Here is a 72,089-nt window from a genome sequence, read left to right on the forward strand (position 1 = left end):
CAGAAGAAATGAAAGAAATATGTCTTACGTTGAAGACTTATAGATTAGCATTCAAAGAAACGTTTATCTAGTGAATTCTATTTTAATGGGCAAATACAACATTTTTAAATATTTCAAGAAACGAACATTCAACTGCTCAAATTGCTAACAATAAAATATAAATGAGGGAAGTGCTGGTTTATCTGTATGAAAGTTTAAACGAAATGGGAATGACCCTGAATAAAGATAAAAGTATGGGTTGAGTGATTTTGTAAAAACTGGAGGGGCATATTTTTCAGTGAATAAAGTATCTTTGTTAGGGATAACACTTGGGGAAAATGATGTAATCATGAGGCAATGGGAGGGTTTGACAGAAGAAATGAAAGAAATATGTCTTATGTTGAAGACTTACAGATTAGCATTCAAAGAAACGTTTATCTAGTGAATTCTATTTTAATGGGCAAATAGCATATATGTCAAATAGTTATATGATTCCAGAAAAAAAAACATGAAAAATAAATTGTGTAGTTGGTGTTTTCTTTCATATGGGGCTCAAACCCAGTGAAGAGAGGTGTGCAGTATATGAGTGAAAATGAAGACAGACTAGGTTTATTACATCCAGTTGTTTATTCTGCTTCTTTAAACTTGTGCAGAGTATTAAAGTGAGTAAACAAAGAGATGAAGAAATTAATAGTGAAACTATTTAAATATAAGCAAAAAAAGCACAGAAAAAAAAAACAAAAAAGAATTGGAAGATGATGAGACTAAGAAAGAGAGATAAAGATTATATAAATGAAGAAACCAAAAATGATCAGGAAAAAAATACTAGCATAGAAAATGAAAACTGATGAGATAGAGAGTAATAGTAGACTATGGTATAACATTCTAATGAAACAATAATGCTATGTAAATTTGTTGGAAAATTTACCAGAAGAAATGCTAAAAGCCATTAAAGTACGGAAAAAGGGGTGTACTAAGACAGTAGAGTGTCAGGAGTTCCTATGGAGACTGTTAATAAATAAGTTACCAGTAAAGAGAAATATACCATATGAAAAGAAAGTTAAAGGAGTATGTTTATTTTGTGTGGAGAAAGACACAACAGAGAAAGGTTTTTATTGTAATCTAAAAGAGTGGTTAAACTCTGGAAAAGTTGTGTGAAGAAATTTTTTTTGAGTATAGTAATGACAAATACAATATAGATAGGAATATGAGTATGTGTAGATATTATAAAAACAAGACTAAATAATATTTGAGTAATGTAGATAATAATATATTTTATGTAATATGGGTTATTTGTAATGAAAGAATGAATTACATTTTATTTAATAGGAAATGGATTTTAATGATATATTGCAAAAAATTAGATTATAGTTTTGGAAGAAGGAGTGGGGGTCAATTATTGAAGAATAAGGATGATGGTACATAGGAATGTGCAGACATGCGCCTACCAATATGTAAATAATGTTTTGTTTATGTTGTAATAATTACAGGACCCCTACTATTTTCATTAGATGCTATGGGATCTTTTACATCTACCTGAACTACCACCAATTCAAGCAGATAGGACCTTGGTTTAACATCTCTTCTGAAGGATGACACACTCAGTAGTGCAGTAGACTCCTTATAATGCACAGCAGTGTTGGCAATCAGTCTACCTAGTGTTGGAATATAACCCACAGTCTTTTACCCCAAAGATGAGTGTGATACTTGTTGCATCATTAATATGTTTAACTAGTCTACAATTCCTGCTTGACTATGCAAAAAAATTTTATTACATGTTCTGGAGTATCCACATGACTATACAAAAAGGTGTTAATGCCCAATATGTTTAAATTCTCTAGAGTAGTTGTATGATTATAGAAAAACTGTTAATATGTAGTATGTTTACTTGCTTTAAATAGCTGTATAAGTAGTACTGTTAAAGACACTAACTAGATTCCTATATACAGTTGATGTCACTTATCTAAGATCCCAGACCTCATTAATCCAATCACAAAAACATTTGGAAACATAGAGTCCATATGAAAAGTAACCATGCTAATTATCTAAATTATCAAGTTAACTGAAAATAGCCTGGCACTGTATATTATAATGGGAGGGTAAAGAATTATGGGTAACTATTATGTGGTCAATGTATATGCCAAGTATTGTTTCCCCTGGACTGAAAGCAGATGTGATATCAAGCTCTTCTCAACAGAAGTGACTTTAAAATGGAGTTTAGGCTCACATTCTTTTTATATGGTACCATTCACTACTAATTATTCAAGCCTGCAGCATACTAGACACATGTGGATGCTTACAGTAATCATTAACTGACAGCAAGCATGAATGAAAGATAAACTAGGTTAAATTAATCAATGGCTACTGTCTAGATTAATATCCCATTTTATTCTGATATCTCTGACTGAGTTCATTATAATTTGCACCTATCCATGGACTTGTGATAGTCATCCATTTCCATTTTATTACTTTCTTAGATATCAGTAACAAATGTTTTATTTGTTTTTTGTTCTGCTGGTTATCACTATTCTCTGGAAAACAGCTCAAAAGTATATGCTTTTTTCTATCACTGCCCTGTCCAGGATCCTTCCCATCATACTTTGCAGAGATATGTTAATTTCATCTTGCTCCTTGCACTCCTACAAAATATGAACCCAATCCCCCTCCTGATCTGTCTGACACCCCCAACATTTCCTATTCAGTACTCGAATATTCTATTTAATCTCATCAATGTAAAAAAATATTTGCGCAACCATTTTGATCTAAAAATTCTAAACTTTGTGGACTTATTTCTCCAGATAATGTACAGATTTCATATTACTCATCTTTATTTAGCATGTCTCCTAATGTACTAATGCACTCTCCCACTCCTATCTCAGTTAATCTATCACGGCTTGATTTTGAACTCACAATTGTTTGAGTAATCAGTTTATTAGCCTATTCATACTTGTACAGTCTGTTCTTGTATCTATTAATAAACTTACTACCTGTTACAACCTGTGGAATGTGTTCTCCTTTTTCTTTCACCTCTCTACAGCTCTTATTTCTAAACAATCTCAGGGATGTGTATAACATCCTTTCACTCTCCCTACAACCAAACTTTTGCATAAAGTGGTGCTACTCTATAACCTTCCCCCTCCCAGCAACACTCACTCTCAATAAGTAGGAATACCTTTCCTCCTGGAGCATTCATCGAGTATTTTATTTGCATGCTCCCCCTTATCCTCTAAATGGATGGGGTATATTTCTTTCTTTCAATTTCTATAATACTCTGCCTCTGTGGTTTTCCATGCAATTCCAAAAACTCTATTCAACAAAATCTTATCTGTGCTCCCTTTCATGCCTTACCAAAAATATAGCCTTTCAGTAATTTCCTTTTCTCCTCCTTGAGAAAGTGCCAATTGCTTTTTCCTGTCATCTTTTAAAAGATAGACCATTCATAACTGAGTGGTCATGATATAGCTCACTAACCTGACCTCTGTGACAGTGTCATCACCATTTCCACTAGTAAACTCTTGTTTTTTTTTTTTTTTTTAATACAGGTATGCTTGTCCCATATGTAAGATTAATAGCAGCACAAGCACCTTCAAACTTGTATTTTACTACATAAACCCAGAGACAACATTTCCCATTTCTTTAATAGATTTGTGATATTTTCCCTTATCTCTTTTCATGTCTCTACATGTGCCTGGTGAATATTTCTAGTTACACAAGCCACTAAATATTTCATTTTGTGAAGTCCTCATAGATAAGGATATTGTTGAACTAGATCACGTTTGGCTGTATAATGTAATGGCATTGCCTTTATTTTGTTTTCATTTGTCATATTCTGATATTCCTGCAAAGCCTTGTAGTAGAGCAAATCATTTCATAATTAATTACCCTGTCTGGGTCTACAAGATAACAACATACTCTGCAAACATCACAGTTCTCTCTACTTCATACCCCCATTACATCCTTGAATCTCTACCTGTCTTAACATTTGAGCCAGGGGCTCTAAATAATGTGCGAACAGTAGTGGGAAAAGGGGGGAAGTCTGCCTTCTACCTCTTTTTTTGACAAAAAGGTCTATTTAAACAATCCATACTTTCAAGTAGGCAACAGTTTCTCAGTAGATATGTTTTAATAGTTCTAAAAATCTCTCTGATATCTTATATGTTGCCATCACCTCCTATAAGAAATTCCAGTGGATATGATCAAATGCTTTTTTACAATCTAATTTGATCATCTGTAAAGGAAGTTTCCTCTGGTTAATTTCTCCAAGTTTTTTTTTTGGTATCTAATGCTATGATGGGAGTGGACCCCATCCCTAAGACAGGATATGACTAGAGTTCATGAAATTAGTATTGTTTCAGTCTTTGATGTTAGCCAAGAGTGCCATTTACAGCATCCACAGCTTGCTCATAATTGCCTCTTTTGGTAATTCATGTGAAGTTACATGTATTGGTAACATGTCTAAGTAAGACTGTAAATTGCTTTTTATGAGACCTGTTCCTCCTACTACCATTGGAACTGTCTGGGCATCGTTCCTCTACATTGTTCTCATTCTTGTCTGCAAATTCTGATATTTTAAGTCTTTGAGTCTCTCTATATGTAAGACACTGTTTTCACTATGTATAGCAATTTCAATGATCAATGGTACTCTGCCTTTTTTTCCTGGAGTAATACATCTGGTTTTCTCCCATGTATTTTTTGAACTATTTGTAATGGGTATTCCCATGTGATGTACACTTCATCACTCTTTAAAATGCTTTGCGGTTCATGTTTCCAATGTTTCTCACCTGCTTCCATATTGCACTGTTTGCACAATGCCCATTGCAATAGTCTTGTCAAATTATTGTGCCTTTCATTTTACAAATCCCCTGCCATGGCTGTATCAAATCCAGCAACAAGACACATGACTGTTTCCAGCTCTTTTTTAAAGATGTTTGTTTCTCCCACGTGTTCAATGGACCTTGTAAACCAATGTGTACATAGTCCCCTATCCTGGGCTGTCATTATTGACCTTTCATTTTTTTGGCCTGAATTTACCTCTGCCAAGCCTGCATCAAATCCTGATCAACATGAGGCTATTCTAGGAGATTTTGTACTTGCTCCAATATATATGTCTTTTCCACATTTCTTTCCTTCTCATCTGGTCCTTCTCCTTACATTCCTGCTTTTGTTTTTTGGCACATTCAGTTGCTGCCTGATTTTTGTATACTTCTGGTTTGATTTCCATTCTTTCTTGATACCAAAATGCTTCTGCTAAGCTAAGCAGAGAAATCATTTTAGACTTCTTCTCTCAAAGTTTTCAAAGTTTCACAGTGTTTGGACCTGGTGAGGTCAGATGATATGTATGCATTCCTAAGGCTGCAGAGCTATACATATAATCAGGTTCAAAGAGGCACATACCTCTTTCAGAATGAGGAATATATAATCTTGATATACACTGATTTTTACATATCATTTGGTAAGCATGAAGTATTTTTCTTGTTTTGCACTCCAACTGATCCACTACATTTATTATTGCTGGAGCCTTCCTGTGTCGTGACAGAGTGCTCTTCAAACTATCTGGAGATATACAGAGCTGAGTATATTTTTTTGGCACTTCAGAGTTGTGTACTGGTAACTGTTGTTTGACTAATTTTATATCATTGCTGGCTGACTTCAGAGTTGTGCACTGTTATTTTTGCTTCACTGTATAGTTTTTCAGATCTCTGCTGAAGGTGCTGGTTTTCCCATACTCACCCTCCCTATTTCTGTGTTGTTGTTTAAATTTGGAGGCTTTTGCAGTTGCCCGCCCCCACTGTAGATTTGATCTCGGACACTCCCCCCAGTCCCATCTCTTTACCTCATTATACCTAATAGACTCATTCTGCACTTGTTTTTAGTCATTTTTAATTTAATTGCATTTTTAAACTGTTTGGTCTAACATTGCTACATACTCAAGTGTGCTAGCTTGCACTGCATTTGAATTGTTTTTACTGCTGTTTTAACTACTTTTCTGTATATATATATATATATATATATATATATATATATATATATATATATATATATATATATATATATATAAATAAAAAATATATATATATACCTTTCCTGTAACTAGTGTAGTCCAGATTCAAATTTGCTGCATCCAGGACTGTATGTAAGCTTCTGAGCCCCCCCCCCCCCACAAGCTCTTTGTGTTGGAGGGAAGCCTTCTAGCTTAGTGGGAGTGGTAAGCACTAGGTAACCCATCTACCACATAAGGAGTGGTTCTGGCCCATAAATTGTAGTTATTGTTTTTTTGGGCAGTTTTTCCATCTCTTTCAACTCTCTGATTTAAAAGCCTGCATTTGCACTTGTTTCCCCCCTTTCCTGTAACTAGTTTAGTCCAGATACAGATTCTTAGTTTTAGCACTTGAATTTGCTTATTCGTGATCAGCACTGGTTCAGTACTTGTAAGCACTAAATAACCTACTAATTACTACAGCACTCAACCTTCCTCATTACTTAGAGGAAAACAGTTTTGGTACTTACTTTCCTCACTTGCTTAGAGAAAAACAGCTCTTGTACTCACTTTCCTCACTTATCTAGAGGAAAATATTTTTTTATTCAGGCATGTCCAAGGGTCAGCTCCCAGTGTTCTCTCCTGTCTATCTGATGAATCTGGGCATCTTGGGGCAATGTTGAAATTGCCTCATGTACACAGACAACACTCTCCTCCTACCACCCAACAACCTGTGAGAAATACACTTATCTAGCCACACTGGAGGTAAAGCTCTCTCCAATCAAGACTGAACTTGACAGTCAAGAGGAGAATGTAAACACTGGCACCACACCACATTCATCACATAGTCTCACTAAATCTACATCACCAAAATCCACACATAGAAACACAGAAACATTTGCAGAGGTTCTCAATAATAATCTGCTCAAGCAACAGAGACCTCCAAAGCAGAAATGCAAGCAACCTCCACCCCCCAACACAACCCAAATGACACATAGCCCGCAGACTCAGTGTGCCACTCAACCACAGCCAATAAGGCAAAACAACGTACCCAACACACTAGTCATAGGTGACTCGTATAGTCAGGCACACTGATGTCCCACTCACCAGGCTAAACAAGGAGAAGGTTACTGTCAGCTGCCTGTCGGGTGCCAGGATCCACCACATAACCCACGCACTCAGGTCACTCTACAACAAGTACAAATATGACTCTGTCATTGTCCATGGTGTGAACGACCTGAGACATACCTCCCTGGACTACATGAAAAGAGACATGGAAGAGCTCTCCGATCTTGTAGCCCAGGCAGGTATGACCCTAGCCCTGAGTAGCATTCTGCCATCACCCAGAATGATGCCGCAGTACAAGGATAAAATGATTGACTTCAACAATTGGCTTAGCTTCTGATGCCATTCTAAAGGGATCCAGTATCTGTCTGGTCAACAGATCACGAGGCTTTGCCAGAGATGGCCTGCACCTGTCACCCCTGGGATTCTGGATACTGGCTAAGGTTCTTGCTGCCCCTATAGTACCTTTTTTAGGCAAAGTTCAAATGACAAATTCACTAACGCAACAGGAACAGGCAAGCAAAAACTGAGGGTGATGCTACTCAATGCTAGAAGTCTAAATCTCAAAATGCACTCACTTGAGGCCCTTATTAAAATGGAGAACATCGATATCTGTGCAGTGACTGAGACCTGGTTCAAGGCTCCAGAGAGCACCCCTGAACTACCAGGCTATAACTCATACCACACTTTTCAGACATGTAACCTGGACCGGAACACCAAAGGCGGAGGTGTGTCCATATTCATTAAGGATATCCACACCTCCAGGCTAGTTGCTCAGCATAATGCAGCCGAGGTTATCCAAGTGCAATTAACTCTGGGCAAAACTGCAATCCAAATTGCAGCTTGCTACAGATCACCCACCATGCCCCAGGATTCCCACTCCTCTTTTCTTGATGTACAGGAAAATATTAGGGTTCAACCAAACACCCTAATAATGGGCAATTTCAACTACCCCACCATTAACTGGGAAAACTACTCATGTACCAACTCCTTTACTCAATGCTTTCTGGAATTCATAAACTCCAATGCCCTGGATCACCTTATCCACACCCCCACCAGGGGCAACAATATCCTAGATCTAGTCATTACCAACATGAGTGACCGGTGTTCCACACCTGAAGTCAATGCCTCATTGGTCTGATCCGACCATAATCTAATTTCCCTAGATATCCACATCCTGCCCCCATCTCCCATTAAGGAAACCATGGTAAAAAATTTCTCCAAAGCCAACTTCATGCTTCTTAAGACAGAAGTGGTGAACTTCATGACACCCATGCAGATGGACAATACAGTTACAACTACTGAATCCTACACAATTGCACTTTATAAGCACTTACATGAGTGCATGGATTGTGCTATCCCAAACAGAACCAAGATGCTATCCTCCAAAAAAAGGAAGCCAATCTGGTGGTCCCCTGCCATAAACAAACTGTACAACAGAAGGAAGAAACTGTTGCAAAAGAGAGTAAAATCCCATGAGTGGAGGAGCTCCCTGGTCAGCCTCAGTAAGAAGCTGCGAGCCCTGATAAAATCCTCCAAAGCTAGTTACGAAAACAAAATCACCACTGATTCTAAAGACAACCACAGAGCATTCTATAGCTATGTCAAGAATCTCAATGGCAACACTCAAATCTGCTCTGAGTTACAGCACAATGGCACTAAATATACAGACCCAACTGATATTGCCAACATCCTGGCAGATAGGTTCAGTGCTAACTTTACCCCATCTCACCCTCTAAAGAGCCCATCTCTATACCGGAAGAATGCAAAGTTCCTGTAATCACGGCTGCACAGGTAAAAACCACACTCTCCAAAGCCAAGAACACAGCATCCATGGGACCAGGCAACATCCCAGGCTGCATTCTACATGAACTACAGAAAGAACTGGAACCCCACCTAAGTACCATGTTCAATCATAGCCTCACCTCAGGCTTTGTGCCTGCTGAATGGCGCACAGCAATGGTTATCCCACTCCACAAGGGGGGAGCCACCATGGACCCCAGGAACTACCACCCCATTAGCCTGACGAGCCTGATCTGCAAGGCCATGGAACGTATCATCATGGAACTTATAAACAAAGACATTGGTAATCTCCAAACTCTGGACCGCACCCAGTTCGGGTTTGTAAAAGGCGGATCATGTCTCCTAAACCTGATAGACTTCTTTGAAGCAGTCACCAAAGCCGTAGACAAGGGTAAGGTGGTTCACACAGCCTATCTAGATCTTGCCAAGGCTTTCAACACCATCCCCTACTCTGGAATTATAGATAAGCTCACTAAACTAGGTATAAATCCATATGTCACAAGATGGCTTGCCAACTGGCTCACTGACAGAACCCACACTGTGAAAGTAGCAGACTCCAAATCCGACTTCAGACCAGTGACAAGTGGAGTACCACAGGGTTCAGTCCTGGGTCATCTCCTGTTTGGTATTTACTTCTCTGAAGTACAGGCTAACACAGAAGGTCTTTGGCTAAGAAGTTTGCAGATGACTGCAAACTAGGAGCCATAATCGAAGCTCCTAACGATGTGGACATCCTACCAAAGGGCCTCACTGAGACAGATGCCTGGTGTCAAAGCCATGGCCTCAAGCTCAATGCCAAAAAGTGCATTGCCATCCCCTTTGGTAAAAACTCTGTACCCATGAACTACAACATAGGCGGTAGTATACTTAACACCAAAAGTGTGATAAGAGACCTTGGGACACAGGTAGACAGTAGCCTATCCTTTGATAATCACATCACCACAGTAGTCAGGAAATCCTTCTACATGGCACACCTCATCACAAAAAGTTTCTCATCCAGAAAAAAAGAGGTCATTGTTCCCCTCTACTCATCACTCATTAGACCCATTATAGAGTACAACGCCCCTTTTGGTATGTACCTCACAAGACATCTACAACAACTGGAAAGGCCGCAAAAATACCTCACAAAGAGGATTACCAGCCTCAAACAGATGCCCTACACAGACCGTCTCAAAAAACTCCAGCTTTACTCCGTCGCATATTGCCTACTCAGAGGTGATCTCTGCCTAACATACAAAGCTATGTCAAACCCAGAGCTGTTGGACATGCTCCACTTAAAGAAATCCCATTCCCTCCAAGCTAAATGTTCTCGGGACATAAACAATGTCACCACAATAAACAGCACATGATGGAGGGATAGATTTCTGTCCCAAACACTTCCCATACTCTGGAACAAACTACCTATCTATATCAAACAAAGCTCCTCATTAGCACTCTTCAAGAAAAATCTTGATGATTAGATGGGAAATAGGAAATTTACCCCAGGGATCACCTCTGTGGCTCTTCTTGACAGTGGCACAGGAAAATAATTTTCTTGGGTGGCAAAAGCCAGGGTACCTTTTTGGGTGGGCTTGTATAGGCCCCAGGGCCGATAGCCTAGTACCTACCTATGAACCTATGAACCTATGACAGCCAGTCACATCAAAACTGTAAGTTAGAACAGGAAGAGTATATTGCTTTATAGCTTGGACCTTATTCCTAATTGTCAAGGCAGTCTTCAGTATTTGTTTTAGTTTTCTGAAGTATTCCTTACTTTCTATTTACATTTGTTTATGTTTTATTGCTAACCCTTCAGGAATTTCCATTTATTTATACAATCCCTCCTGCTCAAGTTTTTTTATATCATATTCCTGTCCCAGACTGATATTGTCTGTGTGCAGTGGCTTTCCTGCTTTGAATGTTGCTTTTCCACATTGTTCAAGACCAAATGATGCTCTTATATCATCCGGGAAGCTTTTAACCACTTTCAGTTGTGCTTTCAGCTCCTCATCTGGTGAACAATGTAGTTTTAAATCATCCACAAAAGGTAGATAAGAAGTCTTTAAAGAAGGCTGCTTTCTGGGAACCAATTTATAACCATGGCTTACTCAGTTAAGTAAACAGCTTAGTGGGTTAAGAGCATGACAAGACAGCAGTAGTGCTGATGACAGAGAATTACACTGGAAATACCCTACTAATTTTTTTTCCTGGGATAATAATTTGTCCTTTGTCATGGCTTAACTGTAAAGTGGTCTGCCACTGTTTCATGGCCATTGTAATATAATTGATCAGTGTAGGGTATATCTTATACATCTATAAACATTCGTTTATCCTTGAAAGTGGGACACTGTCAAATGCATTTTGGTAATCTATACATGCCATACTTAGAGTATTCTCCTGTTTACAATTCTCTATTATGGTTTTATTTAGTGACAAATGATCATCTGTTCCATTTGACTTTCTTGTTACACTTTTGTTCTATTGGCAACATTCATTTTTTTCTAGATGACTATGAACTCTGCCAGCATCAATTTTAACATTTAGTTTGAAAATCATCAAACAACACATTATTGGTCTATAGTTTTTAGGATAGCTTGCAGGCTCCCTCTTTAGGAAGACTATAGTTTTTCCTGTTGTGAACCAGGTTGGTGTCTGTTCACAATACACATGTACAGTAAGTAATCCTTACTCAGCGCAAAATCTTTGTTTAAAGATTCTAATACTTTTAGCCAAAAGTTAAGCAATGTTTCAGGGCCTGGGGCTTTCCATTTAGAAGCATTTCTTAATTTTGTTTCAGTTTCTCTTTCCATTACTTTACCACATTTCATGTCCTCTACACTAGAACACCTTTCTGTTTCTTTTAATTTTTCCATCCAATCAGCATGTTTGTTATGTTCCACATGGTCTTCATAAATATTTCTCTAAAATGTTTCTATTTTAAATTTTTTTTTGGTGGTGTTTCTATTTCTTTTGCTTTGTTTCCCAGTTCTCTGTAAATCTTTTTTGGGTCATCAATGAATTGCTTATTTCTGTACTTTTCCTTTTATATTTAATTGCATTTCTTGTAAGTTTTTCAGCCTGGGTTGATATCTTTAGTTTATTATTTGCATTGGTTTATGATGGATCCTGGTCTGTTCTGATACTGTGTGTTGCTTTTACCATTTCGATTTTTCGAAGCATTTTTGATGACCCCTCCCCCTTCTATATTCTTTTTTCTTACTTGCTTTATAGTTTTCTCTATTAGGTGCTTCAATGGGGCATTGTATTTCTTCCCTTCCCTTATTGGTCTATATTTTTGTGGTAAGACTTTAACTGCTATTGATTTTGTTGAGCAATAGTATATTCTCTTTACTTCTGTTATATCATGAGAATTTATTTTAGTAGTCTTAATTACTGTGTTTATCTGTTTAGTGAACTAAAATTTTAGGTCTGATTTACTTTTTTAATCTATTTCTTTAATCGATCTTATTGTCTATCCATCTCGATTAAATCAAGGAGTTTTTCCCATAGACCATTTTCTTCTAGAATGAGAGTACCTTCTTTGCTCTCCATTTCCTTTGGGTATTCTACAGAAAGTTCCAGAACATCTTCCTGTGGCATATCCTTTTCAGATCCACCTTGCTTCATCTGCTGCTCCATCACATGGGAGCTCATTTATCCGTCACCCTGCAACATTGTCTGCAGCAAAGTTGTCACTATTTCCTGCTCCTTCCAATGTTGTACAATTTCAGCTGGATTTACTTTTGTACCAGTTTCCTATAGAAGGCTTCAGAGCATTGTCATGTGGCAAGTCTTCAGATGCCTCTTGCTCTACCTGTTTCTCTTTAATCTTGCTAATTATTGTCCCATCATACAGAGACATTACCTCCATTGGATTTTCTGCACTAAATCCTTCATTACAGAGATAATCCATAACTTCATTTTTTTATTTGTTACAATTCTTCCTTACTAATCCTCTTTTCTAATGTCATCCTTTGCTTTTTTATATATATATATATATATATATATATATATATATATATATATATATATATATATACATATATATTTGTGTGTGTATATATATATATATATATATATATATATATATATATATATATATATATATATATATATATAGTATTGTGAATTTCTCCATTTTCAGGTGTCTTTGCCTGTATTTCTCTTCAAATATATTTGATGCTGCCTTTTTATATTGAATACTTTGATTTTCTCCTTTGCATAGATATTGCATCATGCCAAATCTCTTTTTTTGCTTCCCCGTTTCCATGATTCTTTGTTATACCTTTCAAAAATCTCTGGGCTTTGTTTATTATATTTGCACTTCCTCTGTCACTTCTTTTTCCAAGTGTTCCAAGTGGCCCAATGTTTCTTCCTCTATGTAGTGCTTTTTTTTTTTGGATCTGCTGTATTAATGAAGACATTTTTTTTTTATTTGAAACTTGTGAAAGTTTTTCTTGTGCAAGTATTTTTCTTTCCTCCAATTTCTCTCTCTTAATCTTTCTGAATACCTTCTATCTGGAAATTCTTGGCATCTTCCATTATAGTAACGATACATAATTTCTTCCTTATCCTTAATAGTCCACTGTGTCTTCAGTTTTTGTGTTTTTTTGCAGACAATACCCCCTTCTACAACCTGGAGGCCACCCAGCTGACCCTGGCCTAACCCCATTATAGGAGTGTTTCCTTGTCTTTAGGATTCCACGCTGGCATTTTTGACAGTCTTGGAACCAGTGCTGACACCAGGACTGGGAACTTATTATCCTGGGACCTATGCACCAAGCTGCTTTTTTTTATTTTTTAACCCACCTTTCTCCATGATGTATAAAATACTGCCTATATGTATCAGTGTTGTCATGGTATGATTTTGTGATAAAAGGGTCCATCACATGGAGGCAATCAACAAGATTTTAGGATGAATTCATTTCCAGCAATACTACTCTCTTTTAGTGATGATTTCATCATCTCTCCATTCCTCTTGTATAATAATACTCCTAGCCAGAATTAATCTACTCAAATCAGCATTAACTATCTTCATCATATATTTTGCCAACCTGGATACTAAAATAGGCAAAAAGACTAACTGAAACTAGTATATAGGAGGAAGTGCTTAAAAGATCTTTTCCTTCTTTATGTATTAAGGGCATTACTGTAGATTTCCATGAAACAGGAATTAGCCTTACAGACAGTACCTTATAAAAAGAGATTCTGCAAAATTCCTGTTGTTTTTTTTAATCTTTCTTAATTCCATCCATTCCTGGAGAATTCCCCCTACGCATGCCTTCTAACTTGTACTTTAATCACTTCCAGAGTAATTAGGGCTAGTAATGTCTTGGCATCATCTGTCACCAGAGCTGGCAATTTCAGATGAAATAAAAACATCTTACCCTCCTGTCCCTGTCACGTCTAATCAGATTTTGATACAACAGTCTCAAAATCCTTTCAATCTCCTTTGGAAAGGTATTGATAACCTATGTCTGGTGGTGCCCTTTTTTCCATATTCCACATTCTACCAATTGTTGCCTGAGTTTTCTTGTTATAACTTTGTGCATCTTAACAAAGCTTTCAAAGTACCATTCCCCTGATGTCAATCCACTACAATGAAAATGTTCACAGAGATCTTCTTTTCTAGCTTTTATCTCTATTTCCTCCTTTTTTCCCTAGTCATGAGGGTTTTCTTTTGGTTGGAGCACTGCCATCTTATTACTGTCTTCTAAATAAATGTTATACCCATCCCTCCAGTATAGCTATTCCTTTTCCTGCATGATTCTTTTTTTAAACTGCTTCACAATTTCCCATTTATCTATTATATTACCTCCAGCTTTATCAAACTTTGCTAATACGTTATTTAACAAGGAAAGCATATATTATTTGTTATGGCCTCTGCCTCTTAACAAACCAATTAAAAATTTTCAGTATCCGAGGCCAGAGCCCCTATTAGCTGAATTGTCACATAATTGGAGATTATTACTGGATGCATGCAACATTTCTGTATTAAATACTTATGCTCTATTGTATCTGTTTTCATGTTTACTATAAAAATGTGGAAACTGCCCCATGCTTCATTGGTCACCTACCACATCCTCCAAATATGTAATTTTAAATAATTATTCAAATATATTGCCTCTGACATTAGAACTCTGCTGCTTGGACTCCATCAACACCCTCTTATTTGTGATCAGATTCCAGTCATCAGCTACCAATAACATACCTTGGGAAGACCCCCCCCATATTTTGCTCATTACTTCTACTATTTTGTACCTTTTTGACTTTAGGGGAAAGATAAATATGGACTAAAGTTATCTGGTGTCATAGCCAAAGGCTCATCACTATAGGGTATCTACATTCTGCATTTGATTTAGTCTCCTTAGTCATTAAATAACAATTTTGTTCTACTAATACTGCCACTCCCTTTTCTCTAAAATCCCTTTTCCCTATTTAGATGCATTTCTTGCAGCACTATCCTATGTGGGTCAGTGGTCTTACACTTGATAGTGGATTGGTTATTTTACTAGGATCTGTCAGACCATTAACGTTCCAGGAAAGCATTCTGACAGCCAACTTAATTTTTATATATTAGTATATCTTTCTCCCCATTTTGTGTTTGACCACATTGATACTTCTTCCTTAGCTTCTGTTAACAAAATTTTCTTTCGGAACTATATGGAAGACCTTTTGATATTACTTAAAGAAGCACTTATTGCTACCCCATTAAACAACAATATATCGACAATTATCAACAACAAAAAACAAATCACATAAACTATCTACAAAAGAAACCATGCAGTTCATAAAATTTCTTCCCTAGTTTTCATCGGAACAAAACTCATATTGATTGACTTAATCATTCTTTCCTCCCTTTCATCCACTCTCTCACTATGAATTGTGCTAGCTGCTAATCCTGTTTTGTCGTGTACCATATTAACATGGTCTACAATAATACTGCTCTCCTTTTCACACCATTAAGTTCTGCTGTACATATCTGTAGCCCCCCCTTTTATAAATACATTTCTTTTGCCTTTCCTCAGTTAAATTATTTCTTTAATGATATTCTTTTTGTGTGGACCTATTTACTACCACCTCCATACATTTCCTCTTTCCCTTGTCTGTAGAGTGAGCTATCCTAATACCCTCGACCACCCAATGAAGCTTATTTGGATATAGACAATAGGGGACCTTCACATTTAGTTATTTGTACACTTCCTCTTCTTCTAGATCCACCGTAATCTGCCATCACACTATCTTTTCTCCAAAGAAGCTTACATGGATTCAACATCTTCAGTTCCAGGCATTATGTAATCTTGCTCAATAAGTTTGCATCCAACTCAGTATCTATTATTTACTCACCCATACTATATTTACTAAAATCTGCAGACCAAGTTTGCTCTCAACTACTTATTCATCATTTCAATAATGAAAAAGATCAATTACCTATTTTTTAACAAAAATGTCATATTCTTATTTAATTTGAATAAAAGTAAAGTAGCCCCAGTGTCAAACAGTTACAGCTTGAATCCTAAAGTCTGAGGATTTAGACAAATCCCAATGTCTGTTAATACTTCTTGTAATTTAGAAATACTTTCTGCATGTCCTATTGCTTTTCTATCATTTTCCTCTTGAATAAAGGGAAAAGGCTTGACTGGGAATCTCTCATCTCCACCATCAGAGGAGTTTTTGCTTCTTGACCATTGGCCTTCCCTCTGTTTAGGTTCTGCTGCTGCCTGAATGCTGTTAAGGAGTTCATTAAATATCCCCAGAGCTTGTTCTGGGTCCATAAGCATCTTCAGTCTCAACAGAAAAAAAAATTGAGCATTGCTGGATACATTAAACTGAATTTGCACAACTGGAACACTGGTGCAAATGTATTTCTCCTAGCTCTAGTCACAGGTGAAAAGTCATTGTCCATATATGTCCTGTCTTCTAATGTCTGCAGCTGTTTTCCTTTTTACATAAGTGTGTAAATAATTTTAACTTAGGAAAGTAGCATTGGCACTTTATCACTATAGGTTTTGAAGCATGTGTTTTCCAAGCAATGGAAGGTAAATCATGTGTGCTCTTTCCAGCAAAATTTTCTCCTCCTGTCTACCAATCGAAAGCTGAGTTACTGCCACATAAAGCACAATCCTTCCCCTTTTTCACCTCTGGAATGTTAGCAAATTTTAAACTGTCCCTCTCAGCCCTGTCTTCCTTTTCTCATTCATTTCTTCCTGTGCTACTTCTAGTCCTCCAGTCATTCTTTCATGCTGATTTTTTTTTATTGTTCTGCTATATAAAGCTTGTGCTTATGTAGTGCCTCTTCCATAATTTATGTTCTTTTGTTGTTAGTTCTAATGTAGTCTGAAAGTGTGCCATTAGCTTTACTATCTCCTCATATAGTTTATCCAGTTTTTCTCCTTGTTGCAATGATCCAGGCAACCCATGTGTAGGTACTTGTCTGTCCTTTGCGATTCAATTTTCTTTGTGTTTTTGTTTACTTTTTACTTATTCAGCTTTCTTCCGGATGACATTCAAAGTTATTAAAGTCACTGAATTTGAATTCAAGTTCCTTTTAGAAGGATGTCTGACAATTATATAGTAAATTCTGGTTTAACTTTGAAAGGTTGAAAATCAACCTACCGAACGGCCCTTTGTGCAAACCAGAATGACGAAAATCGTCATTCCGATTTGCACCGAAGTTCGAAAATCAGCAAATCAAAAACCAGATTTGCTGATTTTTAAACTTCAATTCAAAGACAAAGTGTAATGCAGGGGACTGTGCCCCCCACACCCCCCTACTTTATTATTCTAACTCTGAGGTCGCACTACACTGAGGAAAGGGTCCACTTCCCAATCTCCACTATAGTGCACCTCGCACCAAAAATGCAGACTCTGCAATGAGCGAACGTTACTGTGCATTCGCTCATTGCACATCCGATGCATTCTGTTTTTGGCCTTCCAAAAACTTGAAAAAGTCCTTTCAGACTTTTGTATTTCACTCATGTGCATTACGCACATGTAAAGGTAAACCTAAATTCTGCAGCCAGCATTAGAGACCAGAGGGATCTCTCCTACATTTCCAGCACAATACACGAAGACCCATATAGGTCATTCTTGAACAGTTCTCTATGCCTTTGTGGACAGAAAAATTGGACCCCTAAATCCACAATAAATGCTATTTAACACTTGATTTGCTCCTTCACTGAAATCAGTTTAAAATTAATCATATTACCAATCAGTTGTGATAAAATGTTATAGAACTAGGATTCAGTGTTGATATTTGAAATAGGCTTGAAACTGGAATGAAGATGTCAATGAGATTCTGACATATTTTCTCAATAACATATCTCATGAGCTTTCCAGGTAATACATTAATAACGATACAGTAACTGTTCATATTAAGAGTACACATTGTGATCCCAATCTGCTCTTGAAAACTAAACTTTTTATTAGTATGCGGAAGTTGACTATGTACACCTTGACATCAAACTGTTTACTCAGTACCATGTTACTGAAGGTTACTATTTATTATAAGGAGGTACGAAGAAACAAGTACCCTCACAGAAAAAGTATGCACCCACCAGACATGTTCAATAATATCATTAAGTGACCATTGCTATGGGTGACTAGGGTAAACACAGATAAAGCAAATATTAAGATGTAGATGATGGGTCTAATGAGAGATTTTTCTCATAGAGGTTAATCTGATAAGTTAATAAAAGAACAAAGGGATGTAGTTATTATACTAAGAAATGAAGGGCCTCTGAATACATCCAGTAAAAAGGACTGGTGACATCTTCTTCTTTCGGCTTTTCCTGTTTAGGGGTCGCCTCAGTGGATCACCTGTCTGCTCATGATTGGCAGTGGAGTTTTACAGTGTCGAGTTGCCAGCCTGGTGCCCAACCTTCCATGGAAGGCACACTCATGCACACACTCACACCTAGGGCCAATTTGGAGTGTCCAATCCACCTACAGCATGTCTTATGATCAACAAGTGTAAATGAATCCTTATGTATACTTTTTATTTATAATATAGACACAAAATCACTTCAACAAATGGCTAAGAAGCAATGGCACATCTTGGCTCATTCACTCCAATGGAGCTCAGGAAGTTTGCACTGTAACTTCCAGTGGGCGGAGCCTAAGTCTTTTGACAGAATCAAATTATGTCCTAATATTACAAACAAATGTTTATATCTCTGGAACCACAGGGATTATAAAAAAGAATAAATAGCAAACTCTTCAGCACAAAATATTTTATAGTGGTAGTATTCTTAAGGTTCTAGGTCTTAAACTGAATTTTGTAACTCACAGTAAGCACAGTAGCTATTACATTTGTAATATTTTGTAAACAACTTACAATATCTCAGCAACCACTCAAGTTACACGCATATTATCAGCAGCATTTTATTCATCTAGCTGAGAGCTTTCATATGAGGCTAAGGGGTTTGGTCTGTGCTACTTGGTTTTTGAGATATTTAGAAAATATGAAAATTATATCTATATAAATTAATATCATAAAAACAACAGTTAATATTGATTTACCTGCACTAAACAGAGGTCAAATATTAATGAAGCTGAGTTTGCCATTGTGTAAGCTTTAAGATGAAATCTTTTAAAATCTTGTACATAGCATTGTTTTGGAATTATTGATGCAAATATGAACAGGCAATATTTGACACCTAGAGGCATCAGTAAGAGTTAACTGCAGATGCACCTTGAAGTGTCACTCTGATGTAATGAGACTTTATAAATACTAAGCATGGAGAAACTTCTCTTTGGATATAGATGTGTACATAGCTTAAAGCAGCTATTGTGAAACAAGGAGTGACACAGAGTTGACACAGAGTTGTTCAGAGTATACTTACACAAAAAAGGGGATGCATCCATGTCACAGATGGACCTTTTGTTAGTTTATTTAAAGTGATAATTCATTTACACAACCAACTCCACACAAGAAGCTTCATTTTGATACCTATGCTACCTGTGACACTAAAGACATAGTATATGTTCAGCATTTTATACCGACAAGTCTCACAGAAAGCTATGAGAGAGAATATGTGATCATATATTTCAAACAGGAAGATGTGTTGAAACTAATGCCTTATTTAAGAGAATAAAAAAAATATCTCAGATTTGTTGTTTTCAATTTTAGTTATACAGAGACTGTATGAGAAGAAGAATGTTGGAGATATAGTTGTTCAAACAGAGACTGTAGTATATATATGGATTAATACATTAAGTGCAGATTAAATTCCATGTTTGAATGGGCTTAATAGCATTGAACCAGTTTTGAAGTTGAAATAGATGAAATTAAGGTGAAAGTGAGTAACTATTTTTGAAATCATGTTTTTGAATTGAAACAAACTTACTCCAACTGTATATAGCCCTGTAACAACTTATTCCAATTGTATTTACTTCATGTCATACTACTGCTGTATATTTTCCAGTAATGTACTCATGCCAAATGTATTTTGCTTTATGTTATGTGCTTGTCATTGTATCTATTACATGTTTTCTGTTCCTTGTTATCTGTGGAGCTTTTCTCCCTGGGCCTCCACTAAAAATGGGCTCTTTGGCCCAGTGGACTATCCCAGTAAACAAATGCAAATAAATAAATAATATAAAGCAGATGGAGGCTGCTGTTTGTTTTTTAACCTGAAGAAGCATTGTTGCAGAAAAGTAGTATTAGTAAAAGTATGTACTTTGCCTGAAATGGTATACGTGTGTGTGTGTGTGTGTGTGTGTGTGTGTGTGTGTGTGTGTGTGTGTGTATGTGTGTCTGTGTGCACGTGTGTATGCATGTGTGTGTGTAAGTGTGTGTAAGTGTGTATGCATGTGTGTAAGTGTGTGTGTGTATGTGTGTGTGTGTGTGTGTGTGTGTGTGTGTGTGTGTGTGTGTGTGTGTGTGTGTGTGTGTGCGCGTGTGTGTGTGTGTGTGTGTGTGTGTGTGTGTGTGTGTGTGCGTGTGTGTGTGTGTGTGTGTGGATATGTATGTCTATGTGCATGTATACCTGTACGTGCACATGTGTGTTTGCACATGAGTGTGTGTATGTATGTGTGTGAGTGTGTGTGTGTTGGTGTGCAATCGCTGCTGAACAACTCTCTATCTTTAACATACAAAATGCATAATTGTTTTTGTCACTCTCTGTAAACAATGCGCAGATTAATTCAGTAGGATACAGATTATTATGAGACACTACATAAGAAAATACTTTTATATGACAGCATTATGCAGAATATATATTATGAACCAAGAATACTCAAAGCAAATTATACAACCTGTCAAATGAGCAGAGTATTTTCTCATATAATTTTTATATGGTATATTTTACCACACTACTTTCCTACCTCTGAGCCTCAGAATAATACTATAATCTGGCAGCAATGCTTATTGACAATGAGTTAGTCATAGATACTATCTACTGTTAATTTGCAAATTGCTGAACATTATCATCATTATCAGCATCAGCCTCATCACCACCACCATCATCATCATCATCATCAGCCCTCTATTTCCCATTTTTGATACAGAGTCAATATGTCATGTCAACTGTCATCACCTCTCTTGATTCAGTGCTACTCTCTTACCTTCTTTGACAGTCATGCTTGACTGTCACAGGTCTTCTCTCATGCAATCCATTCATTTGGCTGGATACCCCCATTTAATAGTGCCTTTTTCCTAGCTTTGCCAACTCTTATTCATCAAATCATATTCTGCTTTCCTACACATGTGGCCAAACCACCATAATCTGTTCTGTTTGACCATCTCTGCAGTTGGTGCTACTTTAATTTCTGCTCTGATGTCCTCATTTATTTGGCTGTCCCACAGTGTACATCCTAACACCAGTCTCAGGCATTGTATGGTCTTCACCTCAGATGTTCATAGCTAGTCTTCATTTGCTACCCTAATTTCTGTACCATACAGAAGCCCTGGATGCACAGTTATCCCTTTATATGCTCCTTCTATGTGAACCACCTGTTGACAAAGTAAATAATTAAACAAAAATTCAAAATCTGTGATGAAATCTTCCCACTCATGAATGAGGTTTCTGGCTGGTCACTGCAAAGTAAGTGCTGCTTAGAATTTATTTAAATGTAATATCTGAGAAGCTGTTTTATCTATTTTCTTTCAATCTATAGTTCAGTATGAGAGCACAATCATCCTCTCCAATTATCGTACATTCTGTAGGAATTAAAGTTTGCTATATATTGCAACTTGAGGCTGCGGTGGTGCAGTGGTAGCATTGTCCCCTCACAGCAAGAGGTTCTTCTGTTTGATTCTCAGCTAGAGCACCTTCTTTGTGGAGTCTGCATTTCCTCCCTGTGGTCAAGTGACAAAAAGACATGCAGGTAGGCACATGTGTGAATGGGTATGCCTTCTATGAAGGTTGGGCGTCGGGCTGGCAACTTGGCACCATAAAAATCCACTGCCAATCATTAGCAGACCGAAGTTCCACTGTGGCGACCCCTAACCAGGAAAAGCTGAAAGACATTACTTTTATATTACTGTTGCTACTTATCAACCAGACTACATCATGCATATCAACTTCTTTGTTCCTATACAAAACCATAACTAGTTCAGATATATGCTTTAGAACCATGATGGAGAAAGCAGAGTCTAGAATGGCAATGTATTTATTAAAGTGTGCTGTGCATCTCTCACAAAATCATCTGCAAACTCTGTAATCTGAAACTTTCATCATATACTTTTTTGAAGACATTTTTGCAGCTAATAGCTGCAATTTTTCAAATTCTAGAATTCTGGAACAATATCATCTTAAACACTGTTTTGTAAAAATCTTTCCAAAGTATGTCTGCATTGAATCTTAATTTACTCTTTATAGTCATGAATATTCATATTTTTAAGGCAGTTTATTTTCTGCAACTCTTTTTTCCCCTTAATCGAATGCTACTTTCTGTCATCCTAGTAATTATTAAAGTCTGATTGGTCAGTGTTCTTCATTGATTTTCCACTAGCTCAATTCATTATTCCATTCCTTTCCTTCTCATTTGCACTTATCCTGTTTAACAGCAGTAGTCGCACTGTGCTTTTAAATATGCGAGCAGCTATAAGTCGTCCTCTGACTGGCAATTGGTTCTTTTGGAATTACATCCTTGATGCGTCCTCCTGACACTTGCTCTCTTCAGCTTCTTTCACCTGCATTCACTTCTGTGCTTTTCACATTCACCATTCAAACATACAGTCGGTATGAAGTAACAATAGTGCATTAATTCACTCACGTGTGGAGGAACATATCTGAAGATGCAGTCAGCAACAGAGTAGGAACAAACAGAAGGGCATGAGTTCTTTCAAAGTGCAAGTTTGTGTAGCCCAGCTTGTAAGTAATCCCTTTTCAAAATTACTTTTAGAAATACCACCTAAGCATAAATTATAAACAGTGCTGCAGAAATGCCAAACACATAAACAATCACATATCTATGGAAGCAAGGCAAAGTTATTCAGATATTACTGTAAATCTTAAAATGGAGTAATGAAGAAAGAAACAGAACACATAGGGCCGGATTCACGGAACCTCTGTGCAAGACTTAATATGTCTTACTCGGAGGCTGCAGTTGAATGGTATGACATCAGCGTGCCATGTATATTCATGAGGGCATGCTGACTCATCCGTAACTCTTACATGGACTGAGTAGGCAAGCAGGGGGCGTGTTCAACTGCCAAGCAGTCTAAAAGTCTATGCCCCTGCAAGCTTTTAAAAAGCATAATGTCAACAGACAAGAGCGAGTCCACTCAAATGTACTTGCACCCAACACCACATTCCCTGACACTGTAAACCCCCATCAGAGTTATAAAACGGAAAAACATTAATTTTTTTTTTAAATCCACGATATAGCTGCCCGTATTTGCACTTGTTTGCACGGGTGTGCCCATTCTTAACCACAGTTAGCAATTGTGACATTGAAGAGCATATCAGAACTACTTATGCACATTAATCCAAATCACAATAGCGTAATGGTAGAGCGTATGCACAAAGAGAAGGCATTCATGGTTTAAGTCCCACCACTCCCCTTCTTATTGATGTTTTAAATCAGTACTTGAAATAATACCAGACAAATATGATAAAAATTTTATTCAAAGCAGTGACATGGCCAATGTATCAGCGAACAAAATATATATTTTTAAAAGACCCAGATATATAATAGCCTGTCGTTAAGCAATGTTTTACACAGCTAAACACAGGTGCCCATAGTTTAATAGCGCTATACCCATCTAAACAGAGGTGCCCATAGTTTAATAGCACTTTATTCAGCTAAACAGAGTTGGCCATAGTTTAATAGCACAACAGAGTTACCCATAGTTTAACAGTGCTTCACCCAGCTAAACAGAGTTGCCCATAGTATAATAGCACTTTACCCAGCGCAAGAGAGTTGTCCAACATTTAAAAATGCTTTACCCAGCGCAATGTGTTTGTGCGGACGTGTGTGCCGCGCCAACCAGGGCACCATAGGGCACAGGGGAGCAACGTAGAGCTAAGTTGCTTAAACGCAGCCACACCCCCTAGCCTGTCTAGACAGTATTAAAATAAAAGAATGACAAGGTTTGAACCCAGGACCCTTTGCATCATGATCAAAGTACAGAACCACTAAGCAATGACAACATAGAGGAAACAGCCACTATTAACATACATAAACTTAGGAATGGCAGTTTAACCATTACTAAGCAGGTCTGCAGTCAGCTGAGAATTTTACAAAATAGCCAATCACAAAAAAGTGCGGGAAATGCGGCATATTTAAGCCCCACAGGCGGGAATACACACCATAACTGATTGTAGCTCACATTTGTGGTCAGAATGTCTGGTGTTGGAAAGGGAGTGTGCTTCCGAGCACAGAGATGGGGCACCGAGGAGTCCAAATACATGGTTTGGCTCCTAGTCCACCATCACGAGGCAAGACTCCTGCAGGGCCAGTTCCAAGGAACGGAGTACAAGGCAGAGGCTTGGAACTGGTTAGCTTGTAACCTCACCAGTGCCACAGGCATTACCTGGACTGGTGAGCAGGTCCATCACCACCATGCGGACCTGAAGAGATGAAAGGAGGACCGCCTGAACCAGTGGATACAGGAGGCCTGTGGGATGCGGGATGCCCCACAACTGAGTATGTAGCCATGGAATGCATTATGTAAGGATTTAAAATGGAGTATGTATAATGGATAGGAATGTCTCAATATCCCTTCATTTACTTTACAGCTGCAGGTGACCATGTTACGAATCAGCAAGCCTATGAAGATAGGCTGCTAAGGCTGCACCACCAGGCAGGTTAGTGATTATTCTGCATGTATTGTTATATAAAATATGGGAGAGAGCATGAAAGAAAGTGTTGTAGTCCAATAATACAGCCATAAAATGGACTGAATAAGTCCTCTGCATGTACTGTCAGATAAAAATGTTAGAGAGGCAGAAAAAGAGTGTAGTAACCTATTAAGAAAGGTAACAAATGTCTGGAATAATATCTCTGCAGGCACTGTCATATAAAATAATATGTGAGTGAGCCTGAAAAAAGAGTGTGCTAACCTATTAATAAAGGTATAATATGTCGTGAACATGTCTGCCATATATACCGTTAAAACAAATAAAGGAGTGAGCCTGTGGAAAAGTGTGTAATGTCATTAATAAAGGTCTAAAACCCACTGTATGAAATGTTGCTGTACCCTTGCATTATACAAATAGTAATGTGCTAGAAAGTGCTGGCAACCCAGAGTTCTGCAGTCCCATCTAAAGTGGGTGATGGAAGTGCTAGTAGCTGTGAAGTAAATATACAGTCCTCAACAGTCAGTTACTGGCTGGCATGCATAAGTAAATCTGGCACACGAGTAGCATGTGAATATGTTCCCCAGGAATGTAAGTGTGCTTCAATAAATGCAGGGTTCTGTACAATTAGAAGTGAAAATGTCATGTGAAAACATCCAGATATGTAGATAAAGAAATATAAATGCAACCATGAAATATGTAGCAGTAACATCTGCATCCTAGACAGTTAGTATGTGAGATATAGGTCAAGTATAGATTGAACTAGCCAAACCCATTACACAACCTAATGCATGGTGGTAAGTGTAATAATACATGTAGGGAATATACACCTGCAGTCACTAGGAATGTAGTGTAGAGTAAAAGTGTTTATAAGATGTTAATGGAGGTTTTTTCTACACCCTACTCTTTGTGCATAAACCATGCAATTCCGCACCTCACTGGGTATGTGTAATCTTAAATATTTGTTGGGATATATATCCTATTGTTCCATATATATTTGCACTCATGTTGATGCATGTGCCCTGTTCAAACACCATGTTCATGGTTGCCTGTTGCTACCAATCATCCCTGCATGCGGTTGGAATAACCACTGTTGTTCAATATATGCATGTGTTATGTTTGCTGTTCAACTGTTGGAACTGTGGTGTGCTGGGTTAATGGGAATATTACTGCATGCTGTTACAACTAATCTGGAATACTGTTGTTTATGTTGTAATGAAACACACCGAATCACAGAATGTATAGGAAGGCTGGTCCTAGCGGACCCACCTGTCCCTCCTCAGTTGGCGAATGCACCTCTCCCAGTGGTTCTGGTGCCCAGCCTGGACTCCCCTCCTCCATTGCTCCTGTACCACCTTCAGGTGGAAGCGCTGCAGGGGATGGGGCTCATCCCCCCCATGCAAGCGTGGGCGGAGAAGGGCCACCCGTTACCCTTTGAAGGGTCCGGACTGTGGTGCATAGGGAGATCCAGCATTCAGTCACTGATCCCCTACGCCAGCTTGAGACGAGAGTGGTGCTTCTCATGGGTGAGCCTGCCCATCCAACTCAGCCCCCAGCACAGCCACCACTGGGGCTGTGAAGGTGCAGTGGTGACTGCCCATGGGTGGGGATCTCAGTTCCACTGTTACCATCTGTGGGCTCATGGGCTTGCAATTTCCAAACACCCTTCCCCATTAATTGTGTTCACCCACCCCATGTGACAAATTCTGCCCCTGCATGCATCTTGTTTGTCTTGTCTGTTTACCTCCCCGACCTACCTCCCCAAATATACCTATTTCCCCTACCTCACTTACCACTCTCACCTGAAAAAAAATTACGCCCCATACATAGCTTCCCATTTTCCACACATGTCCATAGGACATGTACATCGATAATTCTAATTGGCAGTGCAACAAACTATGTTGTCCTCCCCCCTCTCTCAGGGGTGGAAGGTCTTAAAACTCACTCCAAATTTATAACATATGCACACCTGTTGCTGTTAAAGAAATGGGCAGCTATGGGTCTTCTCTACACCCTTCCTGCATATCCCAAGCTTGTTTTCCTACTGTCTGTCCCTCTCTGTGCCTCCTTTTTTCACCACTTTCCTATCTCCCCATTTTCTTTTCTTTAAAAGAAATTAGCGCGGGGGTTAGTGGGAGTAAGCTCTTTTAAGCAGTAGTTAGCAGGGGTGCGCGAGTGTGAGCTTGTGTGCGCTTAGCTAAGCATCACGCAAACCCACACAAACCCGCTTACAACTGCTTAAAAGTGCCTTAGTCGCTCTGTATGACAAGGCCCTTGTATTGCTCAGCAGCAAATTAAAAATACCCTTGTTAGTCTCGAACCCGGGACCTTGGACACACCAGTCTGGGTGAAGTACCACTACACCACAGCAGATATACAATAAGTTAGTGCTGAAAGAAATTTATCATGCATTACCATACGCACTGGCATATTAGCATAGGTCACAGGCCAGACCTCCCAACAGTAACTGCTCTACAGTGATGACCCTGATTAGTAAACAAAAGTTAGCTGTGCCCCTCTGACTCCCTGTGAAATTTACTAACAGTAGGCAGAAAGTTGTTGAATCTCATTTAATAACAAATGTCAATAAGTGAGAGTAGACACCGCTTGCATGTCAGAAAAGGTGTAGTAATAGAAATGGTCTGAATCACCTAGTTCTGAACTGAAAAATGTCAGAACTATATCACAGGTGTATCCCAGTTATATGTACCTTTCCCTGAGGCTGTTCAAATATATACGTGAGAGTATTTGAGGCCTGGAAGAGTCAGAAACACACAGGCATATCAGCTTGTCTGCTGTTACACACTCTGCAAATAGCTGTAGAATGAATCCCACAAGCATGCCCTTATGTAGAAGTACAACACAGAAATAGCAAAAGATGTAGCCATGTACTGCTAGCAACCACCTGTGACAATGCCATTGTTCAGGTGCTGAAAAGACTGCTGTGGTGCACAGTCAAAGAATACTAGGCTGACCTCTGTCTACCATCTGGGTATGTCCACAGGTGGGAGCTACACAGACAGACTACAAGCCTTCATAGACTTACAGGTACACAGCAACTCTGCATGTTCAGCAAGATAAACATCACATGATAATAAATAATGCACACTGTAGTTCTGCACCCCTACCCAAAGGTACTATACACCCATGTAGTTAGGCACAACCAAGGGTGTAGGTAGGCATACACAGTACAGAAATATGTCCAGTCATCCTGAGCAGACTGTGCTAATGCCAACACAAACCACAAACTGCCCAGATGTGAGTAACATACTAATGACAGTATAGCTGTTCACAAACAGTGCATGTGCCTGATATTCATAATTGGTAGTACAACATACTTAGATGTCCTCACCACTCTTTCAGGGGTGGAAGGTTTCAAATATCTCACCTAATGTATTGCATATGCACAGCTGTTGCTGGTAAAGAAATGGGTAGCTATGGACCTTCTCCACACCCATCGTGTACATCCCAAGCTAGTTTCCCTTCTGTCTTCCCCTCTTTGAGCACCCTTTATCACCACAGTCCTATCTCCCCATTTACTTTTCTGTCAAAGACATGAGCGCGGCGGGGGTTAGCGGGAGTGAGCACTTGGAAACAGTAGTCAGTGGGTTTGCACCAGTGTGCGCATGTGTGCGCCTAGCTTAGCATTGCTAAGATATGATAAGCTCTGCCAAGCTTAGCTTTCTATTGCTAACATAAAATAAGCTAAGCTAAGCTTACCTTAGTATTGCTAAAATACAATAAGCTAAGCTAAGCGTTGCTTAGCATCGCTAAGCATCGCGCCAACTCGCTTACAACTGCTTAAAAGTGCCTTTGTCACTCTGTATGACAAGGCCCTTGTATTGCTCAGCAGCAAAATAAAATACCCTTGGCACTCTCAAACCTCACAACTTGGGCTCACCAGGCTGCATGATGAACCACTAAGCCACAGCATATACACAATAACTTGGTGCTGAAAGAAATATAACATGCATTACAAGGAGTGCATGTAAAGGGAAAATAGGAAAGCCATAGGAATATATTGCAATAAAGAAATATGACATGCATTACAAGGACTGAATGTAAAGGGAAAATAGGAAAGCCATAGGAATACATTGCAATAAAGAAATATGACATGCACTACAAGGACTGAATGTAAAGGGAAAATAGGAAAGCCGTAGGAATACATTGCAATAACTACTGTTGCATGCCAGTTAATTCCCTAATTCCAAAAGAAAGTACATACTCCCATGTATCCAGTGTTAGCATTAGGAGGTGTAAGTAAACTTACACACTGAGAAGGGTGCACTTGAAGAAGCAACAGTCAGGTTTCAGTACAACATGCATTTCACTGGCTACAACCCAGCTTCAGATATGAGACATATACCAACCTTCTGACCGATACAAGAGTGTCCACAGCAAACAAGCATGGTCCCCACCTTGCAAAACTGAAAGCCCTACACCTACCTAAGCTATCATTTTATAGCAGTGTCCTGAAATCACAGTGAGAACTGCAATTACCACACAGCAGGCTGCATGCAATTACTAAATGGTGGGCACCAATTGGTGCAGAGGCCATCACATGTACATGTGCAGATACCTAGAAAAGCAGCCTGTACCTGCGGTCCACACATGCAATAATATCACTGCAGCAACTGGAGAGAGAGAAAGCGAGCAAGAGAGACAGACAGACAGACAGACAGTTGGTGAGACCAACCCAAACAAAAAAAAAACAGAGGCGGTTGGAGACACTACCCAACCAAAACAAAAAATAAAACAAACAGAGGCAGTGGAAGACACCAACCTAAACAAATAAAAAAAAAAAAACATCAGCAGGTACAACAGACTGAGGTGAGAAATACAAAGGTAAGGTATGTAACACAGATGTATTTGCTGGCATCCGAATGATGTGTCTGAAGGGTGCTGTACATTTCGTGAACACTCCTTATGTGGTAGCAGTCCGTATCTATATGTATATGCAGATGTGCATAGGGCAAGGGACATACTGCGACTGTTAGTGAAGGCTCGACATATATATGTATTTGAAGGTTGCTATGTGCACATATCTATGTAGGTTGCAGTGTGTGGCATTGAAAACAGCAAGCAGTGCAGGTATATGTCATGTGGTGGTTAAATGCTGTGGGACTGAGTTACAGCCAGTGAGGTCTGCTACAGCTATACGGCCTAAGGACAGCGAAATGCATTCTGCACAACACTGTGCAATATTATTACATACTTGTATGTCTCACAACTGTTCCATAATTGATATTCCCACCATGAAAGGTGGGCAGTATATGTGCATATATGTGCATGTATATGTACAGCAGTGGCTGTTTACAAGTATGTATATATATATATATATATATATATATATATATATGTATATATCTATATATCTACATATATATATATATATATATATATATATATATATACATATATATATATATATATATACACATATATATATATATATATATATATATATATATATATATATATATATGTCTATATAGAGTGATATATAAATATATATGTATATAAATATTCTGAGAGAGGGAGACACAGGGTCAGACGTATTGAAACAGGTACCTGTTGACCAAGGCATGGACTGAACACCAGTGTTGATACTGCAGTGCCATACCCCATTCCAAAACACTTTACCCACCTACCAGATAGGTGGTTGCCTAACACTGAAGGTGTCAGAAGGGAACATGAGACACAGGTGGACAGTAGCCTCCCCTTTGATATTGACAGTGCCACACTAGTCTTGTAATCTGTCTATGTGGTACGTGTAATCACAAACGATGTGTCATGTATGGAAATATAGGTCAGTGTTCCCCTGTACTCATCACAAAGCCCCATGTGGTATGTACCTCACATGACAACTACAGCAAGTGGAAAGGCCACAGACATACCTCCCAAAGGGTAATACTGCCCTGAAACACATACCCTATGCAGACTGACTCACATAACCACAGCTACAGTGCGTTGTATACCGGCCACCCAGAGGTTACCTCTGCCAAACATACAGAGGTATGCCACACCCATAGCAGTCAGACAACCACCATGTCAACACCTCACAATCCCACCGGGCTACACGGCCTAGGTCCCCAGTCCCCGCAACCTCACTAAACAGCACATGCTGGAGGGATAGGCTCCTATTGGCAAATATACCGTACTCTGGAGTAAACCACCCAGCATGAACAAACAAGGCTCTTTAGTAGCAGGTGTCAGACATACCCCTGATGATTGTCTGGGGGATAGGTAACACGCCCTGGGAATCACCTCTGTGTATCCGGTTGACAGGAGGAAGTGAAATCTAATTACATGTCTGTCACAGGCCAGGGTAGCATATGGCTAGGCTGCTGTAGGCCCTAGGGACAATAGCGTATTACCTACTTATGACACAATGCACACAGCCATGTACAATACCTGCTATGTGAGATGGAATGAGTGTGACAGTGAATGTGTGCAAGGTCTGTGACTGTGTGATAGCTAGGTGTGAGGTTGTTTCTGTCATGGTCATTTGTGTCCTAAGTGTGAGGCCAGAGAAAGATGTGTCAGTTATTCAGATGCAGACATAGTAGGATGGTATATGTTGTGTTGTAGTTCCTTGTGTATGACTGTGGTGTCCCATCATAGGCTGAAGCAATACATGTATGCTCAGTAAGTGGTACTGCTGGTAAATCCAGCCGACATTTGAACCGTTGTACGACCTGAAGCTGTAGGCCTAAACAGCACGGTATGGTGTATGTTCACATTCCCTGGTAACACTGTCTTGTGTGTTTCCTGCAGTCTGCACAGATTACATTCCTCAGGCAGAGGTATCTGAAAGTAGGGGCACACAGTACTGTAAGGTACATAGCAAATGCTCATCTGTGTTAGCATACATTTGTGTGTTGTATGAATGTCTGATGTGTGTGTAATGATGCCTGTACCATGTCCGCAATCACATGTGTGATGCAGGGTTTGCGTGTGTACCTAGCAACATGTATACTCTGTTACAGCAGTATGCCAGCTATACTAACAACTGTGCACATATGTTAGGTAGGGGTATGGCATCAATGACTAGGGTGGGTTACTGGATATACTGTAACTGTACTTCACATTCATTGCAATGGATGACATATTTCTGCATGCATTAGCTTGATATGTACCCCTCTGGCAAGGCTGTGCATTGGATCCCAAACAGTGAGCTGAGTACTGGTGTATACTGGCGTGTCATATGGAGTGTGGCAGGCACTGTCAGCCAGTTGTGGGCTGAGCATTGATATGTGGTATTGAATATGTGTATCCTGTGACAGACGAACAGATGCTATATATGGCAGTTAACTGATATCTGTACTGTATAATGTTAAGTGTGCCACATGACTTGCTCACACATATTGTTTATTTGTCTTCCAGGCTTATGGCTCATCACAGGAACCCTTGCTACACAGCTGCAGAGGAACAGGAAATCCACTACAGCCTGGTTCAGCACTATACCCTGCTGTTTTCAAGGGCCAGCCAGCACCAGGAGGAGCGTACTGCACTGTGGCAAGAACTTGTTCTTCGGATAAATCACATAGGCATGCATAACCAGACATATGAGCAGGTACGCCATCACTGCAGTGATTTAATTAGACATGTCCGGCGGCATGCATCTGATATCCACAGACAACACCTTGCCACAGGTAGTGGGGTGGCCATACATCCCCCCCTCACAAGAGTGGAGGAACTGCTGCTAAGTGTGGTGGCTCCTGGCCTACAGCAACAACAACATCACACATGTGTCGTCATGGAGGCCGGAGCCACCCAGCATAGTGACATGGAGCGTGCAGGTAACATGCCGTAGCTGTAGACTGTTACCTGTATTGTTAGATTATGCATATGTGAGATGTGTACTGTGTTTAGCAGTTGTGCTGCCTATTCTGTGCAATACTGATAATTTGAATAGTATCTGTACACCTATGCCTGTTGTTCTACTGTAGTTTAGCACACTCACAATAGCAATGGCACAGCTGTAGCCACTGACAAACTGTGTCATATTCCTGCAGGTCCCTCTGGTGTGACAGCAGGGCAGACGTTACATGCTGGTGAGTGTGTTAACACTTAACTTGGTATTGGACTATGCATGTCATTGGTGAGGTGTAGGCCATGTACACATAACACACCTACGCATAATGCATGCTGTGCATGTTTGCTGTGAGACATGAAACATCTCAGTAATGTCAGTAGCTGCCTCAATCACATGCAATGCACACAGCATCAGACACAAATGGGGCAACACTGTACTGCACATTAGATAGGCATAGTTGACACACATGTACACAACATAACACGTTTGTCATACGCAGTACATCTCAACATGCTACACATAGTGTAACCGGACAACCACTGCCAGGTCACACTTCAGTATCCCACATGTCATCCACACACCACACATACCATACCTGAGGGGTATGGGCCTAGCATGGGGCTGTGCAACACTCCTCAACACATAACACAGTCATGTTAGGCAATGCTCCCTATTGGACACCTCACACACCCTTGTGCAACATGGCTGTGTAATTTTGAACTTAGCCACGGCACTGCAGTTCAGGTACAGCATGCTAGGCAGTGGTCTAGGACACTTTAGTGGGCTTGAGTGACCATAAAAATCTTGCTTTTTTCCCACTTTTCTGAGATTTAAAAAAGTTCAGTTACAGGCTTGCTGTTCCTGAACTGTTTGTAAGTTTCTGTGAGGCCATTTTTGCTTGGGCTAAAGGAAAGTCTCTCTGTTGATCAGTGGCAGTGAAAAACATTGAGCAGCTCCCCTGCCCCCCATGGGAGTGGTTACTGACTTGAAACTGTAGTTTTATTGGCCGTATTGGGTCAATTACTGGCTCTTTCCAGCCCCTGCTATCAAGCACGCTTTAGCGTGCTTTAGCGCAATTTAGCGCGGAGTTGCCACTAGAGCAGCATCGGGCAGCGCCTTTAACAAGGTTAAACTTTTTCTGGCTCCATAAAGTCTGTTCTTCATTTTTTCCCTTAGAACTGCTCTACTAGTAATCTAAACAGTATATCCCTTAACTAAAAAGCGCAGCACTTGTTCCTAAAAAGCTTTTTTTTTTTTTTTTTCTCCAAAAAAAAAAAGCTCAGCACTTGTCTTAAAAGCATCTTCTTTTCAGGCTTAGCACTTCTGTATTATACAAAGTCCCTCACTAGCGAAACCCCCCCCCCCAGGAGTACCCACTTCCTTACTAAGTCCTCTCTCATTCAGTTACACCCCAAACTTCTTAATTTCTCTAGCATGTCGAAGGGCCAGATGCTGGCGTCCTCTCCTGTCCAGTTGGTGAATCTGGGAATATTGAGGCAATGTTACAATTGCCTCATGTACACAGACAACCCTCTCCTCCTCCCACATAACACAAATACTTGCGAGAGATGCAGCTATTTAGCCAAACTGGAGGCTAAGCTCTCCCAACTCAGGACTGGCAAGACCAGACAGGAGGAGAAGGCAACTACACACACCACAAAACCAGTCTCACATAAAGCTATCACAACAATGAATCAAACACATAAACACACAAAGACATACTCGGAGGCTATGAGCAAAAATTTACCTAAACAGCAGAGGCCTCCAAAGCAGACACCCAAGCAACCGCCACCTCATGACACACCACAGGCAACACATAAAACACAAAATCAGTGTGCAAAGCAGTCACAGCCCTTAAGGCCAAATACAACACCAAACATACTTGTCATAGGTGACTCCATAGTCAGACACACTGACGTCCCACTCACCAGGCTGAACAAGGAGAGGGTCACAGTAAGCTGCGTATCAGGCGCTAGAATCTGACACATAACACAAGCACTCGGGTCACTCCACAGCAAGTACAAATATGACACAGTCATTGTCTATGCTGGTGTGAACGACCTGAGACGTACCTCCCTGGACTACATAAAAAGAGACATAGAGGAGCGCTCTGATTATGTAGCTCAGGCAGTTATGACCCTGACCCTGAGCAGCATCCTTCTTTCACCAAGAATGATGCCACAACATAGAGACAAGATGATCAGCTTTAACAATTGGCTTAATTTCTGGTGTCATTTGAAGGGGATCCAGTGTCTGTCTGCCTGGGATGACATGCTTGACAAGCCACGCTGCTTCGCAAGGGACGGCTTGCACCTGTCACCCCTGGGATTCCGGATATTGGCTAAGGCTCTTGACACCCCCATAGTGCCTTTTTTAGGCAAGGCTCAAATTCTAAACCTACCACCCTAGAAAACAAAAATGGGAAAAACTAAGGGTAATGCTGCTCAATGCCAGAAGTCTAAATCTCAAAATGCACACACTCGAGGCCCTTCTCAGTATGGAGAACATCGATGTCTGTGCTGTGACTGAAACCTGGTTCAAGGCTCCTGAGAGCACCCTGGCACTATCAGGTTTTACCTCATATCATGCGTTCCGCCCCAAAACCCGGACCACACCACAAAGGAGGGTGTATCCATATTCATCAAGGATACCCACACCTCCAGGTTGGTGGCAATGCACGAAGCATCGGAAACCATCCAGGTGCAATTAACCATAGGCAAAACTGCTCTACAATTTGTAGCATGCTACAGGCCACCCTCTCAAACTCAGGAACCCCACACAGCCTTCCTGAAGACACTGGAGGGTATAAATGTATCTCCAAACACCATTATATTGGGTGACTTCAACTACCCGAATATAGACTGGGAACATTACTCAAGCCCAAACTTTCTAGCCCAAAGGTTCCTGGAGTTCATAAATTCAAATGCCATGGAACAACTAGTCACCGTTCCCACAAGAGGAGAAAATATACTAGATCTCATCATCACAAACATGGGGACAAAATGCTCCTCACCGGAAGTATATCCCTCATTGGTGAGATCAGATCATAAACTAATCTCACTGGATATCCACATCCCATCCCCACCCCAAACAAAAAATACCACAGTGAAGAACTTTTCTAAAGCAAACTTCACACTACTCAAGACTGGTGTGGTATCCTTCAAGGCCCCCGAGCCAGTGGAAACCACAACCCAAGCTGCGGAAGCCCTTACAAATGCCTTCTACGAACACCTCCAGGACTGCATGGATCAGGCAATCCCTAATAAAACCAAGACTCTTTCCACCAAGGGCAAACGTCCAGTCTGGTGGACCCCAGCCATAAACAAACTTTACAATAAGAGGAGAAAGCTGTTACACGATAGAGCAAAATCCATAAAAGAGAAGACACCTTTGATCATTATTAGTAAAAAAATACGAGCACTCATAAAATCATCCAAGGACAACTTTGAGAGAAAAATTCCCATAGATTCAAAAGACAATCATAAGGCCTTCTTCAGCTATGTTAGAAACCTGGGTGGAAACTCCCAGATATGCTCAGAATTAGTCCAAAATGATACAAAAATCACTGAACCCACAGACATTGCCAACATACTGGCAGACAGGTTCAGTGCAAACTACACCCCCCTCTCCCCCCCAAAAGGAGAGATAACTATCCCAGCAGAGTGCAGCCTCCCAGACATCTCCAATGCGCAGGTGAAAGCTGATCTCTCTAAAGCTAAAAACACAGCATCAATGGGACCAGATGGTGTCCCCGGCTGTGTGCTACACGAACTCAATGAGGAACTAAACCCGCACATAAGGCAGCAGTTTAATATTAGCCTTACCACAGGATACGTGCCCAAGGAGTGGCGTACGGCAACTGTGGTCCCACTCCACAAAGGCGGTGCCTCTACAGACCCTGGTAATTACCGCCCCATAAGCTTAACAAGCCTGGTCTGCAAAGCTATGGAGAGGATCATAATGGAACTCATAAACAAAGACATAGGGGACTTGCAGACATTGGACCCGACCCAGTTTGGCTTTGTCAAGGGCAGATCATGCCTTTTGAACTTGGTCGACTTCTTCGAAACAGTCACCAAGGCCATTGATGAGGGAAAGGCAGTCCATACAGCCTACCTTGACCTTGCAAAAGCTTTCGACACAATACCCCACTCGGGTATTATAGAGAAACTTACCAGCTTAAATGTAAACCCATATGTCACAAGATGGGTTGCAAACTGGCTAAAGGACAGAACCCACAGGGTTAGATTAGCTGGCGCCATGTCTGACTCCAAGCCGGTCACAAGTGGTGCCCCACAGGGCTCAGTCCTTGGCCCCCTGTTGTTCGGCATCTACTTCTCAGAAGTACAGGCTAACATAGGAGGACTATGGCTGACAAAGTTTGCAGATGACTGCAAACTGGGAGCCATAGTGGAAAGTACATCGGACACAGATATCCTTCAGAGGGGTCTCACGGAAACTGATAGCTGGTGCCAGAGCCATGGCCTGAAGTTAAATGCCAAAAAATGTATAGTCATACCCTTCAGGAAAAACAAGGTAACCCCAAGATACCATATAGGTGGCAATCCACTAAGCACAGAAGAGGTTATCAGGGACCTGGGGACCCAGGTTGACAGTGGCCTTTCTTTTGACACTCACATTGCTAAAGTGGTTATAAAAACCTTCTACATTGCCCACCTGATCATGAAGGGATTCACATCCAGATCAAGTGAGGTTATTGTTCCCCTGTACTCTTCACTTATCAGACCAATGATCGAGTACAATGCCCCATTCGGGATGTATCTCACCTGACACCTGCAGCAATTGGAGAGACCCCAAAAGTTCCTCACCAAAAGGATAAAGGGACTCCAAAATCTGTCATATGCTGCCAGACTGAAGAAACTCCAGCTCTATTCAGTCGCATACCATCTGCTCAGAGGTGACCTGTGCCTGACATACAAGGCCATGTCCAACCCGGAATTAATGGGCATGCTCCACCTCAAAAAATCCAAATCTACCAGATCCACTAGAGCAAGCGACTTAAACCTTAGCACGGATATAAATAGGACATGCTGGAGGGATAGATTTGTCACCCAGAGACTCCCTATGTTGTGAAATAAAATCCCGGTCCATGTGAGGCAGAGCACCTCGCTGGCTCTGTTCAAGAGAAATCTTGACCGGTGGATGGGAGATCGTAGGTTTACCCCGGGAATCATCTCTGTGTCACTGCTGGACAGAGGCATAACAAACTAATGGGCACAGTATTTTTTAACCTAAGGTGTGGCGTAAGCCACAAAAACTCTGGGCTAGGCTTATAAGTGCCTTAGGGCAGATAGCCTAGTATAAACCTATGAACCTATGAACCTATATGATGCATGATGATAATGGCTAATGGTACTACACCCCATACTGTTACAATGGCCATGTCCAGGATTGGTATCCCATCACGTATACATGCACCACTCATCCCGTTTGTGTACATAGCATGCATGTGCTACACCTGTGTCCACAATTATCTGCTACAGACAAAGACACTGCAATCAGACATGGAAATCCATGTGACACACAGATAACACATGCAGCCATGATATGTATACCTGTGTGTGATGGTGCACAGGATATTGCAGAGCTTATAATACTTGCAAAGAAATGTCGTGTCCTTGTACACATTGTGTTCCAGGGTGTAGGCAATCACTGAACATGTGCGCACATGCACCACAGCCATGTACACTGTCATTAACTATGGCTGTCTACACTCACACTGCATGGAATTGATCAACACTTATTCTGCATGCTGACACGTGTGCGTGACTATTTGCCTTGTGATACTGTCACCCACCTTCAACCAGTATTGAGTATGATTTGGATTTCTGTTGTGTGTGTGTGTGTGTATCTGCTGTAGTGAGGAGCATGCATGTGATCCTGTGTGCATGTGTTCCTGTGTGCCTGTGTTCCTGTGTGCCTGTGTGCCTGTGTGCATGTGTGCATGTGTGCATGTGCAGACTGTAACGTGTGTTTCCTGTCTTCCTCTCACAGGTGCTGAGGTAGGGCTTGGCGAAAGCAGCAGGCGACCTGAAGCCACTGCCACGGATAGTGGTGATGATGACACATGTATTTTGGCACAGGGAGATTTGACAGGGTCTGTCGTTGGTCCACCAATTGGCAGTACACAGCGTTCAACCCATTCTATGCGCACACTCATACTGCCATCACATCCCTCACCACCAATGGCCATAGGGGAGGGACAGCATACAGTCGGCATTGACCAGGAGAGTGTGGTACCCATGGCACATGCATCCCCTCACAGCAGCCTTAGCCGTAGACCCGGAATGGTACCACATAGGCGGAGGTCCAGTGGTTCTCATGGGAGCACCACTGGATGTATTGCCCCTGGCAGGCATGCCCTCACAGGTCTTATGACGACCACTATGTTCCGGGCTGTAATGCAGGCTCAGGCACATATGGAACGGTACACCAGGCAGGGACTTAGGGTGCAGAGGGCACATAACACCGCTATCAATGACAGCATCCATGACCTTGCCGGTGCCATGCGGATATACGCAGAGGTTATTGATAGACATTGGGGGGAGACAATAGATGCCCTCCACAACATGTCTTCCTCAAGCCAGGACCATGAGGGATGGTTGCGACGTGGACGCATGTCAGCAACAGCAACAGCTGGCAGTGGTCATGGATGGCCCACAGCTCACAGCTGCTCCCGTAGTGGCAGTACCAGCCCCAGCAATGATAGGGCTGGCCTGTCCATTGTCTGTCCCAGTAGACTACGTGCACGCGATTCTGGCTAGTCCTAGTAGGGACATGGGTCCAGTCGTCATACCTCTGCCTCTGATGACAGTACCCAGTCAGGGTTTGTAACCGATACTGTCCATAGCACCCCTGCCAGGCACAGGTACTGTGTCATGGCCGGAGACAGTGATCTGTACAGCCAAGAAGGTTCATTCTGTGGCTGTCCCACAAACCACCATATATGGCAGCCACATGGTGGAGCTGTGTGCATGCAGACACACACACATTAAGCAAACAACGAGGGCTCACACATACACACACACATTACATCAACATTGGCCCATGCTGTACTGTTGTCCCACACACACATACACACACACACATACACACACACACACACACACACACACACACACACACACACACACACACACACAGACATGTCGATTGGATGGGTCAATGTCAGGCTCTGGCAAACAACAAAACGACCCTGTGCATATGATGATACCTGTGCCACCTCCTATCATCTGCATTATCGACGGAGGGACAGGCTAACACGGTGCTGATGCACAGGGTGACACTATAGCAGTGTAGCAATAATAGCGAGTTGTCAACAAGGAAGTCTAACTACATCCTTGTAGGTATATCTGAGCAGACATTATGCATCAAAGCTCTGATTGTTGATGTAGCATTGTTTAGACCACTGTTAGGTCTGAGTATGTATTATCCACCCATGTGCCACTTGGCTGATGTGTGATGTGTTGCCCCAGCATGTGTTAGCGAGTGGACAGTACGTGTGTGATGTGTGCAGTACAGATTAGCAAGTGTACATCTGTGAACATGGTGGGTATGCACTGTCTGGATGTACGTGTATAGTGGACACATGGGACATGTGGCATACCCTGTCGTACACATTATTAACATCCCATTGCATCTTTCAATGGCCAGTATGCATTCTACTACAGTTATGTACTAACATGGGTAGATGTGTGTATGACATGGGTTGACACTATGCTGCGGGTGATACTGTTAATATCAGTCAATGATTTGTAGTCTGGTAGTATACACAACCTCAACAGCATGACTATAAGCAATCATTGGATGATGTCCTGACAAATGACACACAGTAGTAGAGAACCCAGTATCAATTGGATCCTTCCACTGCTACACTATAACACTAACCAGTGGTGATGACCGCCACCCATTCCTGTGACCACACTTGTGTGTCATATAGCCCCCTTAGGTACATGCAGACACACTAGGGATGTGTCCATCCAAATCTGGGAATGCATGGAATGGCCTACAATGCATTCCCTGGATGGGACGCATATCCTACACAAGGGTATCATACAGACAGATACCTGTTGTGTGATACATGCTGTATAGCAGTAAGTCGGCTATGGCATAGTCATCCTCATGTACTATACATACTATCCCATCAGTACCACACTGGTGGTAGCCCTCAACATGTATGTCGGGTGCCATTGTGTACATACAGACCCATGTTATGTCATGTGTCCCTTGGTATCCACATATCCATAGGTATTGTCGAGTCCCAAGGTGTATCACACACATTAAAGGCCTGAATGCATATCCACAAGGCAGTTGTACACCTATAAAGACGGTCCATTCTTGGCAGACTTTGTTGTGTATGACCATGTCTGACATATACCCCAGGCATATACCCTCACTCACACTACTCTTAAGTAACTGTCATGGGTGTGTGTGCCAGAGATGACCTTGACCACAGAACACAACAGTGGACGGCCATGTCACATACATACATATGTGACCTACGATCTGAGTAGCAGCGGCACGACCTGTCAATGGAAACAAATGTATTCATGTAGTATGCAGTCTTCACACCTATGTACTGATTGAGGGGACATGTACACATATATATTTGCCACGCAGATACCTGATGTCTGCAATGCACTTACTGTTGTCATCATACTATGTCATACCATAGTAAAAGCAAAACCCACACCGTGTTAACCAACAGTGACACACACACAGTCAGCATTTTCAGGATTCAAACCCCTACCTAACTATGCTATGATACTAGGGAAAAACACATTAACACAGCGTGCTATTTGCTTTACTGGCTGGTTTCCTTTCTCCTGCTGTATTTGTAGGATGGTGACATCATCAGACTTTCCAAAGAGGAATGTACCTCTTTCAGTGTGTTTTCACAGTCTCCAAAAAGGGCACACATTTCAAAGACAATTGCACACATACACACTCACTGTTTGCAGGATTCAAATCCCTACCTAACTATGTTATGATACTAGTGAGAGACGCACGAACATGGCGCGCTATTTGCTTTACTGGCCGGTTTCCCTTCTCTTGCAGTATTTGTAGGATGGTGACATCAGACTTTCCAAAGAGTAATGTACCTCTTTTAGTGTGTTTCCACAGTCTCCAAAAAGGACACTCTTTTCAAAGACAATTGCACACATACACACAATCTCCCCCCACACACACTCACTATTTTCAGGATTCAAACCCCTACCTATGTTATGATACAAGAGAAAGGCGAACTAACACGATGCACTATTTGCTTTACTGGCTGGTTTTTCTTCTCCTGCAGTATTTGTAGGATAGTGACATCATCAGGCTTTCTAAAGAGTAATGTACCTCTTTTAGTGTGTTTTCACACTATCCAAAAAGGCTTGCACACATACACACAACCCCCCCCTCACACACACTCACTGTTTGCAAGATTCAAACCCCTACCGAACTATGTTATGATACTAGAGAACGATGCATTAACATGGCACGTTATTTGCTTTAATGGCTGGCTTCTCTTCTTCTGCTGTATTTGTAGGATGGTGACATCATCAGACTTTCCAAAGAGGAATGTACCTCTTTCAGTGTGTTTTCACAGTCTCTAAAAAGGGCACCCCTTTCAAAGACAATTGCATACATACACTGTTGGCAGGATTCAAACACCTACCTAATTATGCTACGATACTAGAGAGTGATGCCTTAACATGGCGTGCTATTTGCTTTACTGGCTGATTTTCCCTTCTACTGTTGTATTTGTAGGATGGTGACATCATCAAACTTTCCAAAGAGGAATGTACCTCTTTTAGTGTGTTTTCACAGTCTCCAAAAAGGGCACTCTTTTCAAAGACAATTGCATACATACACACACTCACTGTTTGCAAGATTCAAACCCCTACCTAGCTATGCTATGATACTAATGAGAGACGCACTAACACGGCATGCTATTTGCTTTATTGCATGGTTGCTCTTCTCCTGCAGTATTTATAGGATGGTGACATCATCAGACTTTCCAAAGAGAAATGTACCTCCTTTACTGAGTTTTCCCAGTCTCCAAAAAGAGAACACCTCTCAAAGAAAACTGCAGACACACAAACTCTGCAGGATTCAAACCCCTACCTAGCTATGTTATAATACTGGAAGGAGATGCATTAACACGGCGCGCTATTTGCTTTACTGGCTGGTGTTTCTTCTTCTGCTGTATTTATAGGATAGTGACATCATCACACTGGACATGGTGATGTGTGTACACTTTGTTTTATGCCATTCCAGGACTGGTCCATGTGGGTCAGCAGGTGTCAACAGCTTGAACATGACCTCAGTATCCTTATCTTGTGTGATCTATCTGTGGACACATTGACATTCCGTCATATGTCAACACATATTTATGCACAGCTTCTTGGTTTTGTGGATACTACATGTGTCTGGGTTGTTGATAAAGGGCTATTCAAAGTCTATGTGACACATGTGTAGATGTGTTCATTGATGTATGTCCTGGGTGGCTGCCTTGCAAACAGTCTAGCATGTTTGGGAACCATGATCCGCACATGAACATACCACAGTTGGTAGGATTGTGTGTGTGTCAGCTTCCAATAGCTCTGTTTATGACTGCAACTATGATGGACTCCATGACCTTGCAGATCACACCTCATAGGTGTACTGGACTTAACTTCCCATGGTGTGTTGTGCACCAACACTTGTGGGGAGTGCCATATGTAGCTGTGACACATTCAACGGTTCCACATCCTGTGTAGGGGGTGCGGCTCAGCTGACTGTTCAGGTGCATGATCTGTTTGTTCTGTAGTTTGTGCATGACACATATTAGGAGTCAATGTATTCCTCCTGCTGCCATGCTTTTGGCAGTGGAGGAAGCTGCTCATCCATTCTACATGTGATATCTCCTGGTATGATGATGTAGACTATTGTCAGTGGGGGATGGGTATGTACATATGGGCCTGTCTGTCATGATGTCGACATTGACACTCAGGTACAGCTTGCCCTGACTCAGGACATATATGTGTGTACATTGATATTTATGACATAGCTGAAAGAGGTATCATGATTCAGTCTAGACTCCTTCTCAGCTCCTTTTTACAAAACACTAATGAACATGAGCACTAATCCCTGTTATACTATTTTACATGCTTAACACCCTACTGATCCTTTGTGATCAGGCTACAGAGTATGTCATGATAATATCCTGGCATGTCCAGGGGTCGGTTTTGTGTGTACTCTTCAGTCCAGCTGGTGGATATTGTGATATTGACACAATGTCACATCTGCCTCATGTACACAGACAACCCTCTCCTCCTCCCGACAAACTCAGATATATGTGTGAGATGCACCTATATAGACATACAGAGAGCTGAACTCTCTCGACCCATGACTGGCACAGTCTATCAGGTGGTGAAGGTAACCACACACACCACATATCAGTCTCACATATCCTCTAGCAACAGCACTCAAACCACATTAGCACACATTGACATACTCAGTTGCTGTAAATGTACTCTACCTAAGCAGCAGAGACCTCCAAAGCAGACACACACACGCCTGCTACCCCACTACAATACCCACATATCACTAAGTTCACAATGTCAGTGTGCCACACAGTCACTGCCCTTCGGGCTAAACAACACACATAATACACTTGTAATAGGTGACACTTATGTTCAGACACACTGACGTACCACTCACCAGCCCTGACAAGGGAATAGTCACTTTGGGCTGTCTGTTGAGTGCCAGGATCTGCCGCATAACACAGGCAGTCAGGTCACTCCAAAGCAAGTACAAGACTGGCACCATCATTGTCCATGCTGGTGTGTGTAACCTCAGACATTACTCCCTGGACCACATGACATGATACATGGAGGTACACTCTGATTATGTAGCCCAGGCCAGTATGACCCTGACCTTGTCTAGCATCTTACACCCACCAATTATGATGTCACAGTATACGGACACACATATCACATTTAACAGTTGGCTAACAAATTGTCAGTGTATGGTGACATCCACAACATGCCATGTAGCTTCACTATGGACAGCTTGCACTTGTCACCCTTGGACTTTGGTATACTGCCTAAGGCTCTTGCTACCACCAGAGTGCCTTTTTTAAGCAGGGCTCAGAAGACAAACCCACCTCCATAGACATTACAGGCTAAATGAAACTAAGGGTAATGCTGCTCAACAGCAGTTGTGTTAACCTCATATTGTGCCACTCAGGACTCTCCTCAGTATGGAGGAGAGCAATATCTGTGCACTGACAGCCACCTGGTTCAGGCTCGCTTATGCACACCAGCACTACGAGGTTATGTTTCATACCATGCTGTCTGACAACAAGACTTGGAACAGACAACACAACTAGGGGGCGTATCCATATACATCACAGATACACACACCTCCAGGTTAGTAGCACTGCACAAAGCATCACAGACCATTCATATACAACTACCATTGTGCAAAACTGCCTTTCAGTTTGTTGCCTGCTACAGAACACACTCCCAAACTCAGGAACCACACTCGGCTTTTGTGGGAACTATGGAGAATATGAAGGTCTCCACAGACACCATTATATTGTGTGACTTCATATACACACATATTGACTGGGGATACTACTCAAGCCCCGACAACCTCACCCAACAGTCACTACAATTTGTGGACTCATATGCTTTGGCACAACCAGTCAGCACAGCCACAAGGGGGAATACATATTGGACTTGCTCATCACCAACATGGGGACTCCATGTTCGACATCAGCGATATACTCCTCATTGGTAAGGTCAGAACATACATGTATCTCACAGGACATACATATACCCTCCACACACCCATCCTGGGTAATCTTGGTGAACTTCTCATGAGCCAACATTTCACTTCACCGAAGCAAGGTGGTATCCTTCAGACATCCTGAGACAGTGGCATATATGGCTCACACTGCTTCATCCTTTACATACACATTCTATGGACACCTAGTGGACTGCATGGTTTGTGCTATCCCAAATAACAACAAGACCCACTACTACAATGGCAGGGGACCTGTCTGGTAGACCCCAGCCATTAATAAGCTGTACAACATCAGGAGGACGCTACTACATGATACAGCACAATCCCAGACTGGGAAGGCATCTGTGATCTCTACTAGCAGACAGCTACAATCACTCATGGACTTTTCTAAGGGCCACTTCTACCAGACAATTGCACCTGACATGTAGGACTATCACACAGCCTTCTTCAGTTATGTCAGGAACCTGGGTGGACACTCACTGATATGCTGTGAGTTACTGCATACTGACTAAACCTACCCTGAACCCACTGGCATTGCCTACATCCTGGCAAATAGGTTCAGTGCAGATGTCTCCCACCCATCCCCCCTAAGGAGCAACTATCCATCCCAACAGAGTATAACCTCCCTGACATCATGCAGTAACAGGTGAGTGCTGCCCTCTCCACAGCGTACATCACAGTATCAATGTGACCAGATGGTGTCCCAGCCTGCATCATACACGAGCATCATGACAAACGCAACCTTCACATTACATCACTGTTCAATATCAGAGTTACCACAGGATATGTACCCAAGGAATGGCGTACTGCGACAGTGGTCCCACTCCACAGAGTTGGTGCCACAACGGACCACAGACAATATTGCCCTATAAGCCTATGTAGCCATTCCTGCAAAGATATGGAGCATATTGTCATAGGACTCCTACACATAGACATCGGGAACCTACAGACACTGTGTCCTACTCATTTCAGCATTGTCGTGGGCAGATCTTGCCTCTTGAACCTGTAGGCATTCTTTAAATGGCTACCAGGTCCATCGACATAGGGACGGCTATCCACACAGCCTACCTGAACCTTGCAAAACCATTCAACACAATAACCCAATGGGCCATTATGCATAGGCTCACCAGTGTCAATTTGGACACATATCTCACACAATGGATTGATACCTAGATCAGGGATAGCACGCACATGGTCAGGATTGCAGGTGCCATGTCTGACTATACACCAGTTACACATGGCATCACACACAGCTTGGTCCTGGGATCTCTCTTGTTCAGTATATATTTGTCTTAAGTACAGGCTAGTACAGGCTATCACAGGGGGAATACAGCTGAACATGTTTGCACTTGACTGCAAACTGGGTGCCATGATCAACTCTCCAGTTGCCACATGCATACTCAATCAGGATCTCACAGAGATGGAATGGTGCCTGAGCCATGGCCTACAGCTAAATGCCATTAGTTGCATAGTCATCCCCTTTGGGAGTAACAACATGCCCACACATTGCCATATAGGTAGTACTCCATTACATATGGTAGGAGTTGTTAGGGGTTTGGGGACATCACTTGTTCGTACTGTCGCCTTTAACATTCACATTGCCAAAGTGGTTGGACACACCTTCTATGTGTGCCACCTTATCCCATATGGTTTCACATCTAGATCGAGTGAGGTCATTGTGCCCCTATACTCATCACATCCATGCTTGGTTACAATGACACATTTGGGGTGTACCTTACCTGACACCTGCCGCAACTGTACTGGCCACGGACGGTCCTCACCAAGTAGATCTAGGGACTCACACAGATGCCCTGCCTCGTTCAGATGCAGTAACTCCAGCTCTACTCAGTCGCTTACCACCTACTCAGATATGATGTGTGCCTGTTGTTTACAGCTATACCCCAACCAGAATTACTGAACATGCTCCACCTCAGGATATGCAACTCCCTTGGAGCTACGCACTGCAGGGATGTACACCTCAGCACAGATGTTAATAGGACATTGTGGAGAGACAGATTCTTATCCCAGAGGCTCCACTCACTATAGAAAGTAATCCCAGTTTCACATAGGGAGAGCCACCCACTGACCACCTACTGGAGACATCTTGACGACTGTATGGGTGATTGTATATTTACCCCTGGGATATCTTCTGTGTCCCTGCTAGACAGAGGCACACTAGCATAAATGTACATGGGCTATCTTGTGTGACCTACTATTCACACACACACAGTGTAGTAATCTGACAGGGTTGTGAATGCCAAACACACTCTGGCTAGGCTTGTACATGCCCTAGGGCAGATAGCCTAGTATCGACTTCTGAACCTATGCTAAAGTTCAAGATGCACAATGTTTATTGCTGATAGTGTTTGCAGGTCTTTATCATCTTTGCTTTACCAGTTTCCATGAAGAACTTCAGTATCTGCAGAACATATTTGATTATGACAGGGTTCCACTATATTATAGATGTGTCTGTTGTCATATAACTGTGTGCACAGGGAGGATTTCTGTATAGTGACAGGTTCCTGGGTTAACACATGCAACTGCCAGATATGCGTGGCCCACTGCTGTACTCAGACGTGGCCTAAGTGTGTGAGCATGCCCTGTTTTGACATTACATGTTTTGTTGCCTGACATTTGTCTCATTTATTCAAGTGTGTGAGCATGCCCAGTGTGACCCTTTAGTATGTTGCTGTCTGAGGTCCACTACATTTGCTGATGTGTGCGAACATGACCAATATTAACATTTATACTGTGTGTGTTGGAAGTCAGGTTCTGTTCTCACTGCAGGACTCACCTTTGTGTCATAACTCAACAAGGATTATGCTGTGCCTGCAGGGTTTCCATGGAATACTTTGCATAGACTTATCAACATTCCGTCATACAGGTGGACTGCTGTAATACTGTCATGGTTTAGTGGTTCAGTACTTTGGCTAAAGTGCACATTAGCCTGGGTTCAAGGCCCATCACTGCTTTATATTTTCATACTGAGCAGACCAGACTGCTTAAGGGCCTGTTAAGCAAATATGAGCATGTTGGCTTTTGTTCAGCTATGCCCTACTTAGACCAGGCTTGTCCGACACTGCTCAATATTCACCAACATTGCTGGACATTGCCCAGTATTACTGAACATTGACCACAGTTGTGCTAGTTGGTGTGTGCGATTTTGTTTGCATATACTACATGGTGGTAATTGCTGTTTAGCACTGCTTTATATTGCTTAACATATGGCATTTATACCTTAGGCGGTGCTGCAGGGCTACCTATGTCAGATGCACATACTACACTCCCTGCACGTTTGGAAGTAAGTAGATGTCAACTTAGGCATCCCTTTTACTTTATGTGCGAGTCGGAGAGGGGTATCATTTCCAGAGTTCCTACTGAGCCAGTGTATGTGCTATGCGTTGCCTCTTTGCCAAGGCCAAAGCATACTGTGAACGCCTCCTTCTGCTACTGGGGCAGGCTCAGGTTGTTCCTCCTCCGAGTCACGCTCTGCCTGTGATGTCCTTGGCAATGGTGGGGGGCTGTTTGGCCCAGGCCTATGCTGATCCTGCTGCAGCTGTTTTCGCAGGATCATATTATGCAGCATAGCACATATCATGACAATTTGGGTACATGTAGTTGGTGAGTACTGCAAGGCTCCACCAGATGTGTCCAGGCACCGGAACCGTGACTTGAGCAGCCAAAACACATGCTCTATTACATTACGTGTTTGTGCGTTTGTGTAATTATGGCGTTTCTGTTCAAGTGTGTGTGCGTTTCTGATGGGTGTCATCAGCCACGGCTCCAGTGCATAGCCAGCATCCCCCACTAGGTGACCATGTGGGATATCCCCATTGGAAAATGTCTGGTACAGCTGCGTCAGATGCCAGATATGGGAATCATGGTAGCTTCCAGGGCAGCCTGCACACACATTCACTATTATGCCCTGGGCATCACACACAACCTGGCAGTTGATGGAGGTGAAACCCTTGTGGTTGAAGTAGACCCTACCCCGCTCGCCGGCTGGTGCTTTGATGCATATGTGCGTGCAGTCTATTGCACCCACTACCTCAGGGTATTTCGCTATTTGCTGGAAGAGACGCATATTGCTGACCAATACCTCACAGGAATTGGGAAAATATACATGATCACCGACATGTGCTGACATGGCATCCAGGAACTGGTGTAGTACCCTGGATGCTGATGCCTGTGATATCCCCATCATATCACCAGTTGGTCTCTGGAAGGTACCTGTTGCTAATATTCTTAGGCCAACACATACCTTGGTTTCCACTGGGATGGGTTCCCCTTTGTTGGTTCTGTGTGTGAGGCGTGGCCTGCACAGCTCAACATTTTGCTGCATGAGGTCTCTGTCCACTCTATAGTGCTATCTCCAGCTCATGTAGCCCCTGGTAGGTTACCCTGGGCCTGTACAATCTTCTCCGTCTCCTCACTGTGGGTTGTCCAGCAGCATTTCCATTGTCACCACCCTCCGCATGTTGCATATGTCGCCTTATAACAGCAATGGCAGCCCCTAACATTTCTTTGTCTCAGTAAAGCTTTTTCAGTTTTCACTTCTGTTAGCTTATTGCAGTGTCTATTGTGAGAAACTTAATGGACTGTTGTTTGCAGAGTTTTAAGTATGAGGCTGGGCTAGTGTACTACCTGTGTAATTGTCTGATTCTGATTGTTTTCACCTGCTAGCTCTGCTAGTACTCCCTGGTAGCTTCCTACTATTTGTTGTGCTTCCTTTTTCCTTTCTGTTTCCTCAGGGGGGGGGAGCGCCACACGCACAAGTGCAAACATGCGCACAGCAGCTAACATGCTTGTACACATGCTTACACAGACTTAAACTTGCTTATTCAGGTTAAAACGCGTGCACACCTGTGCAAATGCGCTTACAACTCTTTAAACAGCCTTATACATGCTTACTCCGGCTTAAACGCGCGCACTCATGTTTACATGCATGCACTCTGTCTTACTCGGGTTTACACGCGTGCACACGCGTGCATGCATGCTCAGCAAGAACTTTTGGTGTTATCCATGGTATACACCTTCCATTTCTTGGCTTTCCCTAGCCTACCTGTTGACACACCTCTTTCCATGATGTCTAAATGACACCGGACACATGCCACTCTGCTCCAATGAGCTTCACTTCTTTCATACATACCCCCCTCGTGGTGTCACCTATCTTCTACTCTGTTACTCCTAATATCCTACTCCTACACTCCACTGACTGTGCTCATTTGCTATGTAAACAAGCGATTCACTATCCTAACACTCATTTACATAGGATTGCCTACTAATGCTTGGTTACATGTCTTAGACTGAGCTTCCCCCCTTAGCAATCTCTACTCGGTGGCCATCTTGTCTTCAGCCTGCCATTCCCTTGCATTGTACATTACCACTTTCAATAAAATCCACATTTGTGGGTTTTAATTTATAGTATTCTGGTTTGTAGAGCGCAGCCCATTTGTGCGGTGCTGCACTACGCTTAAACATCGGAAATCGGCGAAAAAAAAATTTTTTTATTTTAATTTTGCATCAGGGAACATTTCCAATGGCCGTATATTTGGCCATTGGCATGCTTCCTGCACTGGCTGCAACCTTTATTTGGAGCTGTCACGGCTCCATTTCGCTATTTGCAGAATGGGACTCAGTTGTCAACTGAGTACATTTCTGCAAATAACACTGCTCTTACTCAGACAGGTTCGGGTTTCCTGAATCCAAATCTACCTCATCTGCATGCCTTTCGCCTGCAATTGAGGTGATTTGCATGTCCCAGCCCTGTCCGTGTAAGAGCTGTTTTAGGAGCTCTCTTACACGCCCCTACAGGCTGTTCCTGGATCGCTCGTCGGACATGATGGTTGCATGGAGTCTTATTCTACCCTTAGACTCCATGCAAGCCATTGTGAATCCGGCCCATAGTTTTTATAATTAGTTGAAATCTTATGTGCATGATTAGTAGCTGTTTTGAGTGTGTTTTGCAGAGAAAACAATATTGTGAAATAGAGAAATAATAATTTAAATAATCTGTTATACTACATTTCTTAGTATGTGACCTATGACACTGGAGCACATTAAATCACCTCAAATGATTTTTTAACAAAAAGAGTTCTTGCCATGCAGATAGCAGCCTGAAACATATAAGGTGTGCATATCACATCTACTGTATGAGCTCCATTAAATAAAAAAGGGAAAATATCTCATATTTATGTCAACTTTTTCAACAAAATGAGCCATGCCAGCTTTTTGCATTCATCAGTCTTTGAACATTCCATGCATTCAATGTTTTTGATTTCTGACACAGTACTATGCCCCAGTAGCCATTCACAATATAACAGCACTGTGCTCCAGTAACCATTCACAAGTGAATGCCTCTTTTACTAAGGGTGCAGTGTTATGCTCAGTATTTTCTCAGAAATAGCAGGCTATCAATGAAACCATTACTGATAACAGTGAAATGTCCTTTGAGCCTTGCATCTAGTGATGTACGTTAACTACATTCTACCACCAGTAGGAATGCTGGTAGTGGCGGTAACCCTTGAATTCAGCCATGTTCCCCACACACACTATTCTCACAGTCAGTGTCAGCAGGATTTTTGATAAACAGTACTGAATATAAAACTGCAGATCACAGACATATTATAGCTCATAAGCTGCACAACATTTATATGTATGCTTAATTAGCTGTGGAAACATGGCTGAATTGCAATTCAGTTGCACAGATACACAACTGTAGCAAATTTACTGTGAGCACAGAGAAGCATGCAGCAGCATGCTCATGGTTAGAATAAACCAGGTAAAGGGGGAAACAATGTCAATGGCCTCCTAGGTCTCTAAGAACAGCAAGCAATATGGCACGTAGCTACAACAGGAAGTTCAGTGGGAATGTCAGTGGCAGAGCAACTGTAGTGTCCAACTGGCAATGCCTTTATTAATGTGTCAGTGAAGTAATTGGTGCCGTGCTTGTTGTACCACACATTCTGATATAACTATACATTGTAGAAATATACAACAGCACAGAGGAAATCCTGTATGCTGTCATAGTCACGCTGATACTCCGGTATGCATTTTAGATAACATTCCCTAGCTATAATAGCTCTACGACTAGGAATAACAGGCCTACCCCTGGGCAGGAATTCTCTGCAGGCATCTCACAACTTTTGTTGTTGCTGCAGCATGTTAAATAGTTCAGGGAGATGTACATCAGACCATCTTAGTAACATCTTCAGCTACCGATGCCAGGCCTGCACCTGCCTGCTTGTCCATGGAAGCTCCAAGTCAAACAGGTCACATACATTCCATTTTCCTCATTGGGTTACTCCCTCTGTGAGCATGAATCTTTATGCTTGTATGTATATACAGTGAATTTTTTGCAGCCTTGTGTCTCTGCAGTTGAACCGCAGTTCAGTCATGTGTCCCCAACCAATAGTGTCTCCTCAGGGAAATGTCTCAAAACTTTCAAACCCAAATACAACCCAGACACAACATCCTCGGTGGTGTTTTTGCAACAGCACACTGGGCACTGACTGAGTTATGCAGAAGAGTACTAAAACATCACTAGGTATTATTTGTCTATAGAATCTTGTTAGCATTTAAAACCTACATTAAGTTTGTCACATATTTCGCATTGCCCCGTCATGCATACATTTCCCAAACACCTTTGAATCTATATATAATTTCAATCCTTCTTACAAAACCATTGCCGACCCGATTTCCTTCTTTCCATGCTTAATTCAGAACTCAGGTTCAAGCTATCAGTACTGAACATATTAATACTCTTAGAACAAAAGAAAACTGCTGAGGTCTCTAAAATCTTTTTTCAAAAAAGACGCAATGAAATCCAATACGTATGCAGTACTGATTTAATCTCACACAAGCGCTTTCACATCAGGCTTCATCAGGTGTACAAGCACTTGTGTGAGATTAAATCAGTACTGCATACGTATTTGATTTCATTGCGCCTTTTTTGAAAAAAAGATTTTAGAGACTCTGGAGCCTTACCTCAGCAGTTTTCTTTTGTTCTACAATTTCGTGTTTTTTTCTGCAGAGGTATTTGGTGTTTGCTGGGCTTGTTTTTATTATATTAATACTCTTAGTCGTGTCAATGATGCAACAGATATCCAATTTGCCTTTAGTGCTGGAAAACCTGAAGGCAGAGGGTTCTATTTCCACTCCAGGTGAATGGTTTACTGTGTTTGCAGTGAGGTAACAGGTGGTGCTGTACTCCTGAATGTATCATCTTGCCAAGAGATATTACACAAAGGTCCTATCTGCTTGAGTTGGTCTTAACTCAAGCAGACTTAAAAGATCCAGTAAGACATATTAAAAGGTGTAGGGGAAATATCCTGGCAAAATTTCTCTTAGCACCTTGGGTCATCCTGAAGAAAGACCACTAGCTTAGTGGGATTAATCTGCTCAACCTCTAGCTTATTAGGATTAAACCGCTCATCAAAGGATAAGTAATGTGTTTGTACCTGAATCATTATTTATTGCTCTAAATATTATCTGATGTTACTCTATCTGTATATAACTCTTAATTACAACTCATATATGTCTACTTATTGATAACTGTAGCTAACTGCCATTGCACTTAGACTTTGTATGCAATGACTTGCTTTCTCCTATTTATGTATTTCTTTCCATGCTTATTTTGTATTTATACTATATCTGCACTGCTGCAAAGTGAGCCCATGTCATGACTGAGGAGGGTCAATAGATAACCCACCTACCTGGTAAACAAATAATAAATAAGTAAATAAGTAAATTAAATGATTATTCTTAAAAAATATTATACTTCATATTGGAACTTTTTCGTTGCCGTTCATTCACTTTCATTATCACTCTCTTCTTTTCCTAAAATAGTCTTTGTTCCTTTAATGACAATGGCTATTTTCACCTTCCATGTCCTTTTCCAAGAACCTGATCGACCAAACCTCACACTTTCCATGACCCCATTATTCCTATATCCATTGTCTCTCAGCATCCCCTTAAATTACCATGAACATAGCTGTAGAATTGCCAAACTATAATTTATCTTGTGTCATTGTTGTTTATTATTCTGTTGTGGTGTGACCTTTGCCTTTATTTTTATTCTCTGTTCTGCAACCAAGATGTTTTTTACTTTAATTGAACTTCCTTTTCATGTGGAACCTTTTAAATGAGATAAAAAAGCATCAAAAGAGTGTAGTCAATATGCCTGATATAAATAAACATTCAACTAGTAATTAAAAAAAATATTTCTCTGAAAGCTAATTGAACCCTGTTCAGAATAGTATAACTGTACTATAGTCATTATCTACAAATGTAACTGGATTTATTTTCCTCTGACTATGTTGTGTTATTCTTTAGTGGTCACATGCTCTGTACCTAACTCTGCTTCAAGTGCTCAAGCCCTAATTGTTTTGTTTAGTAATAACTTAGACACTGATCTTAGAAAATACCTAGCTGAAAGGCTAGTATCTCTGTATCAGCAACTTTGTATTTAGTAAAAAGCATTAAACTCATGATCAGTAAGAATAAACACTTCTTCTTTCCCACTGAATAAAAGACAGACAACTAAAGTGAATATGCATGAACATTTTGAGGTCAAAGTGGTCTTTAGTAGTTAATCATTGTGAATGCATCACATGAGAACATACAAGTATTTTAAACCATAACGTAAAACATATGAGGTGGCAAGTATAGAGTGGGAATGCTGTATGGCAGTAATGGGTAGTCCTTTCCTTTGAAAAGAATTAAACTAAAAAGCATAAGCTCATTTCAGCTGTTATAGATGCAATGAAAAAGCAATGAAATGTGTAAATGTGACTTCATAGTACTAGTTACAGTTCTGCAAGGAAAGTTTTTGAATATCAACTCTAACTGTGTGATAATACTAAACAGTACTGCAACTACCATAAAAGGGGATCAAATGATGAACAAGATAGGTGCTAGCTGTTGCTGATGGACTGATAAAGTTGAGTTTCTATAAATCTGGTTACCAACAGTTTGAATATTGTCCATCAATGCTCCTATTCAACCTACCATCAGACAACTGCTAGCCACCTTCTTTGACTTACACGGTTGTCAGGCTTACAAGTGCAACAGCTTAATATGGCATTTAGAACCCTAATCATTAAATGGATACGTAGAGTTTTGTTCATTGCATTATAGTTAAGCATTATAGTAAAAGAAATATAAAAGTGAGTGATTAAAGAAAAAAAAGGTGCTACATGCTAAAATATAAAACATGTCAGTCTCAGTAGCTTTACCACCAAGACCAGCTCCTCTAAGCCAGCCATCTAGATTCAGTCATCCAGCTCATAAAAGTAATATAAAACACAGCACTCACTAGTAAAGTGAATTCTAGCAGCTCTTACTATCTTGATAAAAGGAATTCAGAGTGGTTCCCACTAATGTTAACTCTAAATGAGTCACATTCTTGAACAGAAATGCCATTTCCCCCAATAAAATGTAATTCAGCAAAAGCAAGCCAAAACAGCTCCTAGTCATAGTAACTCAGATATGTTCAAGTCCAGATGTAAAAGGACTGAGAACTCTGGCAACTCTGATAAAGCTCTGTCTTAGCTGGCAAAAGGAAAATACTTCAAACTAATTCCTAGTGCAAGTATCTTCAGCTATCTTTATGTCAAAATGTATTCCAAAGAATGTAAAGCACTGGAGTTTCCAATAAAGCATTGTCACTACTGACAGATCTCTGCTGAAAATGTCCAATAAAAATGATAGCAAAACTAACACTGACAATGCAGCTTAATAAGATGAATAATCAAAATGATAACAGGCAGGAATAATGAAACATGAAAAGCCAAAGGTATCCTAGGCAGCTACCGCCACCATCTTTGACAAATACATTTGATTAAGGTCAAAGTCCTTGAGAAAAACAAAATATATTCTTATTTTTATCTGGTTTACTTTTCTGATTGTATGGAGAAAGGGAGAGTACAGACCATTATTTTATTATTTAATTAAAAAGGAGAGAAGAAATTCACTGAAATGATAAATTCAATTCCTGATTTCTGGTATTACTGGATATATTTGAAAAGGAATAGTCTTTACCTTACCGGTGGTTGAAAATTAAACTCTTGAACTTCAGTTCTCTGAGGTTCAACCTTCCAACGATTGGTGTTCCTCTACTGGAAATCAATGTCTGTGAGTTTTACTGGCAGTGGTGAACTTTATGAGGTAATTTCCTCCTTCTTTAAGTTGGAGTAACCATGCAGTTGGTATATATATGTTTGCTGGGGGTGGGGGGACTTGACCCCCACTTCTGGGTAGAAGAAGTGCTTACCCCTGCAAAAAGCACTTTTCTTTTGCCTTTTTTTTTTTTGGGCAAATGCAGTTCAGAGATTCAGATTCTCATTGCATTCAGTTTTGTCCAATCATAGTGGAACCAAAAATAATAGCAAAGAGAAATAGAGGGAAATAATTAATGAATAGGTGCATCTTTCTCCTATCTATATCAAGACTGAAACCTTAATTTGTTTCAAAATGCTATTAATGTACTCAGAGTTCATGAGAGATGTAAAAAAGGTATAGAAAAAATAACTAAATCATTTTGCTTGATGTCATATTTAGTAACAGTGTAGAGATGTTCTATCTATTATTACTATTATTATAATTATTATTATTACAAATAAACATATACATATATTTACATTTATCAGAGCAAGGCAGATCTATTCATTGGTCTTTGACGTTAAAAACTGAAACAAGAACATCAGACTGCATCAATTAAACTAGTGTGTAATATTATTCAATGTAATAACAACATTCTGTTCTGGCCATGAAAAGAACAACACTGCTGTATTTCCTTAATTTGCCTGTTTGTAAAAGAATAATTAAGTTAGATGAGTAAGATTTAATATTTTTGGAAGTAAAGTCATTTTACACTTTACTTTCTCTTCAAATGAAAACAAAGGAGTCCAAAGTGAAATTATGTACTTAAGACTGAAAATTAAGTCATAACTATTTTAAATGATCTGACGTATGATATTTGATAAAATTATACCAAAATACTTTATTTATTTCTCATTCCAATTAAACTTGAAATCACTAAGCATCACAATGTTGATTTATTAATTGAGCATTTGTTCTGTATTTATGTCATTAGAAACACTATCTGCCAGATTCACGATGGCTTGCACGGAGTGTACGAGTAGAGTAAGACTCCATGCAGCCATCATATCCAACGAGCAATCCAGGAACAGCTTGTAGGGGTATGTAAGAGAGCTCCTAAAACGTCTCCTACACGGACAGGGCTGGGATATGCAAATTCCCTCACTTGCAGCCGAAAGGCATGCAAATGAGGTAAATCTGCGATCCAGGAAGCACAAACCTGTCCGAGTAGGAGCCGTGTTAGCTGCAGAAATGTACTCAGTTGACAACTGAGTACCGTTCTGCAAATAGCACAATGGAGCCTTGTCAGCTCCAAATAAAGGTTGCATATGGTTGAGGAAGCATGCCAATGGCCAAATATACAGCCATTGGAAATGGTCCCAGATGCAAAATTAAAATAAAAATACTTTTTTTTTTTCGGTGATTTCCGATGTTTAAGCGTAGCGCAGCACCACGCAAACGGGGTGCGCTAAAAAAAATCATAAAATAAGAAAATAAAAGCCACAAACGTGGAATCTATGAAAACTGTTAAATTACAATGTAAGGGAATAGCAGGCTGAAGACAACATGGCCACCGAGTAGGGGTTGCTAAGGGGAGAAGCCCAGTCTAAGACATGTAACCAAGCATTAGTAGGCAATCCTATGTAAATGAGTGTTAGGATAGTGAATCACACTTTTACATAGCAAATGAGCACAGTCAGTGGAGTGTAGGAGTAGGATATGGGGAGTAACAAAGTAGGAGATAGGTGACATCACAAGGGGGGTATGTATGAAAGTAGTGAAGCTCATAGGAGCAGAGGGGCATGTGTCAGCTGTCAGTTAGACATTATGGAAAGAGGTGTGTCAACAGGTAGGCCAGCAAAAGCCAAGAAATGGAAGGTGGATACTGTGGATAACACCAAAGTTTCTTGCTGAGCGGGTATGCGCACATGTGCATGCCTGTAAACCTGAGTAAGACAGAGTGCACACGTGAAAGCATGAGTGCGCGCGTGTAAGCCGGAGTAAGCATGTATAAGGCTGTTTAAAGACCTGTAAGTGTGTTTGCCCTGGTGTGTGCGCGTTTTAACCCGAATAAGCAATTTTTAGTCCGTCTAAGCATGTGTGCACACGTGTGAGCTGCTGTGAGCATGTTTGCGCTTGTATGTGCGTCGCTCCCCCCTGAGGAAACAGAAAGGAAAAAGGAAGCACAACAAATAGTAGGAAGCTACCAGGGAATACTAGTAGAGCTAGCAGGTGAAAACAATCAGAATCAGCTAATTACACAGGCAGACCACTAGCCCAGGCCAGCACTTAAAACTCTGCAAACAACAGTGCAGTTTGTTTCTCTCAAGAGACACTGCAACACTGGAGTAAGCTACTAGAAGTGAAAACTAAAAAAGCTTAACTCAGACAAAAAATGCTAGGGGCTGCCATTGCTGTTATAAGGCGACATATGCAACATGCTGAGGGTGGTGACAACGCAAATGCTGCCAGACAACCCACAGTGAGGAGATGGAGAAGAGTGTACAGTCCCAGGGTCACCTACCAGGGGTTACATGAGCTGGAGACAGTGGAGCGCTATAGAGTGGACAGAGACCTCCTGCAGCAAATTGTTGAGCTGTGCAGGCCACGCCTCACACACAGAACCAACAGAGGGGAACCCATCCCAGTGGAAACCAAGGTATGTGTTGGCCTAAGAATACTAGCAACAGGTACCTTCCAGAGACCAACTGGTGATATGAAGGGGATATCACAGGCATCAGCATTCAGAGTACTGCACCAGTTCCTGGATGCCATGTCAGCACATGTCGGTGATCATGTATATTTCCCCAATTCCTGTGAGGTATTGGCCAGCAATATGCATCTCTTCCAGCAAATAGCAGAATACCCTGAGGTAGTGGGTGCAATAGATTGCATGCATATACGCATCAAAGCACCAGCTGGTGAGTGGGGTAGGGTCTACATTAACCGCAAGGGCTTCCTCTCCTTCAACTGCCAGGTCATGTGTGATGCCCAGGGCATAATAATGAATGTGTGTGCTGGCTGCCCCGGAAGCTACCATGATTCCCATATCTGGCATCTGACACAGCTGTACCAGGCATTTGCCAATGGGGACATCCCACATGGTCACTTAGTGGGTGATGCTGGCTATTCACTGGAGCCGTGGCTGATGACACCCATCAGAAACGCACACACACCTGAACAGGAATGCCATAATGAGGCACACGCACAAACACGAAATGAGCATGTGTTTGGGTTGCTCAAGTCACGGTTCCGGTGTCTGGACACATCTGGTGGAGCCTTGCAATACTCACCAACTACATGTACCCAAATTGTCATGGTATGTGCTATGCTACATAATATGATTCTGCAAAAACAGCTGCAGCAGGACCAGCATAGGCCTGGGCCAAACAGCCCCCCACCATTGCCAAGGCCATCACAGGCAGAGCATGACTCGGAGGAGGAACAACCTGAGCCTGCCCCAGTAGGCAGAAGGAGGCATGCCCAGTATGCCTTGGCCTTGGCAAAGAGGCAATGCATAGCACATGCACTGGCTCAGTAGGAACCTTGGAAATGATACCTCTCTCTGACTCCCACATATAGTGAAAGGGATGCCTAAGTTGACACAACCTGCTTTCAAACATGTGCAGGGAGTGTAGTATGTGCATCCGACATAGGCAGCCCTGCCGCACCACCTGAGGCATGATTGCCATGTGTTAAGCAATGTAAGGTAGTGCTAAACAGCATTTACCACCATGTAGTATATGCAAACTTGATGACCTTGAGTATCATCCTACCCTCACCAAACACGATGCCACAATATGAAGACAAGATGATCAATTATAACAATTGGCTTAAGTATTGGTGTCAGTGAAAGGGGATCCAATGCCTGTCAGCCTGGGATGACATGCTCGACAAGACATGATGCTTCGCTAGGGATGGCTTTCACCTGTCACCTGTGGCCTGTTGGATATTGCCAAAGGCTCTTGTCACCCCCATAGTGCCTTTTGTAGGTAAGGCTCAAAAGACAAACCCACCTCCATAGGTATCATAAGGGATAAGAAACTAGAAGTAATGCTACTCAATGCCAGAAGTCTAAACTGCAAGATGCATGCACTCTAAACTCTCCTCAGCATGGAGAATGTTGATATCTGTGCAGTAACAGAAACCTGGTTCAAGGCTCCCAAGAGCACCCTAGCACTAACAAGTTACACCTCATACCATGCTTTACAGCTGCAAAACATGGAACAAACTACAAAAGGAGGGTGAGTATCAATATTTGTCAAAGATACCCACACCCCCAGGTTGGTGGCACAGCATGAAGCATCAGAGACTATCCATGTGCAACTAACAGTGGGTAAAACTGCCTTCCAGTTCATAGCCTGCTACAGACCACACTCTTAAACCCAGGAACCACACTTCGATGACTGGAGAACACATGAAAATATGAAGGTCTCCCCAAACACCATTATATTGGGCGACTTCAACTACCCAAACATAGACTGGGAGCATTACCCTAGCTGCAGCACCCTAGCCTAAAGGTTCCTAGAATTTATAAACTCAAATGCTATGGAACACCTTGCTACCACTCCCACAAGAGGGGAAAACATATTGGACCTGATCATCACCAACATGGGGACTCTATGCCCAAGACCAGAAGTGTATCAGTCACTGGTAAGATCAGACCATAGCGTAATCTCACTGGATATTCACATCCTGACCCCAGCCCATGGCCAGAAAACCACAGTGAAAAATTTTCACTAAAGCAAATGTCACACTCCTCAAAACTGAGGTGGTATCCTTCACAGCCCCTGTGCATGTGGAAAATATGGCCCAGACCTCAGAACCCTTTATAAACGCATTCTATGAACACCTTCAGGAATGCATGGATCATGCAATCCCAAATAAAACCAAGATCCAATCCTCCAAAGGTAGGCATCCTGTCTGGTGGATCCCAGCCATAAAAAAACATACAATACAAGGAGGAAGCTACTATATGATAGAGCAAAATCCCAAAAAGGGAAGGCATCTCTGATCAGTATTATTGAAAAACTACGGCCACACATAAAATTGTCTAAGGCCATCTTTGAGATAAAAATTGTACAGGACACTAAGGATAATCACAAGGCTTTCTTTAGTTATGGTAGGAACCTGAGTGGGAACTCCCAGATATGCTCAGAAGTAGTCCAAAATGACAAACAATACACCAAATCCACAGACATTGCCAACATCCGAGCTGACGGGTTCAGTGCAAACCCCCCCCCCCACTCCCCACCAAAAGGGCAAATATCTATCCCAGCAGAGTGCTGGCCCCCTGACATCTCAGATGCTCAGGTAACAGCCAGCCTCTCCAAAGTAAAACACACAGCATCAATGGGACCAGACATTGTCCTGGGCTGTGTCCAACATGAACCCCAAGAAGAATTGAACACAAACATAAAACCACTGTTCATTCTCAGCCTTACCACAGGATATGTACCCAAACAGCAGTGTACAGCAACAGTGGTCCCTCTCCACAAAGGTGGTGCCTCAATGGATACTGCAAACTATTGCCCCAGAAGCCTGACTAGCTTGGTCTGCAAAGCTATGGAAAGGATCATCATGGACCTCAGAAATAAAGATATTGGGGACCTACAGACACTGGATCCTACCCAGTTTGGCTTTGTTAAGGGCAGATCCTGCCTCTTAAACCTGGTTGAGTCATTTGAAATAGTCACCAAGGCCATTGATGAGGGGAAGGTGGTCCACACAGCCTACCTGGACCTCGAAAAAGCCTTCCATACAATACCCCACTTGGTCATTATAGATAAGCTCACCAGCTTCAATATAAACCCCTATGTCACTAGATGGGTTGCAAACTGGCTCAAGGACAGGATCCACATGGTCAGAAATGCTGGAGCCATGTCAGATCCCAAACCAGCTACAAGTGGCATCCCACAAGGCTCAGTCCTGGGACCTCCCTTGTTTGGTATATATTTCTCGGAGGTACAGGCCAACACAGAAGGACTGTGGCTGAACAAGTTTGCAGATGACTGCAAACTGGGCACCATAATCGACCCTCCAGCTGACACAAGCATCCTACAAAATGGCCGAATAGAAACAGACTACTGGTGCCATTAGCATGTCCTCAAGCTAAATGCAAAAATGTGTATAGTCATCCCCTTTGGCAAAAACTAAGTGCCCACAAATTACCACATAGGTGGTAACCCATTAAGTATGGAAGAAGTGATAAGGGACCTGGGGACCCAAGTTGATAGCAATCTCTCATTTGACAACCACGTGGCCAAAGTGTTTAGAAAAACATTTCATAAAGCCCACCTAATTATGAAGGTATTCACATCTAGATCAGGGGAGGTCATCATGCCTCTTTACTCATCCCTCATCAGGCCCATAATTGAGTACAATTCCCCTTGTGGGATGTACCTTATCAGACACCTGCAGCAGCTGGAAAGACCACAAAATTACCTCACCAGGAGGATCAAAGGGCTCAAACACATGCCATTTGCTGCCCGGTTAAAGAAACTGCAGCTCCACTCAGTGGCATACTGCCTGCCCAGAGGTGATCTGTGCCTGATGTATAAAGCCATCTCCAACCTGGAATCAATGGATATGCTGCACCTTGGAAAATCAGAATACCATCAAGGTACGCACTCAAGAGACCTGAAACTCAGGACTGAAATAAATAGGACATGCTGGAGTGACAGATTCATAACCCAGATGCTCCCCCACTCTTGAGTAAACTCCCACTCCAGGTTAGCCAGAGTCCCTCACTGACTCTCTTCAAGAGGATTCTGGATGAGTGGATGGGAGATTGTAGGTTTACCCTGGGTATCACTTCTATGTCACTGTTAGAAAGAGGCACAGTATTCTAACCTTGAAAAATGTCATGGCAAACTCCACTTAAAATGTGTGTTGAAAGCCAAACACACTCTGGCTAGGATTATAAATGCCCTAGGGCAGATAGCTTAGTATGAACCTATGAACAGAATCACACACACCAACTAGTACAACTGTGGTCAATGTGGAGTAATGTTTGGTAATGTTCACCCAAGTTGGTGAATACACAGCAATGTTGGACAAGCCTGGTTTAAGTAGGCCATAACAAAATGCAACATGCTCAAAGTTGCCCAACTGGCCCTTAACCAGTCTGGTCTGCTCAGTATGAACATTTAAAGCAGTGATGGGACTCAAACCCATGACACTGTACACCATTGTGAATGTACTGAACCAGTACACCATGACAGTATTACAGTGTTCAGCCAGTATGAAAGAATGTTGACAAGTCTTTGCAAACTATCCCATGGAAACCCTGAAGGCACAGCACAATCCCTGTTGAGTTATGACACAAAGGAGTCTGGCAGTAAGAACACAACATGACTTCCAACACACACAGTATAAATGTCAGTATTGGTCATGTTCACACACAGCCACAAATGTAGTGGACTTCAGATCACAACATATGGAAAGGTCCCAGTGGGCATGCTCACACACTTGGATAAATGAGACATATGTCAGGGAACAAACCATGGAAAGCCTGAACTGGGCATGCTCACACACTTAGGCCATGTCGGAGTATAGCAGTTGGCCACACATATCTGGCAGTTGTATGTGTTAAGCCAGGAACCTCCCACGATCCAGCAATCTGCCCTGTGCACACAGTTAAATGACAACAGACACATATATTAATATACTGGAACCCTGTCATGATCAAACATGTTACACAGATACACAAGTTGTTCATAGAAATTGGGAAAACTACGGCAATAAAGACCTGAAAACAGTATCAGCAACAAATATTGTGCATCCCCAACATAAACATAGGTGCAGAGGTTGATACTAGGCTATCTGCCCTAGGGAATTCATAAGCCTAGGCAGAGTGTATTTGGTGTCCGCCTCCCCAGTAGAGTAGCCTACTGTGCCTCTGTAAAGTAGGTCACAGAAGGCACTCTTTAAGGCTAGTTTGCTGTGCCTCTGTCAAGCAGGGACACAGTGGAGATCCTAGGGGTGAATTTGCAATTTCCCATCCATGCGGCTAGATTTTGCTGGAAGGGGGTTGGCGAGGGGCTATGTCTAACTTTAATTGGGATTCAATTCCAGAGTGAGGGGAGCCTTTGAGTAATGAATCTGTCCCTGCAGCATGTCCTATTTAGTTTTGTGCTGAGGTTTATGTCCCTGGAGTGTGTAGCTCTAAGGGTCTTGGATGTTATGAGGTGGAGCATGTCCATTACTTCTGGTTTGACATGGCTGTGTATGTCAGGCATAGACTACCTCTCAGTAGGCATTAAGCAACTGAGTAGAGCTGGAGATCCTTTAGTTGAGCTGCATAGGATATCTGTGTGTAGCCCATGATCCTCTTGGGGAGGTACTGTTGTGGACACTGTAGTTGCTGCAGGTGTTGGGTAAGGTACACCCCAAAAGGGCCATTGTAGTCAAACATGGGCCTGATGAGTGACTAGTAGAGGGCCACAATGACCTCTCATGATCTACATGCAAACCCCCATGTGATAAGGAGGGCTATATAAAGGTCTTTGCAATGACTCTGTCAATGTGATTAGCAAAGGAGAGGTTACGATCTATATTGGTCCCCAAATATGTAAATACATCTTCTGTACTTAATGGATTACCACTTATGTGGTGATTTGTGTGCACCTTGTTTTCCCCAAAGGGGATGACTATGCATGTCTTAGCATTTAGCACGAGGCCATGACTCTGGCAACAAGCATCCATCTCTGTGAGACCTTATGAAGGAAGCATGTGTCAGCTGCAGTGTTGCTTATGGCCCCCGGTTAGCAGTCATCTGTGACGTTTGTTAGACATAATCCCCCCGTGTTAGTCTCAACCTCAGAGAAGTACATACCGAACAGGACAGGTCCCACAACTGAGCCCAGTGAGACACCAGTTGTAACTGGTCTGGAATTGGACATGGCACCTGCAATTCTGACCATGTGGGTTCCATCCTTGAGGCAGATAGCAACACATCTAGTGATATAGGGGTTGATAGTTAAGCTGGTAAGCATATGTATGATGCCTGAGTGTGGTATTGTGTTGCAGGCTTCTGCAAGGTACAGATAGACTGTGTGAACTACCTTGCCCTCATCCATGGCTTCAGTAAGCATTTCAAAGATAAGAACTATGTGTAAGAGGCAAGATCTGCCCTTAACAAAGCCGAGTTGTGTATGATCCACTGTCTGGAGGCTCACAATGTTTTTGATTATGACTTCCATGATAATACGCTCCATAGCTTTTTCTACCACACTAGTCAGGCTTATGGGGTGGTAGTTCCTGAGGTCCGTTGTGGCACGACCTTTGTGGAGTGGGAGCACTGTATCTGTATGCCATTCTCAGGGTACATATCCTGTAGTAAGGCTAAGTTGGAACAGTGACTTAATGTGAGTGTTCAGTTCTACTCAGAGCTCATGTAGGACATAGCCTGGGACACCGTCCGGTCCCATACATATGCTGTGTTATTTGCTGTAGAGAGGGCACCTTTCACCTGTGCATCTGTAATGTCAGGGAGGTTACATTCATTTGGGTTGGGCATCTGTACCCTTGGGGGGTAAGGGGTGGGGCGTTTGTGCAGACTCTGTCTGCCAGGGTGTAGGCTATGTCCGTAGGTTTGGCATATTTTGTGCTGTTATGCAACAATTCAGAGCATATCTGGGTTGTTTCCACACATATTCCTGACATAACTAAAGAAGGCCTTGTGGTTATCTGTAGTGTCTGGTCAATTTCACTGTCAAAACGTGCAAGTGATGATTATATGAGGGATTGAAGTGTCTTGCCAATACTGTTCAGAGATGTCCTCCCTCTGTGGGATATTGCTCTGTTATGTAGTAGCTTCCTCCTTCTGTTGTACAGCTTATATATGGCCGGGGTCAACCAGACAGGTCTCCTGTTTTGGAGAAGTCATGGTTTTATTTGGGATAGCATGATCAATGCATACCTGCAGGTGCTCATACAATGCATTTGTAAAGGATTCTGCAGATTGGGCTGTATTATCCTGCAGCACGGGGCCTTTGAAGTATTCCACCCCAGTCTTCACAAGTGCAATGTCTGCTTTTGAGAAATTCTTTACAGTGATTTCCTTGGCTGGGGTGGGGATGGGATATGGATGTCCAGGGAAAGTTGTTTATGGTCTGATCTTAACAATGAGGGCTCTACCTCTGGTGTGGAACATAGAGTCCCCATGTTGGTGATGATCAGGTCCAATATGTATTCCCACTTGTGGGTGTGGTGACTGGTTGTGCCATAGCACATGGATCCACAAATTGTAGTGGCTGTAGGGTGATGTTGTTGAGGGCCTGAGTAGTATCCCCAGTCAATATTTGTGTACCTGAAGTCAACCACTATAATGGTGTGTGTGAAGACCTTCATATCTTACATTGTTCCCAGGAAAGCCGAGTGTGGTTCCTGGGTATGGGGGGGGGGGGGTCTGAACTACACACCAAACCAAAAGGCAGTTTTGCACTATGGTAGTTGTATATGTATGGCCTGTCATGCTTAGTGCAGTGGTACCAACCCAGAGATGTGTGTATCTGTGATGTATATGGATACACACCCTACTTGTGTTGTGTGTTACAAGTCCTGTGGTCATGAAGCAGGGTATAGAACATAAACTGGCAGTGCCAGTGTGCATATGTGACCCTGAACTAGGCATCTGTTAATGCACAGATATTGTTTTCCCCCATACTGAGGGATAGTAAAAGACATACATTCCTCTTTGGAAAGACTGATGATGTCAGCACCGTATAAATACAGCAGGAGAAGTGAAATCATCCACTAATGCGAATAGCGTGCTGTGCTAATGCGTCTCTCTCAAGTATCATAACATAGTTAGGTAAGGGTTTGAATCTTGCAAATGCTGTGTGTGGGGTGGTAGGAGGGTGTGTATGCATGCAATTCTCTGTGAAAAGAATGGCCTTTTTGAAGACTGGGATAACACACTAAAAGATGTACATTCCTCTTTGGAAAGACTGATGATGTCAGCACCCTATAAATACAGCAGGAGAAGGGAAATCATCCAGTAATGCAAATAGCGTGCTGTGCTAATGCATCTCTTTCAACTATCATAACATAGTTAGGTAGGGATTTGAATCCAACAAATGACATGTGTTTGTCAATGTGTCGTGTGTTTTGCTTTTATTATTGTATGACATATTATTATAACAGTAATTTCAATGCACACATCAGGTATGTGTGTGCCACATACAGATATGTACCTGTGACCTTTAATAGTTCCTATGTGTGAAGCCTGCCTCATATGATTACAGTTGTTACCTTTGCCAGCATGTTCCGCAGCTTACCAGACCTTAGGCCATACATGTATGTTGGTGACAATGCAGGCTACTGCAGTGATCTGTGTCCTTGGCCAACTATGTGACACACACCCATGAAAGCTTTGATAGATTAATGTGGGTGAGGGTTCATGCCTAGAGTATATGTCAGACATGTTAAAACACAGCAAAGTCTGTGAGTGATGGACATCCAGTGTAGGTGTATGGCAACTGTTGCCAACATGCATACAGACACCTTCTTGCTTAGGTGATACACCAAGGGACTGCAGAATACCTTTGGAAATGTGAATATCACAGGATAGACAAGATAACACTTGTCCACATGTACACACCATTACCCATTCTACATGATGGGTGCTACCACCTACATGGTACTGTTGGAATACTATGTTAACTACATGCCGATGACAATGCTACAGTTGCGTTACAGCAATACAGCATGGCTTGGACAACAGGTATATGTCTGTACGATACCCTTGTGGTGGTTAGGTGTGTCATGTGTAGAATGCATTGTAGGCCACTGTATGCATTTGCAGTAGTGGATGGACATATCCTTAGTGTGTTGACATGTACGTGAGACTGCTATATGCCAAAGAGTATTATTCCCAGGGATGCGTAGGGCTCAGTAAGAATGGCTACTGGTATAGTGTAGTACTGCAGGGATATCACTGACACCAGGTTCCTACATCTGTGTATCAGTTGAGGAGAATCCATGTAATGAACACGGAATGTCAGGCTATGTAGGCTGTGTGTAGTACCAGAATGCAGACCATTGACATATGGAAACCGTATCACCCACAGCATACTGTCAAACCATGTCATGTTCCATGCTAACCATGTTCACAAATGTACACCTGCAACTCTGCGCTGCAAACATCACACATGTACTGTCCACACCCCAACACATGCAGGCACAGGTACACACAACAGCCATGTGGCACATGTGCAGACAGTACACTTTGGGAATTAACACTGGTGTATACAAAACTACAGTGACAATCATAGTTAATGCATCATGCATGCTCGAATATACCCACAACGATATCATTACACTGTACTGTTAACAACATGATATTATTGCTACAGTGCTATGTAGTCACCCTGTGCATCAGCACTATGCTATCCTGTTCCTGCATCAATGTTACAGATGGCAGGAGGTGGCACAGTTTCATCATATGCACAAGGTGTGTACTCGGTTTGCCAGAGTCTGCCATTGACACATCCAATCAACATGTATGTGTGTGTGTGTGTTAGTGAGGGACAACAGTACAACATGGGGCAATGTTGATGCAATGTGTGTGTGTGTGTGTGTGTGTGTGTGCATGTGTGTGTGTGTGTGTGTGTGTGTGTGTGTTAGCTCTAGGTGTTATCATTATGTGTGTGTGTATGCTTGCCACAGTTCCACCATGTGGCTGCCATATATGGGTGTTTGTGGACAGCCACAGACGGTACCTGCCAGGTCATACAGATCACTGTCTCTGGCCACAAACACAGTACCTGTGCCAGGCAGGGGTTCTACCGACAATATCAGGTACTAAGCCAGACTGGGTACTGTCATCAGAAGCAGCGGGATGTTGACTGGACACATGTCCCTTCTGGGACTGTCCAGAGCCACATGCACGTGGTCTTCTAGGGGCTGGTACTGGCACTATGGGAGCGGCTGCGGGTTTGTTGTCATCCGCGACGACTGCCAGCTGATGATGTTGCTGGCATACGTCCACGTCGATGCCTCAACCGTCCTGCACTGTCCTGGCTCCTGGACATGTAGTTATGGAAGAGATCTAATGTGTCCCCCCAACGTCTATCAATGACCTCGCTGATATTACAGATGGCAGCCGCAACATCACGCATAGTGTCATTCATAGCAGTGCGATGTGCTCTAAGCTCCCTCAGACCCTGTCTGGTGTACCGTTCCATATGTGCCTGTGCCTGCATTACAGCCCGGAACATAGCTGAGGTTGAAAGACCTCTGTGGGCACATCTGACAGGGGCAGTATGACCACGGATGCTCCCACGAGAACCCCTGGATATCTGCCTGTGTGGTACCATGTCATGAATCTGGCCATGGCTGCTGTGAGGGGATGCATGTGCCAATGATACCACACTACCCTGGTCAATGCCCACTGTATGCTGTCCCTCAGCTAAGGACATTCCTGACAATGGATGTATCGGCAGGATAACTGTGCACATTGATGGGGTTGACTGCTGTGTAGTGTCTATTGGCTGACCAACGACAGACGCTGTCACACCTCTCTGTGCTATTAAACATGTATCATCATTATCACTATCCCCAGCAGTGGCTTCAGGTTCCCTGCTGCACTCCACCAGAGCAACATCAGAACCTGTGAGAGGAAGATAGGAAACACAGTTTACAAATGTGTACATGATGTTAGCACACATGCACACAGGCACACATGCACACAGGCGCACAAGCACACATGCACACAGCCGCACACGCACACATGCACACAGGCGCACATGCACACATGCACACATGCACACAGGTGCACATGCACACAGGCGCACATGCACACAGGTGCACATGCACACATGCACACAGGCACACATGCACACAGGCGCACATGCACACAGGCACACAGGCACACAGGCACACTCCTCAGTACAGCAGATACAAACACAGACACACCTGCAATCCAACACATACACAATACTGTTTGAGGGTGGGTGACAGTATCACAAGGAAAAACATCACTGCACACATGTCAGCATGCAGATTATGTGTTGCACAGGAACATGCAGTGCAAGTGTAGACAGTCCTTGTTAATAACAGTATACGTGTACTTGATGGTTGTGTGTAGTTGTTCAGTGATTGTCTCCACCCTGGGACACAATGTGTACAAGAACATAACAATGTTGTGCAAGTGTTACAAGCTGTGAGTGCATATATTTGCACACACACACACAACACATGACGGTGCTACGCAATAACTGCTATGTGTACTTTTGTGGTCAGTGAAACTGGATGTGGTGTAGTAACGTGAGCCATGATCAACATACTTCTTGTGGTCAGTCAACAATAGTAATGTGTGCCAGACAGGCAGCTAGCATGCTGTACCTGAAGTGCAGTAACATGACTACATCCACAATTACACAGCCACTTGTTACATGGGTGTGTAAGGTGGCCAATAGTGAGCATTGCCTAACATGAATGTATTATTTGTTCAAGACTGTTGCACAAAGACATGGTAGGCCTCTACCCCTCAGATATATTATGTGTGCTGCATAGAGGATAAGTGGGATACTGAAGGGTGGCCATACAGCAGGTGTCATAATTGGACATGTGTAGCAGGCTAAGGTGTAGTGTCTATGCCAAACATGTGTGTGTTGTGTACATGTGTATCAGATATGCCTATACAATGTCCAGTACTGTGTTGCCAGACATGTGTGTCATGCTCTGTGTATTGCATGTGAGTGAGGCAGCTACTGAGAATAATGGGATATGCATAGTCTCACAGCAAACATGCACAGCATGCATTATGCGTAGGTGTTACATGTGCACACACTACACCTCCATATGACATGCACATGTCATTATCAATAGTATTGTTATTACACACTCACCAGCATGGATTGGCTGCCTTGCTGTTACTCCAGAGGGACCTGCAAAAATATGACAGTGATTGCCAGTGGCCACAACTGTGCCATTGATACTGTGAGTATGATAAAGTACAGTAGTACAACAGGTGGCTTTCACAGGTGTACAGATTATGCTCAGAATATCAATCTTGCAGAAGAATAGGCAGGTTAACAGCTACACACACAGTACATATCTCACACACGCATAAACGACCACACATGCATAAACTACCAGTACAGAGACCAGTCAACTACAGATATGGCATGTTACCTGCACACTCTATTTCAACATGCTGGGTGGCTCCGGCCCCCATGATGACACATGTTTGTGGATGTTGTAGTTGTTGGCCTGGAGCCACAACACTTAGGAGGTGCTCCTCCGCACTGGTGAGGGGGGGTGGATAGGTACCCCACCACCTGTGGCAAGATGTTGTCTGTGGATATCAGACGCA

The sequence above is a fragment of the Protopterus annectens genome, chromosome 3.part1, assembly GCF_019279795.1.
Source record: "Protopterus annectens isolate FY-2018-M chromosome 3.part1, PAN1.0, whole genome shotgun sequence".
Lineage (NCBI taxonomy): Eukaryota > Metazoa > Chordata > Ceratodontiformes > Protopteridae > Protopterus > Protopterus annectens.